The 72089-nt window shown below is 44.1% G+C and overlaps 3 protein-coding genes and 1 pseudogene across 3 annotated transcripts; all 4 read right to left on the bottom strand.

Annotated features, from left to right (window-relative positions):
* Positions 1 to 2280: 2280 nt before the first annotated feature.
* LOC123399044 lies at positions 2281 to 4822 on the bottom strand. The gene has a single exon (XM_045093473.1). It carries the CDS (start codon positions 4820 to 4822, stop codon positions 2375 to 2377), a length of 2448 nt encoding a protein of 815 aa, XP_044949408.1. The 3' UTR covers positions 2281 to 2374.
* Positions 4823 to 9371: 4549 nt separating this feature from the next.
* On the bottom strand, positions 9372 to 18055 carry LOC123452329. The gene is made up of 3 exons (XM_045128969.1): positions 17843 to 18055; positions 13180 to 13198; positions 9372 to 11698 (listed from the first exon to the last, which is right to left on the bottom strand). The coding sequence occupies exons 1-3, from the start codon at positions 18053 to 18055 to the stop codon at positions 9372 to 9374; spliced, it is 2559 nt and encodes an 852-aa protein (XP_044984904.1).
* Positions 18056 to 40746: 22691 nt separating this feature from the next.
* LOC123452325 lies at positions 40747 to 41512 on the bottom strand (annotated as a pseudogene).
* Positions 41513 to 48644: 7132 nt separating this feature from the next.
* Positions 48645 to 50063, bottom strand: LOC123452884 (protein yippee-like). The gene is made up of 5 exons (XM_045129613.1): positions 49707 to 50063; positions 49588 to 49631; positions 49308 to 49419; positions 49159 to 49214; positions 48645 to 49000 (listed from the first exon to the last, which is right to left on the bottom strand). The coding sequence occupies exons 1-5, from the start codon at positions 49809 to 49811 to the stop codon at positions 48892 to 48894; spliced, it is 426 nt and encodes a 141-aa protein (XP_044985548.1). The 5' UTR covers positions 49812 to 50063; the 3' UTR covers positions 48645 to 48891.
* Between the last annotated feature and the right edge of the window lie 22026 nt (positions 50064 to 72089).

The following is a 72089-nucleotide window of genomic DNA, read 5'->3' as shown; positions in this document are numbered from 1 at the left end:
GGTCCCTTTTGAACCGGGAATAAAGACCGACCGGCGCCCTTGTCGTTCGAACCGGGACAAATGCTAACATTAGTCCCGGTTCGTAATGGAACCGGGACTAATGTGTAAATTGAGCTGGGACGGAAGCCCTTTTTTCTACTAGTGCATACTTTTTTTTTGGTGTATGGTGAAGTAACTATTGTACTACATTGCTTGGCATGCCCTCGTCTCGCCTCTAGCTCTCCGCTAATGGCCTGGCCCAACATTGTAGCTCCTTAGAGCAGTTTTGGAAAGGTTGCATGGACAGGTTTTGATCGGTTTTAAAACCTTCTCTGCGGTTTATTCTTCTTCCATGTTTCAATGTGATTTCCGTAACGATCTCATCTTTTTCTCAAATTGGTTTCTTTTTCTCTGTATGTCTTTTCTCTTTGTTCTTCATTTTTCAAATACATGTTAATGTTTTTTATACATGTTGAATATTTTCTTAAAACATGTTGAATACTTTTCTAAAATACGTGTTGAACATTTATCAATTCACATTGATGAAAATATGTAACACAAAACTTTTATTTATTAATGTGAAAAGCATTTTTTTAATGTTTAGACATTTTTTAAAACGCCATGAACATTTTTCTCAATGGTACGAAGTAGTATATTAAATTGTGTAAGAATTTTTCAAACATCTCATGAACATATTTTTTAAACCCATGAATATTTTTTTTTTAGAAAAGGAGGTTTCCCTCCGGCCTCTGCATCAGGGAGATTCATCCAACCATTTTATTTAATCAAACGAAGCAAACATTCAGCGGTTCCGAACCAGGTCCAAAATAACAGAAAATTACATAAATGGATAATAAAAAGCCACAACCGGCTACAAATATAGGCCTAGATGCCTAATCATCTATCCTATTAGTGGACCGCCATCCAAACCGGTTGTATATATCTCGTGCTACCATCTCTCATCGGATAGACCAGGTAACCAAAGGCTCCCTGATTTTCACAGGTGTGAGTAACGACCATATACGGATCCACGCCGATGCCCTGTGGAGTACCTGCAAGAAATTGACATTTGATAATCTGTTAAAGTTCACATCATTTCTGCAATTCCAAATAGCCCAGATCAATGCACATGCTCCTATACGAATATGTGTGGCAATATACATGTTTACCCCATTTAGCCACGTCCCAAACAACGTATCAATGCTATCCGGTGGTGTAATGTTGAAAGCTATATGGACTGTTTGCCATAGAATTTTAGCAAGTGGGCAATGAAGAAAAAGGTGTTTGATAGTCTTCTCATGATCAGAGAAGGAACAACGTTTATCCCCGCCCCCCAATTTCTCTTAGCCAAATTATCTCTGGTTAGAATCACCTTCTTATGGACAAACCACATGAAAATTTTGATCCGTAAAGGGACTTTAACTTTCCAGATATTATCGGACTTGGGAATAGTAGATGTATTTATGATGCTTAAATACATGGACTTCACAGAAAACACTCCATTGGGCGTTAGCTTCCAATGAAACTTGTCCGCCTCCTCCGATAAGCAGACATCCATGAGTCTTGTAACTAAATGCAGCCATGCATCCCATCTATGTCCTATCAATGCTCTCCGGAACTGAATATTCAGAGGATTAGACTGTAATATTGTGGCAACGTATGGGTCCTTACGTTGAACAATATTATAGATAGATGGATAATGTATGGCTAGAGGCAAGTCCCCCATCCATGTATCCTCCCAGAATCTAGTTGACTTCCCATCACCTACAACAAATCTTGATTTTTGAAAGAAGGTTGTTCTCACTGACATCAAGCCTTTCCAAAATGCTGAATCATTGGGATTTAGTAGCACCTGAGCTAGAGTTTTAGTTTGTAGGTACTTATTACGCAAAATTTATACCCACATAACCTCCGTCTCCATAGAAAGTCTGAACAACCATTTGCTTAGCAGACATCTATTCTTTACCTCTAAATTTTCAATTCCCAACCCTCCCTGATCTTTAGGCCTGCAAATAATATCCCACCTAGTAAGTCGGTATTTTTTCTTAATTTAGTCACTTTGCGAGAAGAACCGAGATCTATAAAAGTCTAATCTTTTTCGTACCCTGACTGGTACAAGAAAGAAGAAGGAAAGAAGGAACACATTGGCATGCTCGTGAGAACCGAGTTAATAAATTGTTAATGAAGCACACGACATTGGAATATATATATATATATATATATATATATATATTATTGTATGTCATTTTCAAATCAAGGAATTGAAAGTGTATGTACTGAAATGAAACACATGACAAACTTCTTAGTAGCACCCCACACCACACCACACCAATCAACATGAAACAACACAAAAGGTAGTGAATTGAAACACATAACTAGCTAGGACTCATACGACTTAAACATCACCAGGGGTGTTAGGCATGGCAGCCTCTGGCCGGCTGATGAACCCGAGGTGGGTGAGTAACGCCCACAGAAGTGTTATCAGCTCGCCACCCCGCGCAATGGCCTCGGCATGGGCGGCGACATTGTCCGACGGGGCGGCATAGAGTATCATCTCAGACCAGAATTCTGCGAGGAGCTCCCATGCCACCTCTTCTCCTTCATTTCCCGCCAGCTCCACCAGCTTCTTCCCAAGCTCCGCACCATTCTTGAGCAGGTCGTGTGCCTCTTCAGACCCGGCACTCAGCGCCTGGACCAGCGCTTCAGGACTCAATGACGCCTGCCCGGTGTTGCCGGATGCCGCGAGTGCGCGCTTGGCTTTTTTCTTGATGCCCTTGTACAAGCTTTTGCACCACTCGTTGTTGTCGGGGAGTAGATCTGGGACATAGGCTACCAAGTAGGCACAATAGCGTGACAAGTGTGTGGCGGCAATCTCATTAGCAGAGTCAGCCTGGCGGAGTGGCTCCGATGTTCTCACTTCAAGGATGCTCGTGGCAATGTGGGCCACAAGCATGGTATCAGCTACACCTTTGACGCCATTCGATGTTGAGAGCGGATTGTTGTCGGCCTGCAGTTGTAGCCTTGTACAAAGGGATGCCACGCCATTGCTTCTGTTCTTCCAATTGGGGCTTCTAAGTGGCTTGAGGAGAGCTGCCTTCACTGCTCTTGGTACCTTCTTCCTGTGAAGCAGTGGGATGAGGCGTCCGAGAAGAGGCACTGGGGTTGTGCTTGGGTGGAGTGCCAAGACTGAGCATTGGTTCATTTTGTCCACCCAATGATTTAGCAGCTTGCATTTTCTACGCAGCACAAGGCTAAGCATCTTCTTCTTCCAATGTGATTTCTGCCACGAAGAAGCATGCCTAACATAGGAGCAGATCAGGAATACTTTAGTCCAGTTAGAGCAGATGTAACAAGCAATCTCCCGCACCTCCGAAAGCACAACTAGTGCCGCAAGCAAACCCACTGGGGCAAGATCGAAGAAAATATTTCCATATTGTATCTGGTTCGAAGAACTATAGAAAAAATCTTCATGTTCATTCTGGAACGAAGGATGGCAATTCAGAAAACACTGCATCTGTCCATGATGTGGCCATCCCATAAAAGCATACAGCAAAATCACAACTGTTATGAGCAATAGATATAATAAGCTCAAACCCATGGTTAGAAGTGAAATAGATATGCTCAAAATGGGTAGCCAACTGCTTGAATATGAGGTTGGGAGAGATGAATAATAATAATCATGAAGGAAAGAAAGCTCATGTGCAATCATCCCAAGTGGTCTTTCATCATCAACATCCTGGAGCAACACGTGTGACAATAAGTTATGGGCCTTGATGAAACCAAACTCAGCAATTGTATGCCTTGTAAATCGACATCTTAACAACTTGAACAATGCAAACGAAAAGCATATATCTTTTAGCTGCTTGGTTGAATACCTCGGAAATATATCATCCTCTAACCTCCAAACTTTATCAGTGGTCACTAAATTGTTGTTGTCTATCCCTGTCCCATCAGCTTGGTTAAATAACCATTTGATACTATAACCATGAGGCTCCTTCTGTACCAATGTTGTGTCCTCTCCCGTAACTATGAGTGGAGGAAGGGAATGCTCACTTGTTAGCTTGGCTTTTAGTTGCTCCATGTATCCAACAATGAAATGAGGATTGCGCCCAAATGCTAATGACCTGCTTGCCCCATACCAAGCATAATATTTGAGAAGTAGCTTGGCAATGAGAAGAGAAAACAATGGAAGAACCGGTAATCCATTTGCAAGATCCATATGCTTTATGGACCATTGTCTCGTTGAATAATATCCCCCTCCTAGGTAGTACACGACAATGTACGAGGTCCATATTGCTTGAACAAGCAGTACAGTGCCAGGAAGGGTAATGTTTCGTCCTTTGTTGTCATCACCAGCAACTATTGTAGTGGTGTTGGCGCCAGCAATCTGAACAAGACTAGCCCATACGAACACAGTGTAAATGTGGCTACGTGTACTGCACCACCCTGGTATTATGTGTGCATCGGAGGAAATAGTGACAACACCTAGATTACTATCGACGGTAGAGACAACATAGGAGAGGATGGGCACGAACAAGGTGGTGGCACCAAGGAAGAGGAAGCTGGTAAGTGGATGGTGACGGTAGCGCTGACCATAGGCACCGATCCCAACAATAACTCCTATCACGATGGTGCTGGCCACCAGCAGAGCGTTCACTCTCATCAACTGCCCATCTATGTGCTTAGAGAAGTCAATGATTGCTTGGTCGGAGCAGTTTCCGACGCCCATAATCTGCTTAACACACATATCAAATTCAAACATCAGTACAAGTTGAAGATGTTGACAAACACGCAAAAAGAATACAACCATTCGTCCAATGATGCTATGCTGCAATGTAAGCATTCAATTGATTCACTGATAGAACAACATTAAGACCAAACTAGCTCATAGTTTCTTGTACTAAAGGAAATGATAAGCTTACACAAGGGTGGCAATCGGACTGCTGGAGTACCAGAGTATTGTTTCCTTGAGCGTCGGTTTTCAACCATGCGTGCTACGAGGTCATGGAAATATGTGTGTTATCTATTGCTACTAGCAGTCCATCCTGACATTTGCAAATGCACCATTCTCCTGATATAACTAATATATGCCTTTTTTTTCCTTTTTGTCTTTTTCATTTTTTCCACTTTTCCTTTGTTCCCTTTATTCCTTGGATCTGGATGCTAGACATGTTCTTTATTCCATGGTTCTTTGTAAAAACAAAAGAGCAAAATAGCTTTGGTACGTATCTGTTCGTCTCACTCACACTTTTTCATGTACTCAAGATTACCTTCACCCGGTGGCTTGGACTACATGTTGCTATGCACAGGAGCTCCATAAGAGTCAGCCGTTGTTGAAATACGCTGCACATCTTTCTCATTCGCTTACGCTTATAAATAAATGTGTTGGTCGGTTAATGCAATTTAATCAAAACGGCACGGAGTGACCAGCCCGGATTTTTTTGAGCTGAAAACAGCTGAGCATTTAAGCATGCAATTCAACATGGCTAAGGAGATTGACCCCTAATTTAAGAAGTGAAATTTTTTAGTGTAGCCTCAATTGATATATGAATCCTCCCTGATCTTCCTTTTTCCTCATGCATGTGAAGATAAAATAAAATCAAAATGTACAATAAATAAACTATTTTTCTGCTGTTTCCAGATAAATATGGTTCTAGTTATGATTGTCCAAATGTATACCTTTTTGAGTTAGACCAAGTTTTGACCCGCAAATAGAAAAAGGAAAAAAAAGGTTCTCACAAGAATGCATCAACGTGTACAAGATCAAATGAAAAGATTGTGAACATATATTTCATGATTGATCTGAATCTGATGATATATAAGCACCCAAAAATAAACTTGAACATATATTTCGCTTGCACATCGTCTCTCGTTTGTTAGTACATCAATTTCAATTGCAATGATTCCGCGCGCTGGCAAGATGCCTGTCGTCTCTCGTTTGTGTACGTACTGTTGATATGTAAGGTAGCCTTGATGCCCGGCGAGCATGAGCTCACCTAGCTTTCTCTTTTGCCTACTGCTAATATATATACCCACACCTAGCTTTATGCCTGGCTGTGTGAGTGTGACTGTCAAGTGAGCTAAATTTGTGATACTCCCTCCATTCCACAATGTAGTGCGCATGCGTTTTGCGAGGTCTAAATTTCACCATAAATTTAACCAATGAGACAGATTGCGATGGGAGCAAAAGTTATATTATTGAATTCGTATATGAATAAAGTTTTTGATGGTACAGTTTTTCCTTCCGTTGCAATCATCCACATTGATTAAATTCATTGTTAAACTTAAAACTTAAAAACCGAGGACGCACTATATTATGGAATGGAGGGAGTAGAAGCTTTAGACAGTAGGAGAATCATGTGTTCCAAACTCCAAAGTGTGAACAATACGGTATTTGGCACTTTGGCCTCCCTTTGATCGATGCTGTCTTCGGTCCCTGACGTACTCCCTTGGAGCTTCATGGAGCCCTTTATTAGAAACGTTCAAAAATCACATTCTGAAGCTTTGAAAAAATAAAAAATAAACCATACATTAACATATGGGTGTATACTATATGCATGTAAATTTTGAGGATAAAATACATTGATTCGTAAGATACACAAAAAAAATGAAAATCATTGGTTTTATATAGGGAACGGTGCACAGTGCACCATGCTGTTCACTATTTTCAAAATTACCAATTACCAATGCATGATGTCAATGTATTTTCTCATGAAAATTTGCACCCATGTACAGTATACATTTGCATGGCATTGTGTGCCTTTTTTCAGATTTTTTAAAAACTTCAAAATATCTGGTTGACTTTTTCAATATGAACAAGCATCGACAAAATGCATTTCTTATCTATTTATTGACTTCTAGAAAATGAAAACCAGTTCAGGCTGGCTTTTGCTTGCTTGTTGAAAAAGTTTTTGAAGGTATCGTTTCTGAAAACTGAGCTCATTTATACATAACCGTCCATTTGGACAAAATGAACGGGCATTCTCCCTTGATAAAATAAAATAAACAATTAGACCTATATATATGTGACGATGACTAGTGGGCATGGTAGTGGGTGCGACTTGTCTCACTTATAGCATCATATGGTGCAGCCTCACATCAAGCAATGCCAAAACTCGCGGGGAGGCCACCGCGATGGGATCCCGCGGCTGCAACCTAGATGCAGCTCCCGCGCCGCGCCATCGAAGACGAAGCGGGCGAGCAGGGAGAAGAGCTAACACGGGAAGGGTGAAATACCGTAGAACGATTGTTATGCGGTTTGAGTTCAAAAAAAACACGGGAAGGGTGGAGAGGAGGTAGAAGAACTCCTGCCGTTGCCACAGGCCGGCTGAAGGCCGCCGTCAACGGCGGCAAGGAGAGGCCTAATCGCCCCCGAGTCGCCCCCCGAGTCGCCTACGTGAGACGACGCGAGGGGGGGAGGGGAATCTTCACCACCCTGGTATTACTACCAATATTACATATATTTAACCCAAATGATAATGTCCACACGTGTGACATGTTTGTACTTTACCCTCACGCCAACTCTTATTTTACCCAAATGATAATATCCATTCTGTTTTGCATGAATCTTCAAGGAATCTATTGAAATTTCAGTGCAACGTAGGCATCATCGTGTTTGTGGGCGTTTGAGAGTTCGCCCACACGACCCGCATCGCGTGGTAGACAGCTACGATCTGTGGGCAAACCAGTTTCTGTCCACACAGTCACCACCTAGTCCACGCGTGTGTGGGCGAACTGTTCTTCGCCCACACGACGCTCGTCTGTTGCTAGATGGCAACTGTGTTTGTGCGTACGTGGCAACTAGGTAAACTCACATGGCAACTATGATTGATTGCTAGATGGCAACTGCAGTTGCGTGTACGTGCCAACCTGATAAACATATGTGGCAACTATGATTAACATACATAACAATTATGGTTGGACCACATGTGACAACTAGTTAAACACATATGAAAACTATCTCCGGATAACTAAAGTGTCATCCCGGAGGTCACTATAGTTAACCAAAACAGAGCGAGATGTCATGTTTTCTCAACTACATTTGCCACCTCGGGTTACTAAAATTGTCATTCTCGAGGGATAACTAAAGTTTCATCCCGCGGGTAACAAACGTAGTTGCACCACACGCAGGGATGGGAATGAATAATACTTGTTGGGAGTGTGGTCCAAAGTAGTTGCGCCTACACGCGTTTTAGAACCGAACCGGTTCCTCTTTCTTACATGACATGTTTAACAGCCATCGGCTTAGAACATAACCAATATAACTCCAAGACAATCTTCCTTGCCCTTGGCAAACAAAGAGAGAATCGGCTCAAGGGCATATGATGTGACTTGTGATATAGGCCTTCCAACCGCTTTTAACAAGATAATTAAGCTACTGTAATTTAATTTGTGGTAGCTTTAGGAACACCACCTATACTACTAGTAAATATATGTAATCTTGCAACAAACTGTAAATACTAGTAAATATATGTAATCCCGCTAGAGATCCGGTCAGCGGCACATAGCATGGTGGTGGTCTTCAACATGGCCTTCACCTTCATCATCGCCCATATCTTCATCATGATGCTCTACCACTTCAAGTTCGGCCCCTTCTACTTCTTTGGCATCTGCGAGCTCCTCATGACGACCGCCTTCATCTAGTTCTTCCTGCCGGAGACCAAGGGCATCCCCATCGAGGAGATGGGCCGGATCTAGGCCACGCATTGGTACTAGAAGCGCTTCCGCGCTTTGTTGAGGGCAATGGCAGACTCCGAAATGTCCACTTGACGTCATCCAACGCCGTATGACCAACATCGATGGACTGGCTAGTCCATCATAGTTTTGATGATTGATCTCCTTTGGCTAGATATATATCCCTAGTGTGGTCGTTAGCTAGAGGATGTTTATCATAGAGTTAGTTATTAATTAGTTTGGGGAAAACCTAGTTAATTATGTGGATTAATGTTGATGCGTAGCAGGAATTGAACGACTCGACAAATTAATCTACTACTGCTGTGCCGATCCTGGTAAATAATATACCACGACTTTCGTGTTTAGAGATTGAAGAGCGTCCATTTACGACGTACAAATCCATATATATGTAACCAAATGTTGGGAAGCAGTAAGTTAATTATATGCCCTTAAGCAGCAACACAACACCAATCAAGATCAAATCAAACAATCAGAAAATAATGAAGTGAAACACATGACAACAGCAGTTCTTTTAGTAGCACACCACACCACACCAATCAAGATGAATCGAAAGAACAAAAAAGTAGTGAATCGAAACACATGACACGGGCAGTTTTTTAGTAGCACACCACACCATACCACACAACACCAATCAAGATGAACGACAGAACAGAAAAGTAGTGAATCGAAACACATGACTAGTAGTACTTGTGTACGACTTAAACATCACAACGAGCGTTGTCAGGCGTGGCGGGCTCTGGCCGGCTGACGATCCCGATGTGGGTGAGCAAGGCCCACATGAGAGTTATCAGCTCCCCGCCCCGTGCAATGGCCTCGGCGTGAGCCTCGACATTGTCCGAGGGGGCGGCATAGAGGATCATCTCGGACCAGAAGTCCATGAGGACCTCCCATGCCTCCTCTTCTCCTATCTCCTCCACCAGCTCAATCAGCTTCTTGCCGAGCTCTGCGCCATTCTTGAGCACGTAGTGCTCCGCTTCATTCCCGGCGCCCAGCGCCTGGACCAGCGCTTCGGGGTTCGATGCCACAGCCTTGGCGCCGCCGGCTACCGCGAGTGCACGCTTGCCTTCCTTCTGGACGGCCTTGTATAGGCTCTTGCACCACTGGTTGTCGTCGGGGAGTAGCTCGGGGACGTAGGCCACCAAGTAGGCGCAGTAGCGTGACAAGTGTGTGGCGGCGATCTTATGATCAAAGTCATCCTTCCCCGATCTACTCACTTCCAGGATGCTCGTGGCAATGTAAGCCACCAGCATTGTATTAGCAATACCTTTGACGCCATTGGACTGTGAGAAAGGGTTGTTGTCGGGCTGCAGTTGTAGCCTTGTGCATAGGGATGCCACGCCATTGCTTCGGTTCCTCCAACCTGGGCTCCTCAGTGGCTTGAGAACGGCAGTCTTCACAACTGTCGGTACCTTCTTCCGGTCAAGCACAGGGATGAGGCGATGAAGAAGAGCCAGTGGAGTTGTTCTTGGGTTGAGGGTCAATACTGAGCACTGGTTCATTTTGTCCACCCAATGATTTAGCAGCTTGCATTTTCTATGTAGCACAAGGCCTAGTAACTTCTTCTTCCAAGGTGATTGCTGCCAGGAAGAAGCATGCCTAACATAGTGGCAGATGAGGGATACTTTAGTCCAGTTAGAGCAGATGTAAGAAGCAATCTCCCGTAGCTCGGAAAGCACAACTAGTGACGCAAGTAAAAATACGGGTACATCATCCAAGTACCACTTTCCATAATGTTTCCAGGTCAATGTATCACATTCAATGCTACATTCAATCTGTGAATCATTCCATGAAGCTTCCCCCGTCATATGAAGAGTTTCATCCAACATATAGAACAAGCTCCAACCCATGCTTAAGAGAGATATAAATATGCTCAAAATGGGCAGCCAACTCCTCGAATATGAGGTTGTGAGAGATGAACAATAATAATCGTGAAGGAAAGAAAGCTCAAGTGTAATCACACCAAATGCTCTTTGATCATCACTATCCTGGAGCAACATGTGTGGCAATAAGTTATAGGCCTTCATGAAACAAGTCTCAACAATTGTATGCCTTGCAAATCGGCATCTTAGCAGCTTGAACAACGCGAATGAAAAGCATAAATCTTTAAACTGTTCCCTTGAAGACCTCGGAAGCATGTCATCCTGCAGCTGCCAAACTTTGTCAATGGTCACTAAGTTGTTGTTTTCAATCCTTGCCCCATCAGCTTGGTTGGATAACAATTTGAGACTGTAACCATAAGGCACCCTTTTAAAATTTATCAATCTTATGTCCTCTCCTGCAACAATGAGTGGAGGAAGGGAATGCTCAGTTGCTGGCCCGACATGCTGCTTTTCATCTTTTAGCTGCTCCATGTATCCAACAATGAGATGTGGATTGCGCCCAAATGCTAACGAACTTCTTGCACTGTACCATGCATAATATTTGAGAAGGAGTTTAGCAACGATAAGAGCAAAGGATGGAAGAAGGACCAATACATCTCCGGGCTCCACATTCTTTAGCGACCATTGTCTCGGTGAATAAAAATCCTTTCCTAGCAAGTTAACGACAAGGTAGGAAGTCCATATTGCTTGAACAAGCAGTACTGTGGCTGGAGGGGTAATGTTGCGACCTTCCTTATCATCACCAGCAACTATTGCAGTGGTGTTGAGGCCAGCAATCTGAATAAGACTAGCCCATACGAAGACAGAGATGATGTGGTCCTGTGTGTGACAACTCCCTGATATGATGTGTGGACCAGAGAAAATGGCGATGACATCTTGATTACCAATGGTAGAGGTAACATACGAGAGGATGGGCAGAAACAAGGTGTTGGCACCAACGAAGAGGAAGCCGGTCAGGGGATGGTGACGGAAGCGCTGACCATAGGCACCGATCCCGACCATAACTCCTATCACGATGGTGCTCGCCGCGAGAAGAGCATTCACTCGCACCAATTGCCCATCTATGTGATTAGAGAAGTCACGGATTGCTTCATCAGAGCAGTTTCCGGTGCCCATGATCTGCTTAACACACATGCCAAATCCAACGTCAACACATATTGAATTTGTTGATAAATAATTAAATATGCATGCAAAAAAATAATATGTACAGTGCTACGTATGATACTAGTATACTGCAATCATACGTATTTAAATTAATAATCGACCACCAATACGAGAACAATCAGCTCATACTAAATTGCTGTACTAGCAGCTCAAACAAAAAAAATAGATTGGTTGTTGTGCTAACAAGATTAGATTTAGGAGTAAAGGAAATTACCTCACACAAGGGTAGCAATCGGACTGCTGGAGACGTCAATCCGGACTGCTGGAGTACAAGCATGCGTGCTACTAAGTGGTCATGGAGACATTTGCTGATGCAGCCTTACCATGCCAGACGTAATTAATAAATCATGTGATTTTCCCTCTTTCATGTCTTCCACTACGTACTTTGTTATTAGGCAGGTTCTTTATTCCTTTGTTCTTTGCTGAAAAGGAAAGCTCTTGTACAATATACACTCTTTTGTCTCATATACACATCTAATGTAGTAGCTGATTCAGTGCTGTATAAACGTCGGTGCTCGATCTCTCCGGCTCATATTAATTCTCTAGGAGCAAGAACGAACTTATATTAGACAAGTTTCACCTATGAGCAAGAACGATTGCTTCGAAGCAAGGGGAGTACATGTCTATTTCACGATCGGATTTGAACCACCCACTATACATTTACAGCATGTTTTTTCATTTATGTTGTCCCTCCTAGCTGGTGTAAATCAACTTTGCATTTGAAGTTACATAGTATCTGTGATGTGATGTGAGCATCTTTAAAAGGAATTCCAGATTCCTGACGTACGGCTTGTAGGGCTGGTTAGCGCATGTGTCTCCTCCTTTGCCTGGATCAGGTGGCGTCGTGTGCATATGCAAGATAGGAAATAGCTTTGCTTTAGACAGTAGGAGAATCATGCATGTGTTTCCAAGTGTTGCCTTTGGCACTTTGGCTGCTCTTTGATCGATGCTCTTTGGCATTTAATTAAGCTCGGAATCTCCTTTTGATATAGCTTCTGTGTTGCTCCATCCCTTTTATATATTTCGTCCTTGCTTCTCACTTTACGTATCCAGTGAAATCTGATGTATGTTGTGGTCTTTCCGTAGCTCTAGTACGTCACTGATATATCTTGGTTAATTCGGTTAACCATTCGGGTTTTAGGTATATGCAAAAAAGAAAAGTGGAACTTCAAAACGGTCAGGAAATTTCATGCTGAATATCATAAACCATAAAAAAATATAATTCGTTTGGTTTCGTTTTCTTGGTTCAATTTTAAAATGAGAGTGAGATCAGACCGTACCGTTCAACATAGGGGTGGAACAATGGTGTTGGGTATGTGAAAAGTATATGAAGTGTCTCTACCTCCATACATGGGAGCCGCGGTGTTATATATTGATCAGGAGAGCCAACTCTCGGTAGGTTACATAGATCGATCTACTTGAGATCATTGGAGATATTACAAGAGGGAGATCGAAATAAACAAGATAAGAACTAGTTTCAACTACCTCCTGAATACAACCTTGTCTTGCAACGCAAGCCTTCGGGTATAACTATCTAGAGATACGACTCTAGAGATAAGACGTGTTTCAACACCCTCCCATAATCAAAACTTTCCTAAGTTGAGATTACGTTTAAACACTTCAAATAACTTTGTAGAAAAGCCTTTGTAAACCCATCGGTGACTTGATCGCCGATTATTTGCTTGCAACTCTCTCTCTCACAAAATGATAGTCGATCTCTATATGCTTAGTCCTAGCATGAAAAACAGGATTTGCTAACACATAAGTGGCACCAAGATTGTCACACCAAAGACATGGAGTTTGTGTGCGGTGCTGGCAGTCCCCGGGAATGACACCAGAAAAGAACCGCTTCCAGTTGCTCAACAATTAGCAATTGTCTTGCAATGGCCCACCAGCGTGTGGGATCGCGGCAGTTTTCGAGGGTAGAGTATTCAACCCAAATTTGTTGGTTCGACACGATGGGAGTGAAAGGATATTCTCCAGTATTAGAAGTTGAGGTGTTAGCTCAACCACACCTGAAAGATTAGTATCTGCAAGCAGGATATAAGCAGCAAAGGTAGTATGATAGCAACGGTGCCAGAAACGATCTGTTGACAAGGCAGACTATTCCTAACTGAAGTATCAATGGCGCCAGAAAAGTATTGTAGCAGGTAGCAGCAGTGTAACGAGTAACAGCAGTGGCAAGGAACAACAGTAGTGACAGCAGTAGCAAGTAGCAGCAGTAGCAAGTAGCAATAGTAGTGGCAGCAGCAGCAACAGGACAAAGCAAGTAACAGTGGCAGTGGGACAAACTCGTAGGCAATGGATCGGTGATTTGCTGGATGACATTCATCATGCAACAGTTATAACACGGAGAGATATATGGCTAGCTCCCGTTCGCCGATGTGATGTAGGCATGCATTCCGTGTGTAGTCATACGTGCTTAAGGAAAAGAACTTGCATGACATCTATTGTCCATCCCTCCCGTGGCAGCGGGGTCCAAATGGATACTACGGGATAACACATTAAGGTTCTCCTTTTAATAAAGAACCGGACCAACGCATTAGCACTTGGTGAACACATGAACTCCTCAAACTATGGTCATCACCGGGAGTGGTTCCGGTTATTGTCACTCCAGGGTTGCCGGATCATAACACATAGTAGGTAACTACAACTTGCAAGATCGGATCTAAAACACACATATATTGGTGACAACATAATAATTTCAGATCTGAAATCATGGCACTCGGGCCCTAGTGACAAGCATTAAGCATGGCAAAGTAGTAGCAACATCAATCTCAGAACATAGTGGATACTAGGGATCAATCCCCGTCAAAACTAACTCGGTTACATGATAGATCTCATCCTACTCATCACCGCCCAGCGAGCCTACGAATAGATTACTCACGAACGATGAAGAGCTTCATGGAATTGGAGAAGGAAGAAGGTTGATGATGACGATGGCGACGATCTCCTTGATCTGGAGCCCAAAACGGACTCCAGATCTGCCCTCCAGGGCAAGAACGGGATGTGGCGGCGCCTCTGGATCGTAAAATGCGATGAAATCTTCTCTCTTGATTTTTTCCGGGACGAAATGGAATAAATAGCGCTGGAATTGGGGGCGGCAGAGCCACGTGGGCCCCACAAGCCTGGTCGCCGCGGCCAGGGGGGAGGCCGCGGCCACAGGGCTTGTGGCCCACTGGCCCGTCGCCTTCGGTGGATCTTTCTGCAGGTATTTTTCATATTTTCTAGAAATATTCTCCGTAAATTTTCAGGACGTTCCGAGAACTTTCATTTCTGCACAAAAACAACACCATGGCAATTCTGCTGAAAACAGCGTCAGTCCGGGTTAATTCCATTCAAATCATGCAAATTAGAGTCCAAAACAAGGGCAAAAGAGTTTCGAAAAGTAGATACGATGGAGACGTATCAACTCCCCCAAGCTTAAAACCTTGCTTGTCCTCAAGCAACTCAGTTGACAAACTGAAAGAGAAAGAAAAACTTTGACAAACTCTATTTGATCTTGTTGTTGCAACTATGTCTAACTCATAACCAGAATTTCAGCAAGATCACCAGTTAACCACATAAGCAAATGACACAAAGGTCTCACGGTAAACTAATATCAATGGCATAAACAGCTAGCGAGCAAATAATAATGAGTTTCAGATACCAACAATTCAATCAAAACAAGCATGAAGCAATATGAATAGGTGGTATCTCGCTAGCTCTTTCTGAGACCGCAAAACATAAATGCAGAGCACTTTCAAAGATCAAGGGGTGACTAAACATTGTAATTCATAGCAACGAAGATCCAGTCATAGTCATACTCAAAATCAATCAAAAGCAAAGCATAAAAATGACAGAGGTGCTCTCTAATTGGTGCTTATATAAGAAGAGGATGACTCGACAGGAAAATAAATAGACAGGCCCTTCGCTGAGGGAAGTATTGATTTGGAGAGGTGCCATAGCTCAAGCTTTGAAAACAGAGATAATAATTTTGGGTGGCATGCTTTCATTATCAACGCAATGACCAAGAGTTCTCAATATCTTCCATGCTACTCATGCTATAGGAGGTTCCCAAATAGAAAAGTAAAGTTTTAACTCCCCCACCACCAATCAATCACACTCCACGGCTAGCCGAATCCTCAGGTACCATCCATACTAACATCAATCCGGGGCGAGTCTTCTTTTACAGTTATGTTTTCGATTTAAGCGTGGAACTGGGCATTCCAATTACCGGCCCCTTTCTCGTGAATCACAGTGAATAAACACATGTCGAGGATAACACGCCTAACATGGAAGATACCAATAGCCCCCTGTCACCACATGAGCGGTTCGGGCATGCAAAACAGATTATTTCTTGAAGGTTTAGAGAATGGCACATGTAAATTTACTTGGAACGGCAGGTAAATACCGCAAATAGGTAGGTATGGTGGACTCACATGGAACAACTTTGGGTTTGTGGAAGTGGATGCACAAGCAGTATTCCCGCTTAGTACAAGTGAAGGCTAGCAAAAGACTGGGAAGTGACCAACTAGAGAGCGACAACAGTCATCAAGATGGAATGAGTTTGAGTAACATTGAGTGCAAGCATGAGCAGGATAGAAATCACCATGAACACGAACATCATAGAGGCTATGTTGATTTTGTTTCAACTACATGCATGAACATGCGCCAAGTCAAGCCACTTGAATCATTCAAAGGAGAATACCATCCTATCATACTACATCATAGTCATCTCAAAATCTATGTTGGCATTCAAGACAAACCATTATAGGCTCCTAGCTAATTAAGCATGGCATCAGAAACTATGATCTCTAAGTTGTCATTGCAAACATGGTTCTCTCTAACAAAGCTGAATCTGGGACGACAAGCTAGTCATATTTACAAAAACAAAATAGATAGAGTTCATACCAGCTTTTCCAGACTCAGTCACTTCATCATATATCATCATTATTGCCTTTCACTTGCACGACCGAACGATGTGAACAATAACAAGAGAGTGCTCGTTCATTCGACTAAGCTGAATCAGCAAGCAAACACAAAGGAGAAGACAAAGTAATATGGCTCTTTAACAAATTAATACATCATGTCATATTCCCTCTTTCATGTCTTCCTTTGTTATTAGGCATGTTCTTTATTCCTTTGTTCTTTGCTAAAAAGGAAAGCTCTTGTACAATATACATTCTTTTGTCCCATATACACATCTAATGTAGTAGCTGATTTGGTGTTGTATAAATGTCGGTGCTCGATCTCTCCGGCTCTTATTAATTGTCGCTTTAAACATGGCACGGGTGGAGTACATTATTTGCTAGGAGCAAGAACGAACTTAGACAAGTTTCACCTATGAGCAAGAACTATTTACAGCATGAACTAGTGTAAATCAACTTTGCATTTGAAGTTACATAGTATCTCTGATGTGAATCAACTTTGCATTTGAAGTTACATAGTAACTGTGATGTGATGTGAACATCTTTAAAAGGAATTCTAGATTCCTGACGTACGGCTTGTAGGGCTGGTTAGCGCATGTGTCTCCTCCTTTGCCTACCTAGCCTGGATCAGGTGGCGTCGTGTGCATATGCAACATAGGAAATAGCTTTGCTTTAGACAGTAGGAGAATCATGCATGTGTTTCCAAGAGTGTACAATACAATATGGTCTTGCCTTTGGCACTTTGGCCGCTCTTTGATTCATTGCTCTTTGGCGATTAATTAAGCTCGGAATCTCCTTTTGATATAACTTCTGTGTTGCTCCATCCCTTTTATATATTTCGTCCTTGCTTCTCTCGAAACAGGCATTCGCCCCTCTTTATAAATAAAGGCACAAACCGCACAAAGTACACAGCTGAACGATACGTGGTGGTGAGATGACACTCTTACAAAGCAGATCCTAGGCTAGCCGGACCGCGAAGGAGAACAACAGCGCTACCGAAGGAGAATACAAGAAGAATGGAGCACAATCACGAAACACCCTAGGACCCCTAAGCTCCTAGACAACACCCCCCAAGAGGGAGAACGGCGCAGAGCGTCGTCGCTGCCTAGCCCCACCGGGCAAGGGTCTTCACCCGGAATCCTGACGCGGAGATGAGATCCACAGCGACGTCTTCAAAGTCACCGCGGCCCTAGGGCAGACGTGGCATGCCCATACCCCAGATCCAGATCTGGGCGACCTCCAGCAGAGGACGCGCCTGAGCCACCAACTGCTACCCCTCTCGTCGCCCGCACGAACCAAGAAGGAAGCCACCACCGCCGACATGGCACCCGCCGGAGAGCCAACCAAGCGACCCACCCTCCACAGCCGCCGCTCCGGCATCCAAATCCAGGACCTCACCCACTGCCCACACCACAGAGTACCAGCCATGGTAGGAAGAGCGAAAGTCCACATCTTTCACTCCTAGCCCGACATGAGCCACAGAGGTTGGTCTGGCGCCACCACAGTAGGGGCCCAGCCCTGTGTCCCCAGCCAATCCCGGTGGACTAGAGGAGACACACCTCCGTGATTCCCGACGGCCGTCGCCGAGTACCCTCGGACAACGCCATATCCGTGGCCCTCGACTCCGTGTTGCCCGACAGTACCGTGAAGTCCCGACCACCACCAACGACCACCGTACCAACGGAGGGAGGGACCTCGCCAGCCGCCGGTACATCCCGGATCGAGCCTAATCACACGTACCCGGAGTAGCAACTCCGACACGCCTCGGGCCCCGATCAGATCCTCCCAAGCACGCCCCCAGGTCATAGCCATTATAGACCGAGGAGAAGGAGGATCACATCCACCACGCTGCACCGTCGATGGGCACGGCCGCAGCGCCACCGCCCCCACGAACCCGCTCCACCTGCACCCCGGTCAAACCGATCACCGCGGCCATACCGCCGGACCCTCCCAACAGGGCACACCACCACACCGCACCACCACTGGCACCCGAAGCCACCGGCAATGGCCGGCCCGCGCCACCACAGCCCGCATCGCCCAGGAGACAGCGGGCTTGGGGGCCCGATGCAGATCCGACACGGTCCAGCACCGCCGCCCCAAGCACGCCCTGCCACCCCGGGACCTCCAGCAGCGGCCAGCAACCCACCACCACCGAACCTCGTTGGGCCACTGATACGTCTCCAACATATCTATAATTTTTTATGGTTTCATGCTATTATCTTGTCAAACTTTGGATGTTTTGTATGCCTTTTATATATATTTTGGGACTAACTTATTAACTCAGTGCAAGGTGCCAGTTCGTGTTTTTCCATGTTTTTTACCCCTTTTAGAGGAGATTTTGAAACGAAGTCCAAACGGAAGAAAATCCCTGAAAATAATTTTTTCTGGAACGGAAGAATATTGGGAAGCTTGGGAGCCAAGGCAGGGGAGCCCCAGGGGCCCCACAAGCCCCCACCCCGCGGCCAAGGGGAGGCCGCGCCATCCAGGCTTGTGGGCCCCCTGGACGCCCTTTGCCCTAGGTCTTTCGCCTATATATTCCCATAAATTCCAGAAAAAATTAGGAGATCATCGAAAGTACTTTTCCGCCGCCGCAAGCTTCTGTCTCCGCAAGATCCCATCTGGGGCACGTTCTGGTGCCCTGTCGGAGGGGAGATTCGGACACGGAGGGCTTCTTCATCAACACCATGACCTCTCCGATGATGCGTGAGTAGTTCACCATAGACCTACGGGTCCATAGCTAGTAACTAGATGGCTTCTTCTCTCTCTTGGATCTTCAATACAAAGTTCTCCATGATCTTCATGGAGATCTATCCGATGTAATCTTCTTTTGCGGTGTGTTTGTCGAGATCCGATGAATTGTGGATTTATGATCAGATTATCTATGAATCTTATTTGAGTTTCTTCTGATCTCTCTTATGCATGATTTCATATCCTTCTAATTCTCTTCGAGTTGTGGGTTTTGTCTGGCCAACTAGATCTATGATTCTTGCAATGGGAGAAGTGCTTGGTTTTGGGTTCATACCGTGCGGTGACCTCACCCAGTGACAGAAGGGGTAGCGAGGCACGCATCGTGTTGTTTCCATCAAGGGTAACAAGATGGGGTTTTCATCATTGGTTTGATATTATCCCTCTACATCATGTCATCTTGCTTAAAGCGTTACTCTGTTCGTCATGAAATCAATACACTAGATGCATGCTGGATAGTGGTCGATGTGTGGAGTAATAGTAGTAGATGCAGAAAGTATCGGTCTACTTGTCTCGGACGTGATGCCTATATGTATGATCATTGCCTTAGATATCGTCATGACTTTGCGCGGTTGTATCAATTGCTCGGCAGTAATTTGTTCACCCACCGTAACACTTGCTATTTTGAGAGAAGCCTCTAGTGAACACTATGGCCCCCAGGGTCTACTCCACACCATATTTTCAGCCTTACATTTTTTACTTCGTTGCACTTTCCGCCTTTAGATCTCATTTTGCAAACAATCTTGAAGGGATTGACAACCCCTTCGAAGCGTTGGGTGCAAGCTTGTTTGTGTTTGCGCAGGTACTCTGGACTTGACGAGACCCTCCTTCTGGATCGATACCTTGGTTCTCAAACTGAGGGAAATACTTACTGCTCCTGTGCTGCATCACCCTTCCCTCTTCAAGGAAAAAACCAACGCAAGCCCAGCCTCTGTCAACGTGTCAATTTCTGGCGCTGTTGTCTATGGGATAGCAGAAGAATTTCTGGCGCCGTTGCCGGGGAGCAGGATCAAGTCAAGAACTCATCCAAGTAGGTGTCGCAAAATCATCTCTTGCATTTACTTTGTTTGCCAGTTGCCTCTCGTTTTCCTCTCCCCCACTTCACTATTTGCCTTTTTTCGTTTGCCTTTTTCGTTCGCCCTTTTATCTCGCTTGCTTTCTATTCGCTTGTGTACCATGTGTCTTCAATATGCTTGCATCTTCGCTTGCTGAAAATCTAGTGATATGGATCCTCATCCACTTGCTAATCTCTTTAAGAGATCCAATTATGTTGATCCAATTGCTAGTGAGTTGAGTGCACTTGACTTTCTCTATGGATTCTTGCTTGATATGCGTGAACCGGAAAATCATGATGAAGAAATTAATGAAGTGATTCACGAGGGCTCCTTGAATGAAAAGCATGATTGCAATGGTTTCACTATAAATTCTATTAGTGATAATCATGCTAAAAATATACAAAACCCTAAGCTTGGGGATGCTAGTTTTGCTTTGTCCACTACTTGTTGCAATGATCATGATTGGGGTAATGCTTTTTCTTATGATCTTGAAAATTTGTTTAAGCCTCATGATGAATATGATGTTTGCAATAATATTCAAAGTGGGTTTGGAGAAGTCATGACTTTCGTTGATGATAATCCAACTATTTTTGAAGAGCATCAACTTTGCATGCATGTGGACCATGAAAAGAATATCCTATGGGATAGCTATATTGTTGAATTTGAGTATGATCCCACATGTAATTGCTATGAGAGAGGAAAATATTGTGGTAGAAAACTTTCATGTTACCAAATTACCTCTCGTTATGTTGAGATTGCTATTGTCTCTTTCTTCTTCCTTGCATTTGTGAACTATTGGTTGTCTTGCCAATTTTTTTCCTATAAAATGTCTATGCATAGGAAGTATGTTAGACTTAGATGTGATTTTCACATGCTTTATGATGCTCTCGTTGTGCTTCAATTCTTGTCTTTTGTGTGAGCATCATTGAAATCCATATGCCTAGCTAAGGGCGTTAAACAATAGCGCTTGTTGGGAGGCAACCCAATGAATTTATTTCTTTTTATTTCTGTTTTGTTGCGTCCACACTTTCATAATTTTGTTGTGGTTGTGTTTTTTGTGTTTCTTTTTGTGTTTGAGCCAAGAAAAGCCTTTATGACTAGTCTTGGTAATGGTTCTTTGATCCTGCTGGAAAAAGACAGAAACTTTTCGCTCACGAGATGATTTTTCATTTTTATTCAGAAAGAGCTTTTGAGTTGATTCTTTTTGCTTCTGGTTGATATGCCTTTTGCCCAGGCATTCGTAATTTTTCAGAAGATTTCAGGTAGCAGAAGTATACGAAGTATACAGATTGCTACAGACTGGTCTGTTTTTGACAGATTCTGTTTTTGTTGAGTTGGTTGCTTGTTCTGATGAAACTATGGTTAGTATCGGGGGGTACCAGCCATGGAAAAGTGAGAATACAGTAAAGTTTGCTACGGTACCAAAAGAAGTGGTAGTTTGTTTTCTTGTACTAATGTTATCACAAGTTTCTGTTTAAGTTTTGTGTTGTGAAGTTTTCAAGTTTTGGGTGATGTTCTCATGGACAAAGAGATAAGGAGTGGAAAGAGCTCAAGCTTGGGGATGCCCAAGGCATCCCAAGCCAAATTCAAGGACACCAAAAAGCCTAAGCTTGGGGATGCCCCGGGAAGGCATCCCCTCTTTCATCTTCAATCCATCTGCAACATTACTTGGAGCTATATTTTTATTCACCACATGATATGTGTTTTGCTTGGAGCGTCTTGTATCTTTGGAGTCTTTTATTTTTGTTGTGTCACAACCATCCTTGCTGCACACCTTTTTGAGAGAGAGAGACATGCACTCATCGTGATTTTGCTAGGATGCTCATAGTGCTTCACTTATATCTTTTGAGCTAGATACTTTTGCTCTTGTGCTTCACTTATATCAATAGAGAACGGTGGTGCGTGATTTGGTAGCTGGATTATGCTATGAAAGTAGTCCCAAATGTGCTAGGTACCCAAAGAGGATGCAAAAACCTCCATCTTCATGTGCATTGAGTAGAAAGAGAAGTTTCGATTCCTCGCAATTAGTTTTGAGACGTGGATTCGGTAATATTAAGAGTTATGTTAGTAGGGTGTTGTGAATCTAGAGATACTTGTGTTGGAGTTAGTGATTCTCGTAGCATGCACGTATGGCGAACCGCTATGTTAGGAAGTCGGAGCGTAATTGATCTATTGATTGTCATCCTTTGTGTTGAGGTCGGGATCGCGCGATGGTTTACACCTACCAACCCTTCCCCTCGGAGTATGCGTTTAGCACTTTGTTTCGATTACTAATAAAAACTTTCGCAATAAGTATGTGAGTTCTTCATGACTAATGTGAGCCCATGGTATAGATGCACTTTCACCTTCCACCATTGCTAGCCTCTCTAGTGCCGTGCAATTCTCGCCGGTGCACAAACCCACCAACTTCCTTCCTCAAAACAGCCACCATATCTACCTACTATGGCATTTTCATAGCCATTCCGAGATATATTTCCATGCAACTCCCACCGTTCCGTCTCATGACTTGTGTCGTCACTCTCATATTTCCATTGCATGATTGTAAGATAGCTAGCGAGATGTTTCAACGTCATACGCCATGCTAGATCGTTGCACATCCCGGTACACTGCCGGAGGCATTTCCTATGGAGTCATCATCATTGTGATCTTTGAGGTGTGAGTAAATAAAAGTGTGATGATCATCATTATTAGAGCATTGTCCCATGTGAGGAAATAAAAAAAGGCCAAAGAGCCCAAAAAGAAAAGAAAAAAAGAGGCCTAAGATCCCAAATGAAAAAAAATAAAAGAGAGAAAAAGAGAGAAGGGACAATGCTACTATCATTTTCCATACTTGTGCTTCATGTTAGCACCATGTTCTTCATGATTGAGAGCTTCTTGCTTTGTCACTACCATATGCTAGTGGGAATCTTCATTTTATAACTTGGCTGGTATATTCCAATGATGAGCTTCCTCAAAATTGCCCTAGGTCTTCGTGAGCAAGCAAGTTGGATGCACACCCACTAGTTTTTCTTTTGAGCTTTCACATACTTATAGCTCTAGTGCATCCTTTGTATGGCAATACCTACTCATTCACATTGATATCTATTAATGGGCATCTCCATAGCCTATTGATATGCCGAGTCAGTGTGACCATCTCCTCCTTTTTGTCTCACAACCACCACCACACTCTATTCCACCTATAGTGTTATATCCATGGCTCGCGCTCATGTATTGCGTGATAGTTATAAAAAGTTTGAGAAAGTAAGAGTGCGAAAACAATTACTTGGCCAATTCCGGGGTTGTGCATGATTTACATAAGTTGTGTGAGGATGATGGAGCATAGCCAGACTATATGATTTTGTAGGGATAACTTTCTTTGGCCTTGTTATTTTGAAAGTTCATGATTACTTTGCTAGTTTGCTTGAAGTATTACTGTTTTCATGTCAATAGCAAACTATTGTTTTGAATCTTACGGATCTGAACATTCATGTCACGTGAAAGAAGTTGCAAAGGACAACTATGCTAGGTAGCATTCCACATCAAAAATTCATTCTTTATCACTTCTCTACTTGAGGACGAGCAGGAGTTAAGCTTGGGGATGCTTGATACGTCTCTAACGTATCTATAATTTTTTATGGTTTCATGCTATTATCTTGTCAAACTTTGGATATTTTTGTATGCCTTTTATATATTTTTTGGGACTAACTTATTAACTCAGTGCCAAGTGCCAGTTCCTGTTTTTTCCATGTTTTTTACCCCTTTGAGAGGAGATTTTGAAATGGAGTCCAAACGGAAGAAAATCCCCGAAAAGATTTTTTCTGGAACGGAAGAAGATCGGGAAGCTTGGGAGCCAAGGCAGGGGAGCCCCAGGGGACCCACAAGCCCCCACCCCGCGGCCAGGGGGGAGGTCGCGCCATCCAGGCTTGTGGGCCCACTGGACGCCATTTGCCCTAGGTCTTTCGCTTATATATTCCCATAAATTTCAGAAAGAATCACGAGATCATCGAAAGTACTTTCCGGCCGCCGCAAGCTTCTGTCTCCGCAAGATCCCATCTGGGGCACGTTCTGGTGCCCTGCCGGAGGGGAGATTCGGACACGGAGGGCTTCTTCATCAACACCATGACCTCTCTGATGATGCGTGAGTAGTTCACCATAGACCTATGGGTCCATAGCTAGTAACTAGATGGCTTCTTCTCTCTCTTGGATCTTCAATACAAAGTTCTCCATGATCTTCATGGAGATCTATCTGATGTAATCTTCTTTTGCGGTGTGTTTGTCGAGATCCGATGAATTGTGGATTTATGATCAGATTATCTATGAATCTTATTTGAGTTTCTTCTTATCTCTCTTATGCATGATTTCATATCCTTCTAATTCTCTTCGAGTTGTGGGTTTTGTCTGGCCAACTAGATCTATGATTCTTGCAATGGGAGAAGTGTTTGGTTTTGGGTTCATACCGTGCGGTGACCTCACCTAGTGACAAAAGGGGTAGCGAGGCACGCATCATGTTGTTGCCATCAAGGGTAAAAAGATGGGGTTTTCATCATTGGTTTAAGATTATCCCTCTACATCCTGTCATCTTGCTTAAAGCGTTACTCTGTTCGTCGTGAACTCAATACACTAGATGCATGCTGGATAGCGGTCGATGTGTGGAGTAATAGTAGTAGATGCAGTATCAGTCTACTTGTGTCGGACGTGATGCCCATATGTATGATCATTGCCTTAGATATCATCATGACTTTGCACGGTTGTATCAATTGCTCGGCAGTAATTTGTTCACCCACCGTAACACTTGCTATTTTGAGAGAAGCCTCTAGTGAACACTATGGCCCCTAGGGTCTACTCCACACCATATTTTCAGCCTTACACTTTTTAATTCGTTGTACTTTCCGCCTTCAGATCTCACTTTGCAAACAATCTTGAAGGGATTGACAACCCCTTTGAAGCGTTGGGTGCAAGCTTGTTTGTGTTTGCGCAGGTACTCTGGACTTGACGAGACCCTCCTTCTGGATCGATACCTTGGTTCTCAAACTGAGGGAAATACTTACTGCTCCTGTGCTGCATCACCCTTTCCTCTTCAAGGGAAAAACCAATGCAAGCCCAGCCTCTGTCAACGTGTCAATTTTTGACGCTGTTGTCTGTGGGATAGTAGCCACCACGGCCGGCGTCCACCATCGTCCAGGACCCACAGTGGCCGCCGACCCCGTGCCGCCCATGGCTCCCAGCGCCAGATCTGGCGCAGGCAGCCGCAAGCACGTCCCTTCATCGAGCAGCCTGACGCGCCACGAAGCCACCTGCCACCATCGTCGGCAGAGACCCGCCGTACCGCCAGAACCCACCAACCACGGCGCCCTGGCCCATGGATGTGGCTCGCACCCGCGCCACATGCGAGGGGACGAGGAGTCCCGCCGCCGCCAGCGCCGGCCAGTCTTTGCCTGGGCGCACTCTGTGGCGGCAGCGGGGGAGGAAAGGGGTGGGAGGAGGGGAAGAGGCCGGCGGCGGCTAGGGTTCCCTCCCCGTCGCCTGCTGGAGCAACGCGGGAGGGGAGCCTGCATTGATTCTCTGCTGCTAACCATTAGCAAGGGTCCAACCGGCCTGCTGCTCTTGCCTTGCCACTATGATGGGACCATCGTCCTTGCTTCTCACTTTATGTATCCAGTGGAATCTCAAATATGTTGTGGTCTTTCAGTAGCTCTAGTACGTCGCTGATATATCTTGGTTAATTCGGTTAACCATTCGGGTTTTAGGTATATGAAAAAAAGAAAAGTGGAACTTCAAAACGGTCAGGAAATTTCATGCCGAAAATCAGAAACCATAAAAAAATATAAAATTCATTTGGTTTCTTTTTTGGTTCAGTTTTAAAATGCACAGACTGAGATCAAACCGTACCGTTCAACATTGGGGTGGAACAATGGTGTAGGATATATGAAAAGTATATGAAGCGTCTCTACCCCCATACATGGAAGCCGCAGTGTTATATATTGATCAGGAGAGCCAACTCTCGGTAGGTTACATGGTGTTAGAGCATATATCTCCATATGTGGTTTTGGTAATTGATGACAATTCCTATGGACTAATGGCTGCCTTAAGTTATATTTATAGGATTTGTCCCTAGGCACTTCTTGAAGTCCATCTGTTGGGTTCAAGGAGTTTATATGATGACCAAGATGGTATTCAAGGTATTATCCAAAGAATGGTCATGGAGACACAAGATTGATCAAGATCTCAGACAAAGAGTAAATCAAGATGATCAACACACAAAGCGTACAAGATGTACCGAGAGGGATCAAGTGATCCCATGGTATGGTAAGCATTGTCCATTACGTGTTTGTGTACTAACCCATGGTCTTCGTGAGAGTTCTATGTGGGGTTAGGTGTGTCTCCATGGGCTTGCGTCTATAGGAAGATCTCATACAAAGCGTACAAGATGTACCGAGAGGGATCAAGTGATCCCATGGTATGGTAAGCATTGTTCATTACGTGTTTGTGTACTAACACATGGTCTTCGTGAGAGTTCTATGTGGGGTTAGGTGTGTCTCCATGGGCTTGCGTCTAGAGGAAGATCACATACAACCCATGAAGGATGACGTGAAGTGGTGATCGTCATCAAGATTGCGGTGTGCAAGTTAAAGTGGATAAGCACGAAGATATCATGCTTGAAGCTTGCCGTCCATTGTGGTGGCAATGGACTTGTGAAGATATGCTGAAGAGTGGCTCACCCATAGTGAGTATGGGGGAGCAATCAACTAGTCTTCATCAAGCCAACGCAATCAAGAAAGGTGGTCCAACTTGAGGAAGCCAAGATCATCATCATCTAGCTCAAGAGGACGAGGTGCAAGGTGTAGGTTTCCCTTGATAGGTTTTTTGTTTTTGGATAGATTGATGTACTGTCAAGGGGGGCTCTCAAGTGAGTAGCTTGATCGTATCGTTCGTTGAGAGCTCAGACCATTTGCATCCTTGCATCATACTTCTTGGCTCATGTTTGGTGTTTCTCTTTGTGAGTTTAGAGCTTATGGTCATCTTCATGACAAGCTCGAGTTCATCGAAAATGAAGTCCATATACATCTTCTATGATGTTTTCGATGTTGGGAGTTTTTACCGGTCTTATTCGAAGAAGGGTTCTCACCATTTTATTATGGGCCTTTTCTCGCTTGCTTCTTATTGATATTTCTATCAAGATTGTGTTAGCCCTTGTCGTTAGCTTTCCAACAAACTTGGTTTCGTTTAAATCGGAGTCCATATTCGAAAGTTAGAGCACATTCAATATCCAGCCGTAGTACCGCTCCTCGTGCGAGCGGTAGTACCGCTCCTGTAGAGGTAGTACTGCCCCCGAAGCTGTAGTACCGCCCCCAGAGCGGTGAAAATTTCTTACTACCGCTCCCTAGCGGTAGTACCTCTCTAGGAGAGGTAGTACTGCTCCGGGTGGGCGGTAGTACCGCTTCGGGACGGTAGTACCTTTGAGCGGTTGTTCTTCGTCGGACTTTTTGCGAAGACTTTCTCTAGAGGTAGTACCGCCAGGGCTAGAGGTAGTACCGCCAGGGCTAGTGGTAGTACCGCTGTGCTCGGGTTGTAAGTGGGGGTAACGGTCTGATTTCTTCCCCCACTATATAAAGGGGGTCTTCTTCCCCCTTGGATTGATCTATCCGTTGAGCTCGTGTTCTTCCCCCATTGTTGACCTTCTTAGAGCTTGCTAACTATCAATCCCTCAAATAATTCTTGCTAGTTCTTGAGGGAAAAGAGAGAGGAGATCTAGATCCACATCTCCACCAATCACTTTCTCCTCTATGTGAGGGGAACCCCTTGGATCTAGATCTTGGAGTTCTTTGTGAGCTCCTTGTTCTTCCTCTCATATTTCTCCATAGCTTTTGTTGTTGTGGAGGGATTTGAGTGTGTGGGACTTGACCACTTTGTGTGTTCTTGCCATTGCATGAGTTGCATCGGTTTGACTTCTCCACGGTGATACGTGAAAGTGAAGTTTGAGAAGCAATATTACGTTTTGGTACTTAGTACCCTAGAGATTGTTCTTTGTGGATGCTTTGGCGTCCTAGAAGTTTGGTGGTGTCTTGGAGCTCAATCATTATGGTGTAAAGCTCCGGGCAAGCGTCGGGGTCTCCAATTAGGTTGTGGAGATTGCCCCGAGCAATTTGTACGGGTATCGGTGACCGCCCCCAAGGTTTGCCATCTGTACGGGTTCGATGACCGCCATCAAGGGTCCCTTAGTGGAATCACGACATCTTGCATTGTGCGAGGGCGTGAGGAGATTACGGTGGCCTTAGTGGCATCTTGGGGAGCATTGTGCCTCCACACCGCTCCAACGGAGATTAGCATCCGCAAGGGTGTGAACTTCGGGATACATCATCGTGTTCGTGTGCCTCGGTTATCTCTTACCCGAACCCTTTACTTATGCACTTTACTTTGTGATAGTCATATTGTTTCTTGTCATATATCTTGCTATCACGTAGTTGTTTATCTTGCTTAGCATAAGTTGTTGGTGCACATAGGTGAGCCTAGTTGTTTTAGGTTTTGTGCTTGACATATTAAACATTAGTTTTATTCCGCATTTGTTCAAGCCTAAACCGTAATTATTTTAAAGCGCCTATTCAACCCCCCCCCCCTCTAGGCGACATCCACGTCCTTCCAATTGGTATCAGAGCTAGGTCTCTCTTTATTAGGTTTAACCACCTAGAGATTAAGGATGTCGACTAGGGGTTTAGGATTCACTAACACTCTTAGTTTCGATGGCACAAATTTTGATGTTTGGGTAATTCGCATGCTTAATCACTTTCGGGTCTTGGATCCAAATTTAGAGCGAATTGTAGATATGGGCTTTTCTCCTCCAAAGGATTCTCAAAATATATCTTTAGAGGATGAGAAAAACTCTTATCTCAATGCTCAAGCTTCAAATGTGCTTTTTGATGCTTTGAGGAATGTAGTTATATTTCAACTCATGCCATTCTGGGATGCTCATGAGTTGTGGACAAAGCTTCAAGATAAATATGGTATGTCCAAGATTTGTGGGAATGATTGTTCTCCCTCCACCTCCTGTCGTGTGGTCTTCTTAACTTCATCTACTTCACCTACATGTGGATTGCCACAAGGTAATGATATGTGAGTAGTGGAGATCATTGCAATGATGATAGTGGGCTTATTGTTGATGATCCTTCATCACTATATTATTGCAATGCTTCATCTTTGGGCATTAACACTTCAAGCACTCTAAATGTTTTACATGCTTGTGTTGATAGTCCTTGCATATCATGTAAAAACTGCTTGACTAAATCTCATGATGATATGCTTCCTATATCTTGTTGCCATGATAAAAATGTATATATTTCCTCGAGTTGTTGTGCTAACAATGTAGAGGAAATTCATCACTCCATGGAACAAGATGTGGCCTTGAATGATTCTTCAAGGGATCCTACATTATCATCTATTGTTACTCACTTTTGCCTTATGGCTAAGGCTTCAAAGGTATCTCCTACTTCGAATTCCAATTTATCTCATGATGATGATGTTGATGATAATGAGGATGATAATAATGATGAAGAGAGTGATATTATTGCATCCTTAAAAATTAAGGGTGAAATGATTTTTAAATATCTTTATAAAAATAAACTTGCTTGTTCCAACTTCTTGGAAATCATGTCTATTGCCACTGAGGGCAAGAAATACATTGAGGAGTTGGAAGCTCATCTCGAGGAGCATGAGGCCACCATTGAGACAATGGAAGGTCATGAGCATGATTACGCTAACGAGATCGCGGAGCTATCTCAAGCTCTTGAAAATGAACAAACCACCAAGGAATCTCTTGAGGAAACCTTTGCTATAGAATTATCTAGCTTAAAGGAATCCCATGATAGAGCTCTCGAGGTGGCTAATGATTTTAAAACTAAAAACGATAAGCTTGAAGTTGCACATGCTAAACTCGTTGAGGACTATGAGCACCTCGAAAATGGCTCAAGGGCTATTAAGAGTTCGATCATCGAACTCACCGAGTCTCATGCTCAACTTGAAGCTTCATATGCTAAAGAGCTTGCCAAGTTGCCTTCTCCTCTTATTGTTAATAATGATGCTTGTTCTACTAACTCTACTTCTTGTGAATCATCCATTTGAAAGGAGAATGTTGAGCTAAGGGATCAACTTGAGTTGCTATCTAGCAACTATGGGAAATTGGAAGAAAGTCATGTAATGCTCACAAGCTCTCATGATGATCTTCTAGTATCCCATAATGTGCTAAAATTAGCTCATGAGGCTGTTACTACCAAGGTAACATCGAGTGAGCCTCATGTGAACATTAGCACTATTTCTAGTCAAAAATCTATATTGCCATGTGCTAGCCCTCGTAATTCGTCTACTCATAACGTTGCTACATCTTGTGATGAATTACTTTCCATGCCTTGTTGCTCTAAAAATGAAGCTTATACTTCCTCTAGTACTTGTGTTTATACTAACCATGTATAGGAAATCAAAGAGTGCAAGGCCCAAGTCACTTCCTTGAAGAAAGACTTGGAAAAGAGTCATGAAGGAATGTCCACACTCAACATTGTCTTGTGTGGGAAAAAATTCCCAAATGACAAATATGGACTTGGATTCAACTCCAACAAGAAGAATAAGTCCAAAAGCTTCAAGAAGAAGGTCCAAGAACAAGTCAAGAATTCGGCCAAGATTATTTGCTTCAAGTGCAAAATTGAAGGGCACAATGTTAGATCTTGCCCACTAAAGAAGAAGCCCCAAAGTCACAAGCAACAAGGGAAACGTCCACAAGTTCAATCACATACTCAACTACAAGTTTAAGAAAGTCCCCTTCCCAAGAAGACCCAAGCCAACACTCCTCATGTTGAGAAATTAATAGGGAAGAAATTAAAGGGTAGATGTTGCTACTTATGTCGTGAGAAGGGTCACTTCGCTTCTTCTTGCACGAGAGGTAATTTATCCAACCCAATCATTATTGATGATATCTACTCTCCTGGGAAGGATAAGGTTGGCAATGTGTTTGCCAAGTTTGTTGGCACTCAAAGTGGTGTCAAAAAAAGTACCATTTGGGTTGCCAAGCCTATTGTGACTAACTTCTTAGGACCCAATGTGGTTGGGGACCAACAAGCTCAAACTTGATCAATAGGTGAATGTGGAGGACATTGGAGACTTTGATACATAATGAATAATTAAGGGGTCTTCATCATTCATATTATCTCAAGCCAAGTCATTTGGATTATCGAGTTTCTATCGTATATCCAATGTGCCTCCTTACGGTAACTTGTACTTCAACTGTTTACATTGGTAGTTACTTGCCCCTTTGCATGTTGTGGTTTTGTACCTTGCATGTGTTTGTATATTTTGTGCTTCCAACTTGCTTATCTTGAGTAATCGAGTATGTGTATGTTGGTTTGCACATCATGTACATGTGAGTCTTGTATTGAGCCTTTTTGCATTTTGTTTGTATCTTTGTTGGCTCTTGTGAGAGATTAATGGATTATCCCATTGTGGGGGAGTGATGTGCTTTGCACACCTCACAATACTATAATGCGTATACATGGGGAATAGCACTTAGTATTGATATTTCAAGATTATCTAGTTTCTATATGGTTCATTAATTATCTCTTGTTGGTTTTAATTTGCCACTTGTTAATATTGTTGGGTTATCACATTATGGGGGAGTAATATGCTATGTGCATATTACAAGCCTAGAAAATGTGTACATTTGAGGTATTGCCCCTTAGTGTTGATATTGTGAATTATCTTGTTCCTAGGTGGCATGTTAGCTCAACAAGTGTCATTTGCTTGTATTTTATGGGTAAAGATGATGTTGGATATATTTGCAATCTACCAATGAGTATTATTTCCAAAATACTTCTTGTCCTTGACAATTGGTATTCCCGTCATGTGGTAGGAATTGCTAATTGTCTTTATATTGTATTTTGTGTTTCGTTTGTCTTCCTTGCCTCTTGTGGATCTATTTTAACATGTCTAGTGTTTTTATAGATATAGAGAAAGTGATGATCCCATCTTGTGCATTTTGTATTTAAATGCAAATTCTATATAATGAACATCCCTTGGGGGAGCTATCATATTTTCTTTAGAACACTCTCTTTATTCGCCCATCATAAAATTTTGTGATTCCCATCAAGTGTGTGTTGAAGGGAGGAAAGTCTTGCTCTTTATGATGCTTTGTGCCATCATGAAAATTTGTCGAGGGTTTGGTTTGTTGGAACCTAGCTCTCTTTTGGAAACTAGATACCTCGTGTTTGTTTTCCTTCAATTGGTATCTTGTTTCCTTTTATTTGGCATGTGTCAATGGATATCTCATTCCTTGAGGTATCTTTTCATTGATATCCTTCAAGTGATAGTTTTTCGTTTGGTATCTTATTATCACTTGATACCTTGTCTTTTGGTCTATTATCAACTTTGTGTTGAGTTGATTCTTGAAAGCCTTGAGCATGCATATTTACCATATATAGCTTCTTTTGCTTGCTTTCTTTCTTTGACCCAATATATAGGGGAAACTCCACCTTGTTATAAATTGGCTAAAGTGTGCATGAAATTCAAATTCATATCTATGTGCACATATGTATGTGGAGTTTGTCCTATGTATTGTTGGTTTTCTAACTCTTTGGTCCCAATGAGCTTGGGCACCATTATGTTTGTTTTGTTGTTCCAGGAACAATTGGAGATGCATTGGATGCTCGACTCACCTATAAGGAAGTTGTTAAGACCATGTGATTATTGGAGCCAAATTCTCAAGTTCCGAAGTAATTACACATAATAGAAAAATGGACTCAGGTTCAAGTTCCGAAGTAATTACACATATAGAAATTCAAAAAGAAATCGATACGATCCACGTCATAATCCATATTGGATTCCCAAATTTATTAAAGAAAAAAGGAGCAATCGAAGAATTAGAGAAAGATCTACAAAAGGAAATTAACTCTGTAAACCAGAGATTTAATATTTCTATCGAAAAAGTTAAAGAACCTTATAGACAGCCTAACATTCTTGCAGAATATATAGCTTTCCAATTAAAAAATAGAGTTTCATTCCGAAAGGCAATGAAAAAAGCCATTGAATTAACTAAAAAAGCAGATATAAGGGGAGTAAAAGTAAAAATTGCGGGTCGTCTCGGAGGAAAAGAAATTGCACGTGCCGAATCCATTAAAAGGGGCAGACTTCCCCTCCAAACAATCCGCGCTAAAATTGATTATTGCTGCTATCCAATTCGAACTATCTATGGAGTATTAGGTGTAAAAATTTGGATATTCGTAGACGAAGAATAACTAATCTTGTCTTCGAATTCTGTCCATTGATAGAATAAAAAATGACAAGAGACTTTTATCCTGAAATCCCTGCAAAAGAAGAAATTCTACCTCTTTCTATAAGATTTAATGAAAATTGATAAATCATTTAATATAATTGCTATGCTTAGTGTGTGACTCGTTATTTTTTTTTCTTTTTTAAAGAAAAAAACTTAGTAATTATAGAAAATTAACTAATACTAATAACCAACCTATTGCTTCGTATTGTCGAGATCCTAACTAAGAAACAGTCACTATATGAATAAATACCTCTATCATAAATGAGTAGATGTGTCATATAGTTGTAGCAACTGCACTTTTTTATCTAAAAAATAAATGGGATTCTAGGTTGTGAAGCAAAACTAAAGGGATGTGGATAAAGGGAGGGATGATAGAAAGAAGGAAGAGGAAATAAATAAGATATAGAATTCCACTGTGTATGGTCTATGAATTACATCATAAAAGGCAATGTGAAAAAGCATCAATATAATAAAACTAATAGAGAATGAAAAATCGTAACTTGAAAGAAGAACTACAAATTTTAAGCAATAATAAAGAGTCGCCCGGGTTAATAAAACTGAGAAAATTAACTCGGAAAGAAATTTTTTGGAAGCTCCGTTGCGGGATTCAGACCTAACCATTCAAGGAGAAGCAGTGGGAACGAGAGAACCTATGATTCCATAGGATTTTATTGAAAAGAATCCTAACACTTCATTGGGTGGGATGGCGGAACAAACCAAAAAAATTGTCTTATTTGGTAAGTTTATAAATTAACAAATAAGACAGGAAAGAGTAAATATTCGCCCGCGAAATTCTTATTGAATTAGAATACTTTACCGTGATTCAATAAGAGTAAAAATAAGGATATTTTTTAGAAGGACTACATTATTATCTATAAATATAGAATTTAGATAAATATCCACACACATCTGGATATATTCTAGATCTTCTTTCTTGACTATATATTGTATTTTTCTGTTTTAACAAATTCAATATAAAAATAAAAATAAAAAAAACCTAACTTCTTCTATTATCTACTAATGTGTATCTATCTGTACCGTAATATTTTTAAAAGGATGATCAACGAACAACTATCTACTACATCAATCCAATGTGGTCTTGGTAACAAGTATCTACTTCATGCATTCATTTCTTGCAAAGGCCCAAACCTGTCTTTTCTTTTCCAGGTTGCATCATGGCATGAATCTCTTGATTCGTTCTTGTAGTACTTGTTTCCTTTCTCAAAGCATCCGAACGATGATGTCTTATTGCTAGTTGGGATGTCTTTCATGTTCGTATGTTGGAAGTTCATATTGTACAATAAGAAAATATTAGGCCATGTGCTATGCTTCCAAGCAAAGATCTTATTGATATATTTATGACTTCCTTTTGGATATCTTGTTTGTTCCTTCTTGTAACCATTTCGTGTGTACATCCTTCTTTGTGGATATATATCATCATGATTGTGTTCTACTTAGAATCTTTTACACATGAGAGAAGTTACATCTCTAATTGATATCCTCTTTTCTTTCACGTCCACCGTTGCATTTCCTTTTCCAGTTTTTGGTGGCTTCGTGAAAGGATTTGTCTTGAGTGCCTATCTTATTTTCCTACATCTTGATGCACTCTTTGGCCAGAAGATTATTTTTCCTCATGCTTGTCTTGATGAGAGTTTTGCCATTTCGATTGGTATCCCTCCTCTTGACAAGGTTCTTATTTCCTATCTTCACCATAGGTTGTCACAAGTGTTGGTTCTTATTTTGTTTATTAGTAAGCTTGTGAACCCATTTTCTAGTATGTGTGTGTGGGAATGATATGTCTTGCACTTTGTGTCTCATTTCATCAAGACTATGTTGATGAGTAATGCTCATCCTTATCTTAGTCTTCTCAAGTGCTTTGCCATGACTCACACACATTATTTTGGTTGAGCCTATTCTTAAGTTGCCTCTTTTACATGTTGCTCAACCATTTGTTTTGTCCAAGTGATATGCTTATTGTCTCATCTATATTCTTGCACTCGTTGTGTGTTTTTATTAATTTTGGGGGAGCAACGATCCTATTTTGTGCACTTGTATCAAATACAAAAATCTCTTATGAGTGCACAAATCATGGGGAGCTTCTCTAGTTTTGATAAAACACTCTGTTGCCTTTATCATAATATCTTTTATTCATGTGGTTCGAAGGACCATATGATTGTTTGTTCCATATGGTATCTTTTGATTGCTTGCCTCTATTTTTGTATGTCTTTGTGGCATACGATCCTTTTATTTGCAATCTTTGGGTCCTCAATATAGTTTGTTTTCCTCCAACTACTTATCATTGTATTTGTGTATTTCTTTGCACTCATTTGCTGAGAAGTACACACTTTTTGGAGGACCACCTACTATATTGTCTTTCTAAACTTTTCGTCCATTTTGGCAATCGATGCCAATGGGGAAGAAGTTTAGAGAGTTTTTTGGATATGTTTAGAGGGTTTTGCTTTTATTGCGTAAGCATTTACATCTTGCACACATGCATTATTGCTTTGTATATGTGCGCTTGGTTATGCTTATTTCCTTGTATAAACTCTCTTAAAGTGGTTGTCATCAATTACCAAAATGGGGGAGATTGTTAGAGCATATATCTCCATATGTGGTTTTGGTAATTGATGACAATTCATATGGACTAATGGTTGCCTTAAGTTATATTTATAGGATTTGTCCATAGGCACTTCTTGTAGTCCATCTCTTGGGTTCAAGGAATTTATATGATGACCAAGATGGTATACAAGGTATTATCCAAAGAATGGTCATAGAGACACAAGGTTGATCAAGATCTCAGAAAAAGAGTAAATCAAGATGATCAACACACAAAGCATACAAGATGTACCGAGAGGGATCAAGTGATCCCATGGTATGGTAAGCATTGTCCATTACGTGTTTGTGTACTAACCCATGGTCTTCGTGAGAGTTCTGTGTGGGGTTAGGTGTGTCTCCATGGGCTTGCATCTAGAGGAAAATCTCATACAAAGCGTACAAGATGTACCCAGAGGGATCAAGTGATCCCATGATATGGTCAGCATTATCCATTACGTGTTTGTGTACTAACCCATGGTCTTCGTGAGAGTTCTATATGGAGTTAGGTGTGTCTCCATGGGCTTGCGTCTAGAGGAAGATCACATACAACCCATGAAGGATGACGTCAAGTGGTGATCGTCATCAAGATTGCGGTGTGCAAGTTAAAGTGGATAAGCACGAAGATATCATGCTTGAAGCTTGCCGTCCATTGTGGTGGCAATGGACTTGTGAAGATATGCTGAAGAGTTGCTCACCCATAGTGAGTATGGGGGAGCAATCAACTAGTCTTCATCAAGCCAACGCCATCAAGAAAGGTGGTCCATCTTGAGGAAGCCAAGATCATCATCATCTAGCTCAAGAGGACGAGGTGCAAGGTATAGGTTTGCCCTTCATAGGTTTTCTATTTTAGGATAGATTGGTGTACTATCAAGGGGGGCTGCGAAGTGAGTAGCTTGATCGTATCGTTCGTTGAGAGCTCAAACCATTTGCATCCTTGCATCATACTTCTTGGTTCTTGTTTGGTGTTTCTATTTGTGAGTTTTAGAGCATATGGTCATCTTCATGACAAGCTCGAGTTCATCGAAAACGGAGTCCACATGCATCTTCTATGATGTTTTCGATGTTGGGAATTTTTACAGGTCTTATTCGAAGAAGGGTTCTCACCATTTTCTTATGGGCGTTTTCTCACTTGCTTCTTATTGATATTTCTATCAATATTGTGTTAGCCCATGTCGTTAGCTTTCCAACAAACTTGGTTTCGTTGAAATCGGAATCCGTATGCGAAAGTTAGAGCAGATTCAGTATCCAACGGTAGTACCGCTCCTCGTGTGAGGGGTAGTACCGCTCTTGTAGCGGTAGTACCGCCCCCGGACCAGTAGTACCGCTCCCTAGCAGTAGTACCGCTCTAGGAGCGGTAGTACCGCTTCGGGTGGGCGGTAGTACCGCTTCGGGACGGTAGTACCTCTCTCTGAGCGGTTGTTCTTCGTCGGACTTTTTGCGAAAACATTCTCTAGAGATAGTACCGCCAGGGCTAGAGGTAGTACCGCCAGGGTCTAGCGGGAGTACCGCCAGGGTCTAGCGGGAGTACCGCCAGGGCTAGCGGTAGTACCGCTATGCTCGGGCTGTAAGTGGGGGTAACGGTCTAATTTCTTCCCCCACTATATAAAGGGGGTCTTCTTCCCCCTTGGACTGATCTATCCGTTGAGCTCGTGTTCTTCCCCCATTGTTGACCTTCTTAGATCTTGCTAACTCTCAATCCCTCCAATAATTCTTTCTAGTTCTTGAGGGAAAAGAGAGAGGAGATCTAGATCCACATCTCCACCAATCACTTTCTCCTCTATGTGAGGGGAATCCCTTGGATCTAGATCTTGGAGTTCTTTGTGAGTTCCTTGTTCTTCCTCTCATATTTCTCCATAGCTTTTGTTGTTGTGGACGGATTTGAGTGTGAGGGACTTGACCACTTTGTGTGTTCTTGCCATTGCGTGAGTTGCATCGGTTTGAGTTCTCCACGGTGATACGTGGAAGTGAAGTTTTGAAAAGCAATATTACGTTTTAGTACTTAGTACCCTAGAGATTGTTCTTCGTGGATGCTTTGGCGTCCTAGAAGCTTGGTGGTGTCTTGGAGCTCAATCCTTGTGGTGTAAAGCTCTGGGCAAGCGTCGGGGTCTCCAATTAGGTTGTGGAGATTGCCCCAAGCAATTTGTACGGGTACCAGTGACCGCCCCCAAGGTTTGCCATTTGTACGGGTTCGGTGACCGCCCTCAAGGGTCCTTTAGTGGAATCACGGCATCTTGCATTGTGCAAGGGCGTGAGGAGATTACGGTGGCCTTAGTGGCATCTTGGGGAGCATTATGCCTCCACACCGGTCCAACGGAGATTAGCATCCGCAAGGGTGTGAACTTTGGGATACATCATCGTCTCCGCGTGCCTCGGTTATCTCTTATCCGAACCCTTTACTAATGCACTTTACTTTGTGATAGCCATATTGTTTATTGTCATATATCTTGCTATCACGTAGTTGTTTATCTTGCTTAGCATAAGTTGTTGGTGCACAGAGGTGAGCCTAGTTATTTTAGGTTTTGTGCTTGACATATTAAGAGTTAGTTTTATTCCGCATTTGTTCAAGCCTAAAGCGTAATTATTTTAAAGCGCCTATTCACCCCCCCCCCTCTAGGCGACATCCACGTCCTTTCACATAGATCGATGTACTTGAGATCGTTGGAGATATTACAAGAGGAAGATCGAAATAAACAAGATAACAACTAGTTTAAACTACCTCCTCAATACAACCTTGTCTTGCAAGGCAAGCCTTCGGGTATAACTATCTAGAGATAAGACTCTAGAGATAAGACGTGTTTCAACACCCTCCCATAATCAAAACTTTCCTAAGTTGAGATTACGTTTAAGCACTTCAAATAACTTTGTAGGCAAATCCTTTGTAAACCCATCGGCGACTTGATCCCTTGAGTGAATAAATCTGATCTTCAATTCTTTGCTTGCAACTCTCTCTCTAAAAAAATGATAGTCGATCTCTATATGGTTACTCCTAGCATGAAAAATAGGATTTGCTAACACATAAGTGGCACCAAGATTGTCACACCAAAGACATGGAGTTTGTGTGCTGCTAATACCAAGTTCCCTCAACATGGACTTAACCCAAATGATTTTTGCAGTTGCATTCACTAGTGCCTTATATTCTCCTTCAGTGCTAGACCTGGAGACTGTTGCATGTTTCTTTGCACACCAGGATATCAAGTTTGGTCCAAAGAAAATGGCAAATCCTCTTGTAGAGCTTGTGTCATCTAAACAGCCTGCTCAATCAGAAAATCATAAACCATAAAAAACATCGTTTGGTTTCGTTTCTTTTTTGCTCAATTTTAAAATGCACAGAGTGAGATCACACTGTACCGTTCAACATTAGGGTGGAACAATGGTGTTGGATATGTGAAAAGTATATGAAGCGTCTCTACCCCCATACATGGGAGCCGCGGTGTTATATATTGATCAGGAGAGCCAACTCTTGGTAGGTATTACAAGAGGGAGATTGAAATAAACAAGATAATAACTAGTTTAAACTACCTCCTGAATACAACCTTGTCTTGCAAGGCAAGCCTTCGGGTATAACTATCTAGAGATAAGACTCTAGAGATAAGATGTGTTTCAACAGGATGGACCCAGATCATGATAAACCGCGGGATCACTTGTAACTTAATTATCATTACTATCATATATGTGTTAACACTTACTCACATCCATTGACCATGGTAATATCGTATGTCTTCATACCGGAAGGATGCTTTGGGGTTGCCAAATAGTTTCCATGACTGGGAAATCATAAAGCTTCTGGCTACACTGGAAAAATATGTTAACATTCTCGATGATTCAAAATTGGGATGTGCTCCTTCAACGAAGGAGAAATACTCTTAGAGGCCACTCGGTATTACGGTATCCATTATCATCTAGCCAGACTCAAGTCTGTTATTGGTCACGGTGATACCAGAATAAGGAAATTAGAAAAGAGAACAAAATCGGTAACGAGGATAACTTGTTTAATGATACCGATAAGTCTCAGCTCGGGTTTTGCAATGAGATCCTAGAAGGCATAGCTTAGAGGAGATAGGAAGTTACCGAAAAAGGGTTTCCCCCCGCTTTATATTATAAAGCAAGCATCATCGAATATATCCAAGAGACCGAACAATGCACACAACGCACACACCCAAGGCAAGTTACAAAGGTGTCGGGCACCGACACACCACCCCATCGTGAACAATAGAGAGGTCAATCAGACACAACAAAGCCAGGCCTTCAAAGCGATGCCTCCAAGAAGGGGACGGCCAAGGATAGCCGCCACCGCTCGATCCGCGAAGATCAGGTTTTCATCCGGAGCAAGACGACAAGAGGGGGAGCGTCGTGACGGAGCCTTCACGAAGGATATGGCGACAACGGCCGCCGTCACCGTTGGCTAGTCAAAGGACTGGGCAAGTGGTGTAGCCCGACGCTCACAACCCACCATCGCACCCTAACTCCATCAACCACCCGCAACCACGCCACCCGCGAGGCCATGGTTGCTCGCCCGCACCTGAGACGCATGCTTCGCCCACGAACGCCGCGCCTCCCGCTGCCCTGCAACCAGACAATCCCTAGACCTACACAAAGGCCTCGACTTTGGACCAACTGACGGCCCTCGACCGACAGATCCACCCGCAGACGCTACATTGGGAGAACTCTGCAGCCCGCCCGCTGCCGAGGAACGGGGGAGAAAGGGGAGCGGACGAATCCGAACAGTCAACCCCCTTGTCAGTGATAGGTGACGAGACCGCATCAAGGCCACCCATCCCTCCAACTGAGCTCCATACAAAACACGCGACCATGGGGCCGGCACAGCTCCCCGCAAGGCCATCCGCATATGATGGCCCGTCGACGAGGGAAACCAAATCGACCCGCCGCCGCAGTCGAGGTAGCTCACCAGGAAGGTCTTCTCGCGCCCAGCGTCACCGTCCAGTCGTAAGGGCCCGACTAGACGAGGGTCGTCCACCTCCACCGCTGTCGCGCCGCCCCCTCACCACCGCGCCACGGCGAGAAGGCTGCCCGCGGCCCGCAGAAGGGGCGGATCCAGACGAGCCGCGCCGTCACCACCCGTTGGCTTGCAGCACCCAGACTACAACGCCGCAACCCTCGCCAGCAGAGCCCCGGCAGGAGGCGGCCATCGCAGCCAAGGGTGCCCACTCCCAGCGCCGCATGCCCACCAAATCTGGGCGCCGTCATCACGCCACCCCCCGCCACCATGTGTGCACTACAGCTCGACGCCTATCACGCGCCAACCCACACCGCCGCCGCACCTTAGCGGGATGTTGGCCGCGCCCGACGCCGAGTGCCGCGTCCCCGACCGGCCGCTGCAACCCGCGCGGACGAAGGAGCCCCGCCGCCGTCGGTGACGATCGGGCTTCGCCCGGCCGTGCCCTCGGGCGGCGGTGAGGGAGGAGAAGAGTAGGGAGGGAGGCCCGACGACAGCGGCTAGATTTCCCTCTCGGTCGTGCGCGGGGCGACGTGAGAGTGAGAGGGAAAAGTATGTGAGCTCGTTGAATAATCGAGGATCGAGATAGGAAGTTAAAGAAGAGATGATCATGTTACTCTTGTTCCTATCCCTCCCAAGGGGCCTGAACCTGTATAAATTATTGTGTTCCTCTTTCAACACACCCAAAGAAACCTAGAGCTTTGTAGCCCCTGACCTAACCCACAAATACCGGGTATTCTCGATCCCTGATGTCCTGAGTTTAATTATACTCCAACAATGCCCAATGGCCTACATATAAGACAGATTGGCTTCATTCTACGGGAAATTCGAGATGTTGATGTCTCCCCTGATGTTGTAATCTGTAAGACTGTAACATTAGGGTGGAACATGCGGGTGTGTGGCGTGATTTCCTGCCTTCCCTTCTCGTCTGTCTTAAATAAATCTTGTAAAGAACGAAAGTTTTAAATCAACAGTGCATGGATTTGCAGCTGCAACTGAGAGCCTTACAACACCTGTTCGAAAATCAAAGAAAAGAATGTCAGGATGCATGGGAGCAGCTGAGTACTGGTGACAGATGACAGCATTCATTTTAAAGACTTGAACTCACCATTTTTTGTTGTTGATCTTTTTTATCAAATTAAACCCGCGAGAATACAACACCTGCTCCACCTGAATACTCTGATTCGCAAGGGTACAAAGACTTTCCCTCAATAAATAAAAAATTCAAAACAAAAACTGCTTTTATCCATATAAGAAGGACACAACTGCAGTTTTACATTAAGGACGAACCCAAATTCTCGTAGTCGTACTTGAAGAATCCATTCATGCCCAATACTTGCTAGGCTTGTTTTTCTTTTTTTTGGTGTATGGTGAAGTAACTATTGTACTGCATTTGCTAGGCGTGCCCTCGTCTCGCCTCTAGCTCTCCGCTAACGGCCTGGCCCAACATTGTAGCTCCCTAGAGCAGTTTTGGAAACATTTCATGGACCGGTTTTGATTGGTTTTAGAACCTTCCGCGCGGTTTATTTTTCTTCTATGTTTCTATGTGATTTCTGTATCGATTTCATCTTTTTTCTTAAATTGGTTTCTTGTTTTCTGTATGTCTTTTCTCTTTGTTCTTCATTTTTCAAATACATGTTAATGTTTTTATACATGTTGAATATTTTTCTAAAATACATGTTGAACATTTATCAAATGCACATTGATGAAAAGATGTCAAAAATTCTTAATGTGCAAAACATTTTTCAAATGTTTAGACATATTTCAAAATGTCAGAAAAAAAATTTGAATGGTATGAAATATTATTTTAAACTATATAAGAATTTTTCAAACATGTCATGAACATATTGTTTAAACCCGTGAATATTTTTAAATACCACGAACATTTTTTTAATGGTAATTAAATATTTGATTTAAATTACACGAACATATTTTTACATTTTATACAAAATGTGGTAAAAAATTATGGAACATGTCAACATTTTTATATTTCACAAACATTTATCTGAAGGTTACAACCAATTTTATAAAATTACGCAAACACGTAATTTATACTGCATAGACATTTTCAAATGTTTGATTAACACTTTTAAAATTTCAAGTAAATTATAATGTATGTATTTAAAATATTTAATCTATTTGTATATTCAGCTCTATTTGCCTATTAAATCTTCCTCAACAAGTTTCCAAATTTTCTACCCAAAGAGAAGCTTTGTGAAGGAAGTACTAGTTAGGAATATCCAAATGATCTAAGATTTTTCCAAATATTCGATATGCATGTCTAAATGATCACTCTCTACAAAATTTGAGCTCTATCCAGTAATCCATGTGACCTCATCATCCAATCTTTTATTCTGGCTATATTTTTAGTTTGTAAAGCAAATATATTTTAGATTTCTTAATTACTGCTGATAATTTACCAAGGCATGTTCCTATATGTGTAACTTATCTACACCAAATGTGAGCTCATTTCATTTATCCAATTCCTCTCAATCATTTTTACAAGTTTCTGTCCATAGAAGAGCATTGTGAAGGAAGTGTCACTTTGGCATGTCCAAATGGTATAAAAACGTACAGTACTTTCCTATGCCCAAATCACCATCCTCCACCAAATTGTAGATCAATCCAAGCATTCATTTGAGCCCAGCTTCAACATCTATATTTCTGCCAAGTGTGGTACTTTGCAAACCAAGTGCCACCTAGACTCCTTCATTTGAGCTAAAAATTTGCCAAGACAGTCTTCTTAGTAGACGATCATCCTCACCCAAAAATGAGGCCCATTGGCCTTGTGAATTTCCCCCACCGCTAATCAAACACTTGGCTGCTAATTCATGTTTGAGCTTATTTCAGTCTCCTCGTAAGATTTTTCTGTTGTATTATTCTTACTAACACCTAACGGGGGGTGATAAACCCACCAGACATGCCTAGGCTGCCCAGAACGCGCGACAATGCCACAGTCACGCGATGACCACGCGGTTGGCATGCTCGTTTACACGCTCTGGAGTTGGGGCCCTCAGACACCATCCAAACCTCGATGTCTTGCCACTACACCATGTATCTATGATTAAATGGATACTTATGTACCTAGACATGATTTTTGGGTTCCTTTTTCATAGACTTTCCCTCAATAAATAAAAAATTCAAAACAAAAACTGCTTTTATTCAGATAAGAATGACACAACTGTAGTTTTACATTAAGGACGAACCCAAATTCTCGTAGTGGGCCAGCCCATCGTCGTACTTGAAGAATCCATTCATGCCCAATACTTATGTACTTCTTCTTTTTTTGTACTACATTGCTAGGCGTGCCCTCGTCTCGCCTCTGGCTCTTCGCTAACGGCCTGGCCCAACATTGTAGCTCCTTAGAGCAGTTTTGGAAAGGTTTCATGGACCAGTTTTGATCGGTTTTAGAACCTTCCAAGCGGTTTATACTTCTTCTATGTTTCTATGTGATTTCCGTAACGACTTCATCTTTTTCTCAAATTGGTTTCTTTTTTTCTGTATGTCTTTCTTTTTGTTCTTCATTTTTTAAATACACTTTAATATTTTTATACATGTTGAATATTTTCTTAATACATGTTGAATATTTTTCTAAAATACGTGTTGAACATTTATCAATGCACATTGATGAAAATATGTAACACAAAACTTTTTTTTATTAATGTGAAAAACATTTTTTAATGTTTAGACATTTTTTAAAATACCAGGAACATTTTTCTCAATGGTAGGAAGTATTATATTAAATTGTGTAAGATTTTTTCAAACATCTCATGAACATATTTTTTAAACCCGTGAATATTTTAAAATACAACAAACATTTGTGGAATGGTAATTAAATATTTGATTGAAATTACACGAACATATTTTTACATTTTATAAAAATGTGATAAAAAATTTATGGAACATGTGAACATTATTATATTTCAAAAACATTTATCTGAAGGTTACAACCAATTTTATAAAATTGTGCAAACACGTATTTTATACTGCATAGACATTTTTCAAATGTTTGATTAACACTTTTAAAATTTCAAGTAAATTATAATGTATGTATTACGAATATTTCCAAATTATTAATGGAACACACACCTGCGTAACGAACCCACACAATCCTGTTGGGTCTCACTTGAGGCGAGGCTACCGTCTAGCTCGTTGCATCACCCGTTTTATATTGTACCGATTCATCAAGCAATTTCGATCCACGGACAGATTCAGCGACAAAACTGCGACAGAATCAAATGGCCAATGAGTAGTCACAGAATCAAATTTCTATCCCGCCAAAAACAGTTGCTGTTCCACAAACAGATGCCAAAAACAGTTGGAAAATAACAACGTAATTAAGTTGAACAATGTCAGTGGTCAGCATGTGAAACCAGATGTCACATGTGTTGTGGTTAAGTAAGAGGGTGTTTGGTTAGGCTGTGGGCTATGGAGAAGCAGCTGTGAGCTGTGGGCTGTGGAAAAGCTGCTGTGTCAGGAAAGCTGCTGTGAGCAGTGTTGTCGTTTGGTAAACTGGTTGTCTGAACTGTGGGTTTCGAGTAAATGTCTGGAATACCCTGAGATGCTGAGACGGTGTATATGTACTGATATTATGATAATAATCTATTTTTTGACATGTTTCACTAATTTTTAGTTGATGCATGTATTTTGGAGGTAATTAAAATTTGATAATTGCTAACATTGTTCATATATAACATTAGTTGTTCATACATCATCATGAACATTGTTCATATATCACTGTCCACATATTTATACCAAAATATACTTCCTATTTCCTACATCTACACCAAAAGACATTACTTGTTCATACATCATCGGTCAAATATCTATACCAAAAGACATCATTTGGCTCTCCCATAAGATAGTCATCCTCCTCTCGTGGCAAACAAAGAGTCAGCAATGTTCTCACGAAGATCATTCATGTTTACCGCATCAAGTAAAGATGAGGTACTATCGCCTTGTAGTGGTACAGTTTGTCGCAAAACATGTGGCATGTAGTCCTCATCCGCGTCACACTTATCGAACTCTTTGTCACGTAACTTGGTGTCCCGAATATAATTGTGAAGTGCCATACAAGCAACAATAATCTTCTTTTGTCTTCTAGGCTTGAATTTTGGCACCTTTTTCAAGATGCGCCACTTTTCCTTAAGCACACCAAATGTGCGTTCTACCACATTGCGAAGTGAAGAGTGAGCATGATTGTATACCTCATACTTCCCCGTCGGTTCTCTTCGCCTATTGCGAAACTCCGGTATATGATAGGTTTGGCCTTTGTATGGAGCAAGGTATCCACTTCGGTTTGGATAGCCTGAATCGACAAGGTAGTATTTGCCTAAAAATTACAACAAAGTTAGCATTACAAAAAGAAAACTTGAAACTAAATTGCTTTGAATATGAGTATTGTTTTGTAGTACCATGTGGAGGAAGAGGGAACTTATGTGCATACTTCTCCACGGTATGATTCAAAATCCTTGTGTCATGTGCCGAGCCCGGCCACCCAACAACGACGAAAGTAAACCTCATGTCAAAGTCACAAACAGCCATCACATTTTGAGAAGTAAATCCATGTCGCCCGGTGTGGGTAATGACATCTAATGCTGGAACTGAAACTGGTATGTGACATCCATCTATTGCTCCAATAGCACCCTCAAAATGTGGCCAAAATCGATCATCTTTAATTCTTTCATGAGGAGTTGAGAAAGAATAATCAGTGGGTTTTATGTTGTTGGATGATAACTTGCACAGACAATCCAACACTTCTTTGAACTTTCGATGAATTGTTTCAGTTGATCTTGCAAAACGATTTTCAACTTGAGAGAAAGATTGTGGGGCTCCAACCATCCATAAGAACATAGCTAATTTCTCCTCGAGATTGTTGTAACCTTTGGGACTCAAATAACCACCCGGCCTATTGTGCTTCTCCGTCTCTTCTTTGCATATCTCACAAAATATTTTAGTATGATATGCATCCCAATTTGCTTTGTCCATCTATTGCATTCAAAGTTAAACATTCTCCTCAAAACATGTATATATATGGCCTATTGGCATCCATACATATGAAAGCATCTATTTTATTCTGCTCATATATTCAAACATATATACATGTATTTTTTGCTAATAGAATCAAAAACGAAGGCATGTAATTTTCTGCCAATAGAATCACACACAAACATATATGTACACAGGGAAATAAAAAAGAAGAACAGAGAGCTACCTTGGAAAATCCTGCAGATCTTGAGAACGAGGGGGAGGTGCGTTGGGAGGAGGTCGGCGAGGCGCTGGGAGGCGGTCTCCGGCGCAGATGAACACGGGCGAGGGCGCCGGAGGGCGGGCGCCGGCCGGCGCCGGCGGCGCAGTCCCCGGCGAGGGCGGGCGCCGGAGGGCGGGCGAGGGCGGGCGACCGAGGGCGGGCTCTGGTGTACAGCGAGGCGAGGGCGGGCGCCGGCCGGCGCCGGCGGCGCAGTCCCGGCTGGCCACGGGAAAACCTAGCGCCGCCCTTGCTCCATCCCGTGTGGCTGTGTGCTGCGGGAAAAAATGGCTAAGGAAAAAAACTGAACGGGGGATTTGCACGTTTATATGGGAGGGGCATTTTTGCTTGGGAGTGATTCACCGGGGGAGGAAGCTGTGGAAGCTGCTCGGGACCAGCTTCTCCTTTTGCATGTAAAAAAGTTGCAGCTGCAGTCAAACTTCTCCCAGAAGCTGGCTGTTTGGTTGGGCTGCTGGCTTCAAAGCTGGGGAAGCTGCTAAAAATCTCAACCAAACACCCTCTAAATTTGCCCATCTGAATGATACTCCCTCCGTAAACTAATATAAGAACATTTACAACACCACGTTAGCAATCTAAACGCTCTTATATTAGTTTACAGAGAGAGTAACATTCATCGTCATTTTCCCCGTTAATGAAATGTGAAGAATTCAGATCACCAGGCATTCTAACCCATTGCATAGACACACGAATACCAGTTACAACGCATCGTCTGTGCCTGTACTCTGTACTGTGTTTCTCTCTAAAAAAATTTGCAACAAATTATTCTTAAACAGGGAATTATAGGTCCATCTGAACATGATGCAGCTACCAAATCACTCCCTCCGTAAAAACAAAAAACATAAGAGCGTTTAGATCGCTAAAGATGTGCTCACTGCTCAGCAAGGGCATCTGATGGATGTATATTAGCATAACACCAACAACATACGAATTGCTACGGTATTCACCCTGCAAATGATTAGGCAACTAGAATTGCTTCAGACAAGGTAAAAAAGAAGTGTTCATAGCTCACCAGTGGTTGCCTGATGGAGGTAGCATGCATAACACAAACAGCAGATGATGTGCATTCTCCAGCTACTTACGCTAGTGTCGTGGAGATAAACCAATGGCCAAATCAGTACTGAAATGATAGAGTCTTTATTCAGGTGGACACACATTCTTATATGTACACACGAACGACGACAACCGGTCTGATTCATATGGTTGCACAGATAATAGATAGATAAGCAGGCATGGTTCTTGGTCTAGGGAGCAGCTACATGGTTTGCAGTGCCAGGGAAGGGAACGACGATTAGCACTAGTAATATTTACAGTCATGTCATGTCTGCCTGCCTAATCAACTTGATCCTGCATTGTCTTGCAAGGTCACACGGCGCCCTGGTCGTCGTCCTCGCTGGAGCTTATGCGAGCGTCGTGCTCGGCCCACAGCTGGATGCGGTCGGGAGGGCCGCCTCCGCCCGAGTGGATCTTGCACCTGCACATCACCCAAAGAAATGGGGAATGATTTCAAACTAGCTAGTTTGGTTTGTTAGGCATGGTTAACAGGGTAGTAGGGTAGCATAAGACTATGATGGCAGCAGTAGCATCTTCTGTATAAGGAGTAACATGTATAAGGAGCAGAGTGTGACCGACCTCTCGAGGATGAACTTGCCCTCCTTATACCTCTGGTCCTTCTCAAACGCAGAGACCTGACAAGCACACAGGTAACCATGGCCAGATTGAGCGCTCACACAGGCTAGACAAACCATGAAATGAAGAGGATGGATCATTGTTACGCTTACGTATTTCCAGCCGAGGATGGCTCCGCATGCGACGCAGAAGATGTCGCGGACGGTGTGCAGGCCGGTGGTCATCATCCGGTCGTCCTCGCTCTCTCCGGCCACCACGTTCACGCTGAATGAATGATAACGCAGCAGCAGCAGCCGTGTTACAGACAAGAACAACAGAGCACACGGTAAATGAAATGAAACAGAGCATGGAGCAGAGAGCAGAGGTGAGGTCGATGGTGGATAAAAACGGAGCAAGATTGAGGCATGGTGGGCATGGCGATGGATGACTTACACCTTGTCGAAGAGGTAGGCCTTGCCGTGCTTGCAGCGGAACATCTGGACGGGGAGACAAAGAATGGATGTTAAGCAGCAAGAAACAAGAATGGATGGGAGGGGGAGACGGCGGAGGACCTTGGAGATGATGTGCTGGGCGTAGGCGAGGTGGGAGTCGCAGTGCTTGCAGCGGTAGATGGTGCCGGTCGCCGGCGCCAGGCTCGTCAGGAACAGCCGCCCCATCGCCCGATCCGCTCTTCTCTTCTATACTCTTCGCTTCTTTCTTGCTCCCCCTCCGGCTGTCGATCGGCCGGCTGTCGATCTGCCGGCGGTCCGCGGCTGCCGGAGAAGAGGAGAGGGAGAGCGGCGCGATCCGATCCCGGCGACGGAATGGGGAAAAGTGTAGTGGAGTGCAAGTAAATGCTTGTAAATTTGTGGGGAAGGAAGGAAGGAGACGACGGGAATTTTCACCGGGCGGAGTGACGGTTTTGCCCACCACGCCACCGCACCCCCACCGCTCTACACGTGCCGTCCCACGATTTGGTCCTTTCCTTTTTCTAACATACTCCCTCCGTCATGAAATACTAGTCCTAGAGATGAATATATCTAGATTTATTTTAGTTATAGATACCTTCATTATATCCATTTCTGTGACAAGTATTTTCAGACGGAGGGAGTATTACACATGCAAGCGCTCGTATGCATACATACATGCGCATACACTTATTACACCCACGAACATAAACGCATATACTATCTTTACGAGCATCTTCAAGATAGTGTAATACGATTTGGTCTCACAAGTTAAAAAGATACTGTAATAATACAATCCTTATACATGTGAATACATAACACTATACGGTTCCCTCGATGTTAGTACGTCTTAGTGCCGCTATGTGGTGTCGTGCTTTTTCGGATGATCCCCTCGCGTTTTTGTGGAAACAACATGTGCTCCCCCAGTCCATGCGCCATGCCACCTGGTCTCCTGGCCCACTTGTCATCCTCCCGCGTGGAGTAGTCAAATCGACACAACCTTATAGTAAGCCAGTAGCCTTCAGTCCACCACTCCGAGCGAGCCGCCTCCTGCATCACCAATACTCTTGCTCCATCTCTTTCTCCCCTCCCTCAAACCTGTCACCCGGGATCCTTCTCACCCTTACCAATCGATATGCAGACGTCGCCGTCGAACTTCAATTTGTAATGGAGATCACTCCTTCGTTGACACAGCTCGTTCAGGTGGTTGCTAGCGATGCGGAGAAGCTCTCACGCTCGCGCGAGATATGCTCGTGGTTCACTCACCTAGCGATGCTCTACAAGGATGCCGTCGGCATCGCCGTTTGTCTCAAAGGCAAGGAGAAGGCATGCATGCGACCTAACCGCTCTCTTCCGGTGGAGTACCTCTGCTGGGTGATTATGGAGGTGGAGAGCGACGGTCTGGTACAGAGGTACCGCTAGAGGGCATACAAATCAACTCACGCCGATGGCGTCGGGTGGGACGCATACGTCGGCGCGGGTCATGCGGCTGGCCCAACGCGGGTCATGGCGAGGGCGGCTAGGGCCACGACGTTGGTCATGCCGATGCGGCTCTAGACATTTGGTCATGCCGATGTGGCTCTAGACATGTATACGATTTAGTCTTTTTTTTCCTAACATATTACACACGCAAGTGCTCACATACATACATGCGCATACACTTATTACACCTATGAACATAAACGCATATACTATCCTTATGAGCATCTTCAAGATATTGTAATACGATTTGGTCTCACAAGTTAAAAAGACACTGTAATAATACAATCCTTATACATATGAATACATAACACAATACGGTTTCCTAAATGCTAGTACGTCTTAGTGTCGTTGCGTGGTGCCGTGCTTTTTTACATAGCCCCCTTGCATTTTTGTGAAAACAACATGTGCTCCCCCAATCCATGTGCCATGCCGACCGGTCTCCTGGCCCACTTGTCACCCTCCCGCGTGGAGTAGTCAAATCGATACAACCTCATTCAGTAAGCTAGTAGCCTCGAGTCCACCACTTCGAGCCAATCGCCTCCCACACCACCAATACTCCTGTTCCATCACTTTCTCCCCTTCCTAAAATCCGTAACCCGTGATCCTTCTCACCCTTACCAATCGATATGCAGCCATCGTCGTCCAACTCCAATCTGTAATGGAGATCACTCCTCTGTTGGTACAACTCGTTTAGGTGGTTGCCAGCCATGCGGGGAAGCTCTCCTGCTCGCGCGAGATATGTCCGTGGTTCCCTCACCTGGCAATGCTCTACAAGGACACACACGCATATGCTCGTAGTTCCCTCACCTGACGATGCTCTACAAGGACACACACACTCACATACATACACGCGCATACACTTATTACCCCCACGAACACACACACACACATATTCTACCCTTATGAGCATCTTCAAAATACGATAATAGGATTTAGTCTCACAACTTAAAAATGGACTGTAATAATACAATCCTTATACATGTGAATACATAACACTATACGATTCCCTCGATGTTAGTACGTCTTAGTGCCGCTATGTGGTGTCATGCTTTTTTGGATGACCCCCTTGTTGGAAATATGCCCTAGAAGCAATGATACAATAGTTATTATTATATTTCCTGTTTCAAGATAATCATTTATTATCCATGCTATAATTGTATTGAATGAAAGCATAGATACATGTGTGGATATATAGACAAAACAATGTCCCTAGTAAGCCTCTAGTTGACTAGCCAGTTGATCAAGGATGGTTAAGGTTTTTTGACCATATGCAAGTGTTCTCACTTGATGGCTGGATCACATCATTAGGAGAATGATGTGATGGACAAGACCAAAACTATGAACGTAGCATGTGATCCTGTCATTTTGTTGCTATTTTTTTCTGCGTGTCAAGTATTCATTCCTATGACCATGAGATCATGTAACTCACTGACACCGGAGGAATACCTTGAGTTAGCATGGTTCAAGACTGGGATTTGTCACTCCGTGTGACGGAGAGGACCGAGTACTAAGCGATTAATGAGTCGAGAGGGTCAATTAAGTATCCCAACGTGTGGTAGTATCTAGTCTTGGATTACATACACGGAACTCAGTTCCTAAGGACGGTTCCAATGAAACAACTGTTGGAATTATGCCCTAGAGGCAATAATAAATATTGTTATTATTATAATTCCTGTATCAAGATAATCGTTTATTATCCATGCTATAATTGTATTGAATGAAGACTCATTTACATGTGTGGATACGTAGACAAAACACCGTCCCTAGCAAGCCTCTAGTTGGCTAGCCAGTTGATCAAAGATAGTCAGTGTCTTCTGATTATGAACAAGGTGTTGTTGCTTGATAACTGGATCACGTCATTAGGAGAATCACGTGATGGACTAGACCCAAACTAATAGACGTAGCATGTTGATCGTGTCATTTTGTTGCTACTGTTTTCTGCGTGTCAAGTATTTATTCCTATGACCATGAGATCATATAACTCACTGACATCGGAGGAATGCTTTGTGTGTATCAAATGTCGCAACGTAACTGGGTGACTATAAAGATGCTCTACAGGTATCTCCGAAGGTGTTAGTTGAGTTAGTATGGATCAAGACTAGGATTTGTCACTCCGTGTGAACGGAGAGGTATCTCGGGGCCCACTCGGTAATACAACATCACACACAAGCCTTGCAAGCAATGCAACTTAGTGTAAGTTGCGGGATCTTGTATTACGGAACGAGTAAAGAGACTTGCCGGTAAACGAGATTGAAATAGGTATACGGATACTGACGATCGAATCTCGGGCAAGTAACATACCGAAGGACAAAGGGAATGACATACGGGATTATATGAATCCTTGGCACTGAGGTTCAAACGATAAGATCTTCGTAGAATATGTAGGATCCAATATGCGCATCCAGGTCCCGCTATTGGATATTGACCGAGGAGTCTCTCGGGTCATGTCTACATAGTTCTCGAACCCGCAGGGTCTGCACACTTAAGGTTCGACGTTGTTTTATGCGTATTTGAGATATATGGTTGGTTACCGAATGTTGTTCGGAGTCCCGGATGAGATCACGGACGTCATGAGGGTTTCCGGAATGGTCCGGAAACGAAGATTGATATATAGGATGACCTCATTTGATTACCGGAAGGTTTTCGGAGTTACCGGGAATGTACCGGGAATGACGAATGGGTTCCGGGAGTTCACCGGGGGGGGGGGGAACCCACCCCGGGGAAGCCCATAGGCCTTGAGGGTGTCACACCAGCCCTTAGTGGGCTGGTGGGACAGCCCAAAAGGGCTCTATGCGCCAAGGAAAAGAAAATCAAGAGAAAATAAAAAATAAGGAGGAGGTGGGAAGGAAGGGGGACTCCCTCCCACCAAACCAAGTCCAACTCGGTTTGGGGGGGGGGGAGTCCTCCCCCCTTGGACTCGGCCGACCCCCTTGGGGCTCCTTGAGCCCCAAGGCAAGGTCCCCTCCCTCCCACCTATATATACGGAGGTTTTAGGGCTGATTTGAGACGACTTTTCTACGGCAGCGCGACCACATACCTCCATGGTTTTTCCTCTAGATCGCGTTTCTGCGGAGCTCGGGCGGAGCCCTGCTGAGACAAGGTCATCACCAACCTCCGGAGCGCCGTCACGCTGCCGGAGAACTCTTCTACCTCTCCGTCTCTCTTGCTGGATCAAGAAGGCCGAGATCATCGTCGAGCTGTACGTGTGCTGAACGCGGAGGTGCCGTCCGTTCGGTACTAGATCGTGGGACTGATCGCGGGATTGTTCGCGGGGCGGATTGAGGGACGTGAGGACGTTCCACTACATCAACCGCGTTCTCTAACGCTTCTGCTGTACGATCTACAAGGGTACGTAGATCACTCATCCCCTCTCGTAGATGGACATCACCATGATAGGTCTTCGTGCGCGTAGGAAAATTTTTGTTTCCCATGCGACGTTCCCCAACAGTGGTATCAGAGCTAGGTTCATGCGTAGATGTCTTCTCGAGTAGAACACAAAAGGTTTTGTGGGCGGTGATGTGCGTTTTTCTGCCCTCCTTAGTTTTTCTTGATTTCGCGGTATTGTTGGATTGAAGCGTCTTGGACCGACATTACTCGTACGCTTACGAGAGACTGGTTTCATCGTTACGAGTAACTCCGTTGCTCAAAGATGACTGGCAAGTGTCGGTTTCTGCAACTTTAGTTGAATCGGATTTGACCGAGGAGGTCCTTGGAAGAGGTTAAATAGCAACTCATATATCTCCGTTGTGGTGTTTGCGTAAGTAAGATGCGATCCTACTAGATACCCATGGTCACCACGTAAAACATGCAACAACAAAATTAGAGGACGTCTAACTTGTTTTTGCAGGGTATGCTTGTGATGTGATATGGCCAATGATGTGATGTGATATATTGGATGTATGAGATGATCATGTTGTAATAGAAATATCGACTTGCACGTCGATGGTACGGCAACCGGCAGGAGCCATAGGGTTGTCTTTATACTAACGTGTGTGCTTGCAGATGCGTTTACTATTTTGCTAGGATGTAGCTTTAGTAGTAATAGCATGAGTAGCACGACAACCCCGATGGCAACACGTTGATGGAGATCATGGTGTGGCGCCGGTGACAAGAAGATCGTGCCCGGTGCTTTGGCGATGGAGATCAAGAAGCACGTGATGATGGCCATATCATGTCACTTATGAATTGCATGTGATGTTAATCCTTTTATGCACCTTATTTTGCTTAGAACAACGGTAGCATTATGAGGTGATCTCTCACTAAAATTTCAAGACGAAATTGTGTTCTCCCCGACTGTGCACCATTGCTACAGTTCGTCGTTTCGAGACACCACGTGATGATCGGGTGTGATAGACTCAACGTTCACATACAACAGGTGCAAAACAGTTGCGCACGCGGAACACTCGGGTTAAGCTTGACGAGCCTAGCATGTGCAGACATGGCCTCGGAACACATGAGACCGAAAGGTCGATCATGAATCATATAGATGATATGATTAGCATGGGGATGCTTACCACTGAAACTATACTCAACTCACGTGATGATCGGACTTGAGCTAGTGTAAGTGGATCATGAACCACTCAAATGACTAGAGAGATGTACTTTTTGAGTGGGAGTTTAGCGAATAATTTGATTAAGTTAAACTCTAATTATCTTGAACATAGTCTAAGTCCACTTTGAATATATTTGTGTTGTAGATCATGGCTCACGCGACAGTCGTCCTGAATTTTAATACGTTCCTAGAGAAAGCTAAGTTGAAAGATGATGGAAGCAACTTTGTAGACTGGGCTCGTAATCTTAAGCTAATCTTACAAGCTAGGAAGAAGGATTATGTCCTTAATGCTGCGCTAGGAGATGAACCACCCGCTACGGCTGATCAGGATGTTAAGAACGCTTGGTTAGCACGTAAGGAGGACTACTCAATAGTTCAATGTGCAGTCTTGTATGGCTTAGAACCGGGACTTCAACGTCGCTTTGAGCGTCATGGAGCATTTGAGATGTTCCAGGAGTTGGAGTTTATCTTTCAGAAGAACGCCCGGATCGAGAGGTATGAGACCTCCGATAAATTCTATGCTTGCAAGATGGAGGAAAACTCATCTGTCAGTGAACATGTACTCAAAATGTCTGGGTACTCAAACCGTCTAGCTGAGCTGGGGATTGAACTCCCGCAAGAAGCTATCACTGACAGAATCCTTCAATCACTGCCGCCAAGCTATAAAGGCTTTGTGTTGAACTACAACATGCAAGGGATGAACAAGTCTCCCGGCGAGTTGTTTGCGATGCTGAAAGTCGCAGAGTCTGAACTCCGTAAAGAGCATCAAGTGCTGATGGCGAATAAAACCACTAGTTTCAAGAGAAACGGCAAAGGCAAGAAGGGCAATTCAAAGAAGAGCGGCAAGCCTGTTGCCAATCCGACGAAGAAACCCAAAGCTGGACCTGAGCCGGAAACGGAGTGTTTCTATTGCAAGGGTATGGGTCATTGGAAGCGCAATTGCCCCAAGTATCTGGCAGATAAGAAGGCGGGCAAAGAAAAATCGGGTATATTTGATATACATGTTATTGATGTGTACTTAACCGGCTCTCGTAGTAGTGCGTGGGTATTCGATACCGGTTCTGTTGCTCATATTTGCAACTCGAAACAGGAACTACGAAATAGGCGAAGGCTGGCGAAAGATGAAGTGACGATGCGCGTGGGAAATGGTTCCAAGGTTGATGCAATCGCCGTCGGCACAGTGTCACTTCAGTTACCGTCAGGATTAGTGATGAACTTAAATCATTGTTATTTAGTGCCTGCGTTGAGCATGAACATTATATCTGGATCTTGTTTATTGCGAGACGGTTACTCTTTTGAGTCAGAGAATAATGGTTGTTCTATTTCTATGAGTAACATCTTTTATGGTCATGCACCGAATGTGAGAGGATTGTTCATATTGAATCTTGATAACGATACGCATATACATAACATTGAGACCAAAAGAGTTAGAGTTAACAATGATAGCGCCATATTTTTGTGGCACTGCCGCTTAGGTCATATTGGTGTAAAGCGCATGAAGAAACTCCATGCTGATGGACTTTTGGAGTCACTTGACTTTGATTCACTTGACACATGCGAACCATGCCTCATGGGCAAGATGACTAAGACTCCGTTCTCAGGAACAATGGAGCGTGCAAGTGACTTGTTGGAAATCATACATACCGATGTGTGTGGTCCGATGAGCGTGGAGGCACGCGGCGGATATCGTTATTTTCTCACCTTCACTGACGATTTAAGTAGATATGGTTATGTCTACTTGATGAAGCACAAGTCTTAGACATTTGAAATGTTCAAGCAATTTCAGAGTGAAGTGGAAAATCATCGTAACAAGAAGATCAAGTTCCTGCGGTCTGATCGTGGGGGTGAATATCTGAGTTTCGAGTTTGGTGCTCACTTAAGACAATGTGGAATTGTTTCACAGTTAACACCGCCTGGAACACCACAACGTAATGGTGTGTCCGAACGTCGTAATCGTACTCTATTAGGGATGGTGCGATCTATGATGTCTCTTACTGATTTGCCGTTATCTTTTTGGGGCTATGCATTGGAAACAGCTGCATTCACTTTAAATAGGGCACCATCAAAATCCGTTGAGACGACACCATACGAGCTGTGGTATGGCAAAAGGCCAAAGTTGTCGTTTCTTAAAGTTTGGGGATGTGATGCTTATGTCAAAAAGCTTCAGCCTGAAAAGCTGGAACCCAAAGCGGAAAAGTGCGTCTTCATAGGTTACCCAAAAGAGATAGTTGGGTACACCTTCTATCTCAAATCCGAGGGCAAAGTGTTTGTTGCTAAAAACGGAGCTTTTCTCGAGAAGGAATTTCTCTCTCGAGAATTGAGTGGGAGGAAGATAGAACTTGACGAGGTTGTCGAACCTCTCATCCCTCTGGATGGTGGCGCAGGGCAAGGGGAAACCTCTGTCATTGCGACACCGGTTGAGGAGGAAGTTAATGATGATGATCATGAAACTCCAGTTCAAGTTTCTGTTGAACCACGCAGGTCGACGAGATCACGTACTGCTCCAGAGTGGTACGGTAATCCCGTCTTGTCAATCATGTTGTTAGACAACAATGAACCTGCAAATTATGAAGAAGCAATGGTGGGCCCAGATTCCAACAAATGGCTGGAAGCCATGAAGTCCGAGATAGGATCCATGTATGAGAACAAAGTGTGGACTTTGGAGGTACTACCTGAGGGCCGCAAGGCTATTCAGAACAAATGGATCTTTAAGAGGAAGACGGACGCTGACGGCAATGTGACCGTTTATAAAGCTCGACTTGTGGCAAAGGGTTTTTCACAAGTTCAAGGAGTTGACTACGATGAGACATACTCACCCGTAGCGATGCTTAAGTCCGTCAGAATCATGTTAGCAATAGCTGCATTTTTCGATTATGAAATCTGGCAGATGGATGTCAAAACGGCGTTCCTTAACGGTTTCCTTAAGGAAGAGTTGTATATGATACAGCCCGAAGGTTTTGTCGATCCTAAGAATGCTAACAAGGTGTGCAAGCTCCAGCGATCCATTTATGGACTGGTGCAAGCATCTCGGAGTTGGAACAAACGCTTTGATGAGGTGATCAAAGCATTTGGGTTTATACAAGTGGTTGGAGAATCTTGTATTTACAAGAAAGTGAGTGGGAGCTCTGTGGCGTTTCTAATATTATATGTGGATGACATATTGCTGATTGGAAACAACGTAGAGTTTTTAGAGAGCATAAAGGATTACTTGAATAAAAGTTTCTCTATGAAGGACCTAGGAGAAGTTGCTTACATTCTAGGCATTAAGATCTATAGGGATAGATCAAAACGCGTGATAGGACTTTCACAAAGCACATACCTTGATAAAGTTTTGAAGAGGTTCAAAATGGAACAGTCCAAGAAAGGGTTCTTGCCAGTTCTACAAGGTACGAGATTGAGTAAGACTCAGTGCCCAGCAACTGATGAAGATAGAGAGCATATGCGCTCCGTCCCCTATTCTTCAGCCATAGGTTCTATCATGTATGCGATGTTGTGCACTAGACCGGATGTTAGCCTGGCCATAAGTATGGCAGGTAGGTTCCAGAGTAATCCAGGAGTGGATCACTGGACAACGGTCAAGAATATCCTGAAGTACCTGAAAAGGACTAAGGAGATGTTTCTCGTGTATGGAGGTGACGAAGAGCTCGCCGTAAAAGGTTACGTCGATGCAAGCTTTGACACAGATCCGGACGACTCTAAGTCGCAAACCGGATACGTATTTATTCTTAATGGGGGTGCAGTAAGCTGGTGCAGTTCCAAGCAAAGCGTCGTAGCAGATTCTACATGTGAAGCGGAGTACATGGCTGCCTCGGAGGCGGCTAAGGAGGGTGTCTGGATGAAGCAATTCATGACGGATCTTGGAGTGGTGCCAAGCGCACTGACTCCAATAACCTTGTTCTGTGACAACACGAGTGCCATTGCCTTAGCAAAGGAACCGCGTTTTCACAAGAAGTCCAGACACATCAAACGACGCTTCAACCTCATCCGCGACTACGTCGAGGGAGAGGACGTGAATATATGCAAAGTGCACACGGATCTGAATGTAGCAGACCCGCTGACTAAACCTTTTCCACGGCCAAAACATGATCAACACCAGAACTGTATGGGTGTTAGATTTATTACAATGTAATTCACATGGTGATGTGAGGGCTAGATTATTGACTCTAGTGCAAGTGGGAGACTGTTGGAATTATGCCCTAGAGGCAATAATAAATATTATTATTATTATAATTCCTGTATCAAGATAATCGTTTATTATCCATGCTATAATTGTATTGAATGAAGACTCATTTACATGTGTGGATACATAGACAAAACACCGTCCCTAGCAAGCCTCTAGTTGGCTAGCCAGTTGATCAAAGATAGTCAGTGTCTTCTGATTATGAACAAGGTGTTGTTGCTTGATAACTGGATCACGTCATTAGGAGAATCACGTGATGGACTAGACCCAAACTAATAGACGTAGCATGTTGATCGTGTCATTTTGTTGCTACTGTTTTCTGCGTGTCAAGTATTTATTCCTATGACCATGAGATCATATAACTCACTGACACCGGAGGAATGCTTTGTGTGTATCAAACGTCGCAACGTAACTGGGTGACTATAAAGATGCTCTACAGGTATCTCCGAAGGTGGTATTTGAGTTAGTATGGATCAATACTGGGATTTGTCACTCCGTGTGAACGGAGAGGTATCTCGGGGCCCACTCGGTAATACAACATCACACACAAGCCTTGCAAGCAATACAACTTAGTGTAAGTTGCGGGATCTTGTATTACGGAACGAGTAAAGAGACTTTCCGGCAAACGAGATTGAAATAGGTATACGGATACTGACGATCGAATCTCGGGCAAGTAACATACCGAAGGACAAAGGGAATGACATACGAGATTATATGAATCCTTGGCACTGAGGTTCAAACGATAAGATCTTCGTAGAATATGTAGGATCCAATATGGGCATCCAGGTCCCACTATTGGATATTGACCGAGGAGTCTCTCGGGTCATGTCTACATAGTTCTCGAACCCGCAGGGTCTGCACACTTAAGGTTCGACGTTGTTTTATGCGTATTTGAGTTATAGGGTTGGTTACCGAATGTTGTTCGGAGTCCCGGATGAGATCACGGACGTCACGAGGGTTTCCGGAATGGTCCGGAAACAAAGATTGATATATAGGATGACCTCATTTGATTACCGGAAGGTTTTCGGAGTTACCGGGAATGTACCGGGAATGACGAATGGGTTCCGGGAGTTCACCGGGGGGGCAACCCACCCCGGGGAAGCCCATAGGTTTTGAGGGTGTCACACCAGCCCTTAGTGGGCTGGTGGGACAGCCCAAAAGGGCTCTATGCGCCAAGGAAAAGAAAATCAAGAGGAAAGAAAAAAAAGGAGGAGGTGGGAAGGAAGGGGGACTCCCTCCCACCAAACCAAGTCCAACTCGGTTTGGGGGGGGAGTCCTCCCCCCTTGGACTCGTCCGACCCCCTTGGGGCTCCTTGAGCCCCAAGGCAAGGTCCCCTCCCTCCCACCTATATATACGGAGGTTTTAGGGCTGATTTGAGACGACTTTTCCACGGCAGCCCGACCACATACCTCCACGGTTTTTCCTCTAGATCGCGTTTCTGCGGAGCTCGGGCGGAGCCCTGCTGAGACAAGGTCATCACCAACCTCCGGAGCGCCGTCACGCTGCCGGAGAACTCTTCTACCTCTCCGTCTCTCTTGCTGGATCAAGAAGGCCGAGATCATCGTCGAGCTGTACGTGTGCTGAACGCGGAGGTGCCGTCCGTTCGGTACTAGATCGTGGGACTGATCGCGGGATTGTTCGCGGGGCGGATCGAGGGACGTGAGGACGTTCCACTACATCAACCGCGTTCTCTAACGCTTCTGCTGTACGATCTACAAGGGTACGTAGATCACTCATCCCCTCTCGTAGATGGACATCACCATGATAGGTCTTCGTGCGCGTAGGAAATTTTTTGTTTCCCATGCGACGTTCCCCAACAACAACCTGCCTTGTACTCCTACATAGCATTTCACAAGTACCTTTACCAAATCAGGTTCAACACACAACCTTTACTTACTGAACACGTTCCCACAATTCTGTTCATCGCCCAGATGACAGACCATACACAAGTCTAAGCATAGCATGCATAGCAGGATAAGGCACATCATGGCTCAAGCATCTACCAGGTATGCTAGGTTGCAAGGTTCAGCTATTTACTGTGACAAGGACAGGTCATGCAAAGGAAGTGGGTTCAACTAACGTGGTAAAAGCAGTGAAAGCATTTTGACCTAATGCAATAAGTAAGAGCAGGAGCGAGAACATGGGATTTATCAGGATAATCAAAATGGTTGCTTGCCTTGTTGCTCAGTAGAGGGATAATATCCGTCAGTCGGATATTCGATGGAATCCAGAGGAGCGGGGCCTACCGGTAAAAACAACATCAATCAATAACATTCATATGCAACAAGATGATGCATGAGCATGGCATGAAAATGAAAGGTGGTAGGCTAATGTAGCTACCTTTTCTTAAGTTGAAGTTGATTTGAATCAAGATTCAAATATCACTTCAAACAAGGTATTTTTTCGAATACCCTTTTAATTGATTTGACCTGATGCTCAGGTAATCTTGTTTTAGCATGCATGAGTATGGTATGTTGGGGTGCTGGTTGTGCTTGATCATTGTTTGGTCATAATATTTGAAGTGGAATTCAAATGGATTTCAAATTCCAACTCCAAATTATTTAATAAGGTTATCCTATTCATCATTTTATCTGTTTGGTGGTGTTAACATTTTCAAACATGTTTGAAAATATCAAAATCAGATTCCTTGGATTTTTCTGATCATTTTTCATATATAAATTATTTTCATTGGAGTTACATATTATTTTCTATGATTTTTAGGAGTTTTGGGCATTTACTGGAATTCTTTTAAATCAGAAAACTCTTTATTTCGTCAGATCTACGTCAGCAGTCGGCCGACCTGGTCAGGTCAAACCTGACAGGTGGGGGCCACTTGTCAGCGACACACGGGATAATCCTGCGCTGACCAGCCCCTAAGTGGGTTTGACCCACCACTAGGGCCCACTGCCAGCGTCTAATTAGCGCTAAGTAATCGGGGATTAGCTAGCCACATCGTCCCCTACCAGAGACTGACCGGCGGCGACCAGATCCGCGGCGGATCTTCGCCGGAGAAGCACCAGAGCTTGCTGTGGTGCTCGGAATCGAGTGTCGAGAGCACTGGAATGATCCCCAGGCTCGGCCTCATCCACTACGGGCTTCAGGAGGGACTGAGGGTGGCTGGAGGTCACCGGCGACGAGCCGAGGCGGCTGCCGGAGCTCGGGCTCGTCGGTCTTGTGGCTAGAGTGCAAGAAAGCGAGGGGAAACAGAGGGGAAACGCGCGCGAGATCACGGTGGAGACGATGGGAGGCTCAGACGGCTCGGGGAGGTGTTGTGGACGGTGATTCAACGGAGACTTGCCGGCGGCCGGAGGTTGAAGTCGACGGCGATGTGGCGTAGCAGAGGGAGGGGAGGTTGATTCCTTCGGCGTACACGTCGAGCTTGACGAGGCGGAGAGGATGGAGCACTCGGGGAGGGTTCCGTGTGGCTAGAAGGATCGGGCGCCTCGAGCTCAAGCTCCTGCTAATGGCGGCAGGGAGAAGAGAGAAGAAAACCGAGAGAAGGGGGAAGAATGGAGAGCGGGGGAGGATAAGGATGCGCTCGGGGGACTCATTCCCGACGTCGCGCTTGTTGGGTTACGTAGCATAAATTCAAAAAAATTCCTACGCATATTCAGATCTTCCTATGGAGAGACCAGCAACGAGAGAGGGGTAAGAGCATCTTCATACCTTTGAAGATCGCTAAGCGGAAGCGTTGCTAGAACGCGGTTGATGGAGTCGTACTCGCAGCGATTCCGATCTAGTACCGAACGACGACACCTCCGCGTTCAACACACGTGCAGCCCGGTGATGTCTCCCGCACCTTGATCCAGCAAGGAGGAGGGAGAGATTGGGGAAGAACTCCAGCAGCATGACGGCGTGGTGTCGATGGAGACACGAGGTCTCCCGGCAGGGCTTCGCCAAGCACCGGCAGAGAGGAGGAGAAAGAAGGGCACGGCTGCGCCAAGGGAGAGGAAGAAGTCTATCTCCCAAGGGCCAAAACCCCTCTCTATTTATAGGAGGAGGGGGAGGGGTTTGCGCCACCCCTAGGGTTCCCCCCTAGGTGGTGCGGCAGCCACCAGATGGGAAAGGGGGGCGGCGGCTAGGGTGGGAGGGGGTGGCGCACCACCTGGTGGGCCTAAGGCCCACCTGCGCCTAGGGTTGCCCCCTCTCCCCACCACTTGCGCATTGGGCTGGGTGTGGGAGGCGCACCAGCCCACCTAGGGGCTGGTTCCCTCCCGCACTAGGCCCATCTAGCCTTTTGGGGTCGTTGCCCCCTCTTCGGTGGACCCCCGGGGCCACCTCCGGTGGTCCCGGTGGTCCCGCTACGTTACCGGTGACGCCCGAAACACTTCCGGTGTCCAAAACCATCCGTCCTATATATCAATCTTTACCTCCGGACCATTCCGGAGCTCCTCGTGACGTCCGGGATCTCATCCGGGACTCCGAACAACTTTCGGTAACCTCGTATAACAATTCCCAATAACCCTAGCGTCATTGAACCTTAAGTTTGTAGACCCTACGGGTTCGGGAGACAGGCAGACATGACCGAGACACCTCTCCGGCCAATAACCATCAGCGGGGTCTGGATACCCATGGTGGCTCCCACTTGCTCCACGATGATCTCATCGGATGAACCACGATGTCAAGGATTCAATCAATCCCGTATACGATTCCCTTTGTCTGTCAGTATAGAACTTGCCCGAGATTCGATCGTCGGTATACCTATACCTTGTTCAATCTCGTTATCGGTAAGTCTCTTTACTAGTTCCGTAGTACGTCATCGTGTGACTAACTCCTTAGTCACATTGAGCTCATGATGATGTTCTACCGAGTGGGCCCAGAGATACCTCTCCGTCACACGGAGTGACAAATACCGATCTCGATTCGTACCAACCCAACAGACACTTTCACAGATACCCGTAGTGCACCTTTATAGTCACCCAGTTACGTTGTGACGTTTGATACACCCAAAGCACTCCTATGGTATCCGGGAGTTGCACAATCTCACGGTCGAAGGAAAAGACACTTGACATTAGAAAAGCTTTAGCATACGAACAATACGATCTAGTGTTATGCTTAGGATTGGGTCTTGTCCATCACATCATTCTCCCAATGATGTGATCCCGTTATCAATGACATCTAATGCCCATGATCAGAAAACCATGATCATCTATTGACTAACGAGCTAGCCAACTAGAGACTTGCTAGGGACACATTGTGATCTATTTATTCACACATGTATTACTGTTTCCTATTAATACAATTATAGCATGAACAATAGACTATTATCATGAACAAGGAAATATGATAATAACCATTTTATTATTGCCTCTAGGGCATATTTCCAACAGTCTCCCACTTGCACTAGAGTCAATAATCTAGTTACATTGTGATGTATCGAACACCCATAGCATTATGGTGTTGATCATGTTTTGCTCGTGGAAGAGGTTTAGTCAATGGGTCTGCAATATTCAGATCCGTGTGTACATTACAAATATCTATTACTCCACTCTCGACATGGTCCTGGATGGAGTTGTAGCGGCGTTTGATGTGCTTCGTCTTCCGGTGAAACCTGGGCTCCTTGGCTATGGCAATGCCCCCAGTGTTATCACAGAAGAGTGTCATTGGACCCGACGCGCTTGGAACCACTCCAAGGCCGGTGATGAGCTCCTTCATCCAAATTCCTTCATGAGCCGCTTCTGAAGCAGCTATGTACTCCGCTTCACATGTAGATGATGCCACGACTTCTTGCTTGCTGCTGCACCAGCTCACTGCCCCACCATTCAAAACATATACATATCCGGTCCATGACTTAGAGTCATCCGGATCTGTGTCGAAGCTAGCGTCGGCGTAACCCTTTACGTCGAGCTCTTCTTCACCTCCATAAACGAGAAACATTTCCTTAGTCCTTTTCAGGTACTTAAGGATATTCTTGACCGCTGTCCAGTGTTCCATACCGGGATCACTTTGGTACCTCCCTACCAAACTTATGGCAAGGTTTATATCAGGTCTGGTACACAGCATGGCATACATAAGAGAACCTACAGCTGAAGCGTAGGGGACAGAACTCATCTTCTCTCTATCTGCTGCCGTGGTCGGTGACTGAGTCTTACTCAATCTCATACCTTGCAAAACTGGCAAGAACCCTTTCTTTGAGTTTTCCATATTGAACTTCTTCAATATCTTGTCAAGGTATGTACTTTGCGAAATACTTATGAGGCGTCTCGATCTATCTCTATAGATCTTGATGCCTAATATGTATGCAGCTTCTCCAAGGTCCTTCATTAAAAAACTCTTGTTCAAATAGGCCTTTATGCTCTCCAACATCTCTATATTATTCCCCATCAATAATATTTCATCCACATACAGTATGGGGAAAGCTGCAGAGCTCCCACTCACTTTCTTGTACAGACAGGCTTCTCCGTAAACCTGTATGAACCCAAACGCTTTAATCACCTCATTAAAGCGAATGTTCCAACTCCGAGATGCTTGCACCAGCCCATAGATGGAGTGCTGGAGCTTGCACACTTTTTTAGCACCCTTAGGGTCGACAAAACATTCTGGTTGCATCATATACAACTCTTCCTTAAGGTTCCCGTTAAGGAACGCTGTTTTGACATCCATTTGCCAAATTTCACAATCATAAAAGGCGGCAATTGCTAACATGATTCGGACTGATTTCAGCTTCGCTACGGGAGAGAAAGTCTCTTCGTAGTCAACTCCTTGAATTTGTCGAAAACCCTTTGCGACAAGTCGAGCTTTATAAACGGTTACATTACCGTTTGCATCAGTCTTCTTCTTGAAGATCCATTTATTTTCTATGGCTCGCCGGTCATCGGGCAAGTCCACCAAAGTCCATACTTTGTTCTCATACATTGATCCTATCTCAGATTTCATAGCTTCAAGCCATTGTTGGAATCCGGGCCCGCCATCGCTTCTTCATAGTTCGAAGGTTCACCGTTGTCTAACAACATGATTTCCATCACAGGGTTGCCGTACCACTCTGGTGCGGAGCGTGCCCTTGTGGACCTTCGCGGTTCAGTAGTAACTTGACCCGAAGCTTCATGATCATCATCATTAACTTCCTCTTCAGTTGGTGCAGGCGCCACAAGAACAACTTCCCGCGCTGCGTCACTTTCCTGTTCGAGAGGGGGTGTAATTACCTCATCAAGTTCTACCTTCCTCCCACTTACTTCTTTCGAGAGAAACTCTTTCTCTAGAAATGATCCGTTCTTGGCAACAAAGGTTTTACCTTCGGATCTAAGGTAGAAGGTATACCCAATAGTTTCCTTAGGATATCCTATGAATACGCATTTCTCCGCTTTGGGTTCGAGCTTTTCTGGTTGAAGTTTCTTCACATAAGCATCGCAGCCCCAAACTTTAAGAAACGACAACTTAGGTTTCTTGCCAAACCATAGTTCATACGGTGTCGTCTCAACGGATTTAGACGATGCCCTATTTAAAGTGAATGCTGCAGTTTCTAATGCGTATCCCCAAAATGATAGCGGTAAGTCGGTAAGAGACATCATAGATCGTACCATATCTAATAAAGTGCGATTATGACGTTCAGACACTCCGTTGCGTTGCGGTGTGCCAGGCGGCGTCAGTTGTGAAACGATTCCACACTTCCTTAGGTGTGTGCCAAACTCGTGACTCAAATATTCTCCTCCACGATCAGATCGTAGACACTTGATTTTTCTGTCACGTTGATTCTCGACCTCACTCTGAAATTCCTTGAACTTTTCAAATGTCTCAGATTTGTGCTTCATCAAGTAGATATACCCATACCTACTCAAATCATCGGTAAGAGTGAGAACATAACGATAGCCACCGCGAGCTTCAACATTCATTGGACCACACACATCAGTATGTATTATTTCCAATAAGTCGGTTGCTCTCTCCATTAAACCTGAGAATGGAGTCTTAGTCATCTTGACCATGAGGCACGGTTCGCATGTGTCAAATGATTCAAAATCAAGAGACTCTAATAGTCCATCAGTATGGAGCTTCTTCATGTGCTTAACGCCGATATGACCAAGGCGGCAGTGCCACAAGTATGTGGGACTATCATTATCAACTTTACATCTTTTGGTACTCACACTATGAATATGCGTAACATCACGATCGAGATTCATCAAGAATAAACCATTCACCGGCGGAGCATGACCATAAAACATATCACTCATATAAATAGAACAACCATTATTCTCTGACTTAAATGAGTAGCCGTCTCGCATTAAGCAAGACCCTGATACAATGTTCATGCTTAAAGCTGGTACTAAATAACAATTATTAAGGTTTAAAACTAATCCCGACGGTAGATGTAGAGGTAGTGTGCCGACGGCGATCACATCGACCTTGGAACCATTCCCGACGCGCATCGTCACCTCGTCCTTGTCCAGTCTCCGCTTATTCCGCAGTTCCTGCTTTGAGTTGCAAATGTGAGCAACAACACCGGTATCAAATACCCAGGAGCTACTACGAGCGCTGGTAAGGTACACATCAATAACATGTATATCACATATACCATTAACGTTGCCGGCCTTCTTGTCCGCTGAGTATTTGGGGCAGTTCCGCTTCTAGTGACCCTTTCCCTTGCAATAGAAGCACTCAGTCTCAGGCTTGGGTCCATTCTTTTTGTTCTTCCCGGCATCTGGCTTACCGGGCGCGGCAACAACTTTGCCGTCTTTCTTGAAGTTCTTTTTACCCTTGCCTTTCTTGAAACTAGTGGTCTTGTTGACCATCAACACTTGATGCTCTTTCTTGATTTCTACTTCTGCAGACTTGAGCATCGAGTACAACTCGGGAATGGTCTTTTCCATCCCCTGCATGTTGTAGTTAAGCACAAAGCCTTTGTAGCTTGGTGGGAGAGACTGGACGATTCTGTCGATTATAGCATCATCCGGAAGTTTGACTCCAAGTGAAGTTAGACGACCGTGTAACCCAGACATTTTGAGTATGTGCTCGCTGATAGAACTGTTCTCCATCTTACAGCTAAAGAACTTGTCGGAGACTTCATATCTCTCGACACGGGCATGAGCTTGAAAAACTAGCTTCAGCTCCTGGAACATGTTGCTCAAAACGCCATTTGAGCCCCGTTTCTAAACTGTATAACATGCCACACCTAACCAGAGAGTAGTCATCACTCCGTGTTTGCCAGACGTTCAGAATGTCCTGGGCTGCAGCGGGAGCGGGAGGGTCACCTAGCAGCGCATCAAAGACATAAGCCTTTTTAGCTGCTTCAAGGATGAGCTTCAAGTTGCGAACCCAGTCCGCATAGTTGCTACCATCATCTTTCAGCTTGTTTTTCTCTAGGAATGCGTTGAAATTGAGGTTGACGTTGGCCATCTACAATATTTATAAAGACAACTTTTAGACTAAGTTCATGACAATTAAGTTCATTTAATCAAACTAAGTATGAACTCCCACTTAAATCGACATCCCTCTAGTCATCTAAGTGATACATGATCCATGTTGACTAACCCGTGTCCGATCATCACGTGAGACGGACTAGTCACCAAGGTGAGCAACTTCATGCTGATCGTATTAAACCATACGACTCATGTTCGACCTTTCGGTCTCTTGTATTCGAGTTCATGTCTGTACATGCTAAGCTCGTTGAGTCATCCTAGGTGTTTCGCGTGTGTAAATCTCGCTTACACCCGTTGTATGCGAATGTTAGAATCTATCACACCCGATCATCACGTGGTGCTTCGAGACAACGAACCTTCGCAACGGTGCACACTTAGGGGAATACGTTCTCGAAATTTTAAGAGGGATCATCTTATTATGCTACCGTCGTTCTAAGCAATAAGATGTAAAACATGATAAACATCACAATGCAATCATATAGTGACATGATATGGCCATTATCATCTTCGCCCTTTCGATCTCCATCTTCAGGCATCGCATGATCATCATCGTCACCGGCGTGACACCATGATCTCCATCATCATGATCTCCATCATCGTGTCTCCGTGAAGTCGTCACGCCAACTACTACTATCACTACTACTATAGCTAACCGTTAGCAATGAAGTAAAAGTAGTAAGCACATGGCGTTGCATCTCATACAATAAATTAAGACAACTCCTATGGCTCCTGGCGGTTGTCATACTCATCGACATGCAAGTCGTGAAACCTATTATAATAACATGATCATCTCATACATCATACATACAACATCACAACTTTGGCCATATCACATCACATGTCAAACCTGCAAAAACAAGTTAGACGTCCTCTAATTGTTGTTGCAAGTTTTACGTGGCTGATTTGGGTTTCTAGCAAGAACGCCTTCTTACCAACGTGACAACCACAATGATGATATGCCAAAGCTATTTACCCTTCATAAGGACCCTTTTCATCAAATCCAATCCGACTAGAGTAGGAGAGACAAACACCCGCTAGCCACCTTTATGCACGGTGTGCATGTGTGTCGGTGGAACCATTCTCACGTAAGCGTACGTGTAAAGTCGGTCCGGGCCGCTTCATCCCACAATACCGCTGGAAAATAATAACACTAGTAGCGGCAAGCAAATTGACAAATCATTGCCCACAACTTTTGTGTTCTACTCGTGCATAGAATCTACGCATAGAAAACCTGGCTCGGATGCCACTGTTGGGTTACGTAGCATAAATTCAAAAAAATTCCTACGCATATTCAGATCTTCCTATGGAGAGACCAGCAACGAGAGAGGGGTAAGAGCATCTTCATACCTTTGAAGATCGCTAAGCGGAAGCGTTGCTAGAACGCGGTTGATGGAGTCGTACTCGCGGTGATTTCGATCTAGTACCAAACTACGGCACCTCCGCGTTCAACACACGTGCAGCCCGGTGACGTCTCCCGCACCTTGATCCAGCCAGGAGGAGAGAGAGGATGGGGAAGAACTCCATCAGCACGACGGCGTGGTGTCGATGGAGAGACGAGGTCTCCCGGCACGGCTTCGCCAAGCACCGACAGAGAGGAGGAGAAAGAAGGGCAGGGCTGCTCCGAGGGAGAGGAAGAAGTCTATCTCCCAAGGGCCAAAACCCCTCTCTATTTATAGGAGGAGGGGAGGGGTTTGCGCCACCCCTAGGGCTCCCCCCTAGGTGGTGCGGCAGCCACCAGATGGGAAAGGGGGGCGGCGGCTAGGGTGGGAGAGGGTGGCACACCACCTGCTGGGCCTAAGGCCCACCTGCGCCTAGGGTTGCCCCCTCTCCCCACCACTTGCGCATTGGGTTGGGTGTGGGAGGTGCACCAGCCCACCTAGGGGCTGGTTCCCTCCCGCACTAGGCCCATCTAGCCTTTTGGGGTCGTTGCCCCCCCTTCGGTGGACCCCCGGGGGCACCTCCGGTGGTCCCGGTGGTCCTGGTACGTTACCAGTGACGCCCGAAACACTTCCGGTGTCCAAAACCATCCGTTCTATATATCAATCTTTACCTACAGACCATTCCGGAGCTCCTCTTGACGTCCGGGATCTCATCCGGGACTCCGAACAACTTTCGGTAACCTCGTATAACAATTCCCTATAACCCTAACGTCATCGAACCTTAAGTGTGTAGACCCTACGGGTTCTGGAGACAGGCAGACATGACCGAGACACCTCTCCGGCCAAAAACCATCAGCGGGGTCTGGATACCCATGGTGGCTCCCACTTGCTCCACGATGATCTCATCGGATGAACCACGATGTCAAGGATTCAATCAATCCCGTATACGATTCCCTTTGTATGTCGGTATAGAACTTGCCCGAGATTCGATCGTCGGTATACCTATACCTTGTTCAATCTCATTACCGGTAAGTCTCTTTACTCGTTCCATAGCACGTCATCGTGTGACTAACTCCTTAGTCACATTGAGCTCATGATGATGTTCTACCGAGTGGGCCCAGAGATACCTCTCCGTCACACAGAGTGACAAATCCCGATCTCGATTCGTACCAACCCAATAGACACTTTCAGAGATACCGGTAGTGCACCTTTATAGTCACCTAGTTACGTTGTGACGTTTGATACACCCAAAGCACTCCTATGGTATCCGGGAGTTGCACAATCTCACGGTCGAAGGAAAAGACACTTGACATTAGAAAAGCTTTAACATACGAACAATATGATCTAATGCTATGCTTAGGATTGGGTCTTGTCCATCACATCATTCTCCCAATGATGTGATCCCGTTATCAATGACATCTAATGCCCATGATCAGGAAACCATGATCATCTATTGACTAACGAGCTAGCCAACTAGAGACTTGCTAGGGACACATTGTGATCTATTTATTCACACATGTATTACTGTTTCCTGTTAATACAAT

Source organism: Hordeum vulgare, chromosome 5H (assembly GCF_904849725.1).
Source record: "Hordeum vulgare subsp. vulgare chromosome 5H, MorexV3_pseudomolecules_assembly, whole genome shotgun sequence".
Lineage (NCBI taxonomy): Eukaryota > Viridiplantae > Streptophyta > Magnoliopsida > Poales > Poaceae > Hordeum > Hordeum vulgare.
The sequence above is the reverse complement of the archived record's forward strand: the minus strand, read 5'-3'. Positions and strand labels throughout refer to the sequence as shown.

What these genes read in the sequence shown, in the direction of transcription:
- LOC123452329 (XM_045128969.1), bottom strand. Translation starts at nt 18,055, where the DNA reads ATGGCTGGTACTCTGTGGTGTGGGCAGTGGGTGAGGTCCTGGATTTGG.
- LOC123452884 (XM_045129613.1), bottom strand. Translation starts at nt 49,811, where the DNA reads ATGGGGCGGCTGTTCCTGACGAGCCTGGCGCCGGCGACCGGCACCATC. An exon ending in CCATCCTCGGCTGGAAATAC is followed by an intron (nt 49,215 to 49,307) that starts GTAAGCGTAACA and finishes TGTGCTTGTCAG; the next exon opens with GTCTCTGCGTTTGAGAAGGA. An exon ending in GGCAAGTTCATCCTCGAGAG is followed by an intron (nt 49,001 to 49,158) that starts GTCGGTCACACT and finishes GGTGATGTGCAG; the next exon opens with GTGCAAGATCCACTCGGGCG.
- LOC123399044 (XM_045093473.1), bottom strand. Translation starts at nt 4,822, where the DNA reads ATGCTTACATTGCAGCATAGCATCATTGGACGAATGGTTGTATTCTTT.